The 72,089-nt window shown below is 46.4% G+C and overlaps 1 long non-coding RNA gene across 1 annotated transcript; it reads left to right on the top strand.

The window, feature by feature from the left end:
* Positions 1-46,414: 46,414 nt before the first annotated feature.
* LOC146025720 (uncharacterized) lies at positions 46,415-52,300 on the top strand. The gene is made up of 3 exons (XR_014454272.1): positions 46,415-46,563; positions 47,140-47,265; positions 51,649-52,300. It is a non-coding gene; the product is annotated as an uncharacterized LOC146025720 (long non-coding RNA).
* Positions 52,301-72,089: the final 19,789 nt, after the last annotated feature.

Here is a 72,089-nt window from a genome sequence, read left to right as displayed (position 1 = left end):
TATACTGTATTTTTCAACACACCCTGTACGTTACCTTGTAATTTGTTTTTTTGTTTGCTATGTACGGTGCTGCGGACACTTTGTGGCGCCTTATAAATAAACGTACTACTACTACTACTACTACGGCGGCACCGCTGGAGGGGAGAGCGTAAGGACCACATTTAAAAAAACTACAAAGGGTGCAGGGGATAGCCAGCTGGGCCCCGGGCCTCTCCAACGGCCCCTGCACCCTCCATAGTTACACCACTGCCTACACTGCAGAGCTGTGTGCAGCTTGTGGAAGCGTGTGAGGAAATGGTGCCGAATTCTCGGGACGCCGAGCCTTTAAAGACTCAGCATCTCGCACGAATCCGACGCGAGATTACATCGTTCGTCCGTGCTCGGGTTTCCGAACAAAGCCGGAAGGACGTTGAGCCGGGTTGTGTTCGGAGTGGTTCAGATTCCGCGGAATCCGAACCGCTCATCTCTAGTTTAAAGACCCATGGTCTAGAGCAGAAGGCAGGAGGAACGAGGGTGAAATGATGGGGCATTTGCCCAGGTTCCACCATCGTGCATCAACGTGTGACTTTTTACCGTGTGAGAGTGTAACACAATGACTCTGCGATCCAAGAATTCCTTCTTGTATTTTGTTTACTGTTTTTTTTTCTTTATCGTGCGGGGGGGAATCAGTTCAAGGAGAGTTTAGGGGCCGATGCGTGGAGCTGGGATAATTGTTAAATCTTTTCATCACACAAACAATTCATTTTCTTGCCAACTTATAAACTGTAGCAAATTCCGAAGGTCCTGCAGCGCATAGTGCGAAAGGTTCAGAGGTAAAACAGCAACATCTTGTACCGACATTATCTGCAGGGTCTTTACTTTGGAAGCGAGACCCTGAGTGTACATTGTGTGTGACTGCTGATAGCATTCAGATGGGCTTACCAGAGGGAACTATTTATACAGAATCCGACATATTGTACACATACTGAGCACATGGAACATATATATAACAGCAATCAGAGGGCGGCATGTTCCCAATTCAAGGGCTTAAGACATCAGCATATTACTCAAATCAAACATACTGTAACTGGGAGAAATGTACCAAATGCAAACATAGCGCCAGAGAATAGACGTACATAGGAAATCTCCCACGTAGTGATTCGTTCTCCAAGCCTCTCATCGGGGAGCTGCACTGTGTTATAGGGAAGGATTTGGCTGTTCCCCTTAATTAGAGTCCAACAAGTTTGTCAATTATACATATTAATACTTCATTCCTACGCTATCATCTAGCATGCACACACCTCCGCATATCATTCATACGCTGCCACGTGTCATTCATACGCTGCCACGTGTCATTCATACGCTGCAACATATAGTTTTTACACTGCCACTTATCATTCATACGCTGCTACGTATCATTCATTCACTGCCCATATCATTCATACACTGCCCATATCATTCATACACTGCCCATATCATTCATACACTGCCCATATCATTCATACAATGCCATGTATCATTCATTCACTGCCCATATAATTCATACACTGCCCATATCATTCATACACTGCCCATATCATTCATACACTGCCACGTATGAGTCATATGCTGCCACGTAGAGGGTCTTATTGTGAATGGTGGTATGCACGCCCCCTTCGCACGCCGGTATGCGAATGGATGTTTTATATAAACATCTGTTCGCATGCCAGTGGGAACCTCCCCCATCTTTCCATGGTCAGCGACCATTGAATGATGCTGAAAGCGCACGCATATGTACGGGTGGTCCAGACTACTCATACATCTGTATAGATTTCCAGGGAATTGGGCGGGCAGCTGACATCCGGTAATGTCAGCTGTCCGCCCCCCGCACGTGCGTCACAAATGAATTAGCATGTGTAAGCCCAGGATTTTCATGGGAACGCCCATGAAACGCAGCACGTTCACATTTGCTGGTTAATAAGCTAGAGCAAGTCAACCAGAATAAGGTCCAGAATTCATACACTGCCACGTATCATTCATACGCTGCCATGTATCATTCATACGCTGCCACGTATCATTCATACGCTGCCACGTACCATTCATACACTACCACATAACATTACACTGCACAGGTATTATTCATATGCTGCCACGTAGAATTCATACACTGCCATGTATTATCCATTCACTGTCACATATCATCCAGACACTGTCACATATCATTCATGAACTGCGTCATATCATTCATACACTGCCACATATTATCCATACACTGTCACGTATCATTCATACACTGTAACAGTATCATTCATACACTGCCACGTATCATTCATACACTGCGACGTATCATCCATACACTGACACATATCATTCATACACTGACACTTATCATTCGTACACTGCCACATATCATTCGTACACTGCCAGGTATCATTTACACAACGCACATATCATTTATACACTGCCACGTATCATTCATACACTGCCACATATCATTCATACACTGCCACGTATCATTCATACACTGCCACGTATCATTCATACACTGCCACGTATCATTCATACGCTGCCACGTATCATTCATACACTGCCACATATCATTCATACCCTGCCACATATCATTCATACCCTGCCACGTATCATTCATACGCTGCCATATATTATTCATACGCTGCCACGTATCATTCATACCCTGCCACGTATCATTCATACCCTGCCACGTATCATTCATACAGTGCTACGTATCATTTATACACTGCTACGTATCATTCATACACTGCCACATATCATTCATACGCTGCCACGTATCATTCATACGCTGCCATATATTATTCATACGCTGCCACGTATCATTCATACCCTGCCACGTATCATTCATACAGTGCTACGTATCATTCATACACTGCTACGTATCATTCATACACTGCCACATATTCATACCCTGCCACGTATCATTCATACGCTGCCATTTCAACAGTAGGCTGCTCACCCCTTTCTGGTCCCGAAAAGCATAACCTTACCTTTATCATTATTAAACCTAATTTTCAATTTTTCTGCCCAACCCTCCAGCTTTCTGAGTCTTAGTTTAGTGGTAACTACATCAGGGCTAAACTGATCCCCGCTGGAAATTACAGGATACCACTGTGCACCTAAGGTAACGGAGCTATATACACCATTTTTCTCCAAATATTGGTACCAGCATATCCTAATATTCCTCTGAGAAAAACGCTACGTTGAATATACTGAGAATATTTATGGGACTCGTGCTCCTGTTACCTTGCAAAATATAATATTAATAATTCTTCTATTACCTCTTACCTATTGCCTTTAATTTATGGAGTAATTGGAATACTGGAGACCTTAATTGGGAACGTTATTTGGCAGGCAATGCTCTTTTCAAATAATGAAATGCAGGCTATATCCTAGAGTTAACTACTGACCAGATTGTGGTTTTTAAATTCATTTTTTTCATTTATTAATTTACTATTTAATCATTGTCTACATTATATGTTTTATTTAATAAATGTAAATGTATATTTTTTGATCTTGGGCGCTTTCTATCTTATCTTCTGTCAGTGCTACATTGAAGCTTGCCGCCAGCCGTCATCCAGCACCCGATGAGGCACTGCAGATGGCAAACAACATCGGGTGCTGGAAAAAGGCACTTTGGGCACCATAAGATGCAATCGGATGCGATGGGACATCGCATTGCGTTGTCACTTTGCATCCAATCGCATATGTGTATGGGCACCATTTCTTTAGTCACATTGGTTTAAACTTACTATTCATACACCTCCATATATCATTCATACTACTCCATATCTTATTCATAAGCATTCATACATTGCCACGTATCATTCATAGACTGCTATATATCATTCAAACACTGCCATATATTATTCATACACTGTCATATATCATTCATACGCATTCACATATCATTCATACACCTCCACATAGCATTCATGCACTGTCACATATCATTCATACATTGCCAGGTATCATTCATACACTGCCATATATCATTCTTACGCCTCCATATATCATACACACACCTCCATATATCATTCATACACTGTCATATATCATTCATACACCTCCATATATCATTCATATGTTACCACGTATCATTCATACATTGCCATGTATAATTCATACACTGCCGCGTATCATTCATACATTGCTACGTATCATTCATACACTGTCATATATCATTCATACACCTCCATATATCATTCATACACCTCCATATATCATTCATACACTGTCATATATCATTCATACACCTCCATATATCATTCATACACCTCCATATACCATTCATACATTGCCACGTATCATTCTTACACTGCCACGTATCATCTCATTTCTGCATAAGATTTTATATTAACATCAGAAGTGCATTGTCCTTTCAATGCCTAAAATCCAAAAGTTTCTAGCAAGAAGCACATATTTCCCTATGGAACAATTAATACAGAATGATGTGAATCCTCCTATTGTTTGACTCCTAAGGCAAACGCAAAGCATCAGCAGGAGACAACGCTTGGCCGGAAAATGATCCAGGTCACAGATAAGATGTGGGCTTTATGGAACAGATAATAACTGGATAACCTCCCTCAGAGGCAGCTGTGCTGTCAGTGTGAATGTATAGAGTGGTGTATAGTGACTGACACTGGATTACTCTGAGGTGGTGTGCTATAGTTATGTCAGGGTTGCCTACCCTCCCGGTCCCCCGGAAAGGGTGGCAATCCTCCCGCATATCCCCCATCTCCCGCGATCTGTCCCTCGGCAGGGGGGTCCGCGGGTAAAATGCCGCAATCGCGTCATTTTAGCCCCGCCACCTGCAGTGCAATGCCTGAAATACCGGCATTGCACGGCGGGGGGTGGGGCTAAAATGACGCAACGCTGTAGGCACGCCCCCCAACAGGACAGCATCTATGTGGCACCGCCCCCCAGACTGCCTCTTTTTCACTCCTGGATATTGCCCCGCCCCCTGCTTAACAGAGCTGACTGCCCTCTCCCGGAGAGGGCAGCTCAAAAGTCGGCAAGTATGAGTTATGTATAGGGGCATCAGCATTACAAGGGGTCTGTGATATGTGTCCAGTAATTACAACTTAATTCAGAGTCTGTTAAGCTAGGAATTGTATATTGCATGAAGACAAGTGCAATCTATGGCCCTTATTCAGATCTGATCACAGTACAAAATGGGCAAAACCATGCTGCACGGCAGGTGGGGCAGATGTAACATGTGCAGAGAGTTAGATTTGTGTGAGTTATTTTCTGTGCAGGGTAAATACTGGCTGCATTATTTTTACACTGCAATATAGATCTCACTTTGAACACACCCCACCCAAATGTAACTCTCTCTGCACATGTTACATCTGCCCCACCTGCAGTGCAAATGGTTTTGCCCATTTTGATTACAAGTTTGTACTGCGATCAGATCTGAATAAGGGCCTATATCTCTCGACACACTCCTTTATGGTCCCTGCCAGACACACTGCTGCACGGTCCCTGTAGATGTATATAGCAGCAGAATCACCAGCACCCCTGCAGCATGGATCTAACACAGGTCTTTACTCACCATGAGGCAGACTAGAGATGGGTCTTTCGCGAACGAACCGGATCTTTTTGAACGGATCCCATTTAAGAACGAATGAGCCACCGATCCCAAAAAGGTGATCCGTTTCAGTTTATAATGCATTTTCCTGATCTCAGTGCTGCCACCTGTGGCAGCTGAGATGTACTACCTCTTTAGACTGAGTACAGTGCTTTGACTACAAGTTAAAGAAAGATTAGCTGCTGCTGCCAGGAATGGCCATCGGTGCAGACGCCATCGATGGTTGCCATCGATGGTGATTCTGCACCCAGCCATCTATCAGTTATTTTACTCGGTCATGTATTTCCCCTTTTTTTTTTGTAAGTGAACCGTGGACTCGTCTAAAAGATCCGTACCTTTTAACTTGGGGATTCCGCCGGATCCCGGCTCAGCTTAATGATCCGATTTGCCCATCTCTAAGGCAGACAGACACTAAGTGAGACTAACCAGGAAGTAAGTCCCCTCAGCATGACATCATCTCCCAGGATGCACAGCATGCATTTACATCCCCCCTTTTAAACTGGATGGATACAAACATGAATGAAACAAATGCAACAATATTAGGCATGAGCAAAATAATTTATATCATACAATAAAGTCTTGAAACTTTGGGTTGGGTTTGGACACTCGGCCCGCTCTGGTAATGGTATACTGGGAACCAGGGGCGGATCCAGGATAAAATGACAGGGGGGGCACCATGATAAAAGAGGGTTTAGGTGGGGGAGGGCCAGTGTTAGTGGTGCCAGTGTACATGCTAAGAGAGTGGCAGAGAGAGGGTGGCAATGGGATTAAAAATAGGCCCTGGCATTTAAAGTACGCAGGCCCACCATGGCGACAAAAGTGAAGGATGTAGTTGTGCGCGCCGAAGGCGCGCTCTGGAAAAGGGGGTGTGGCCGCTCAACAGGGGGCATGTCCTTGAGTGTAGTGTACAACACCACATACAACTTCTACACATTATGCAACAAAATACTAGACCCCATTATACTTGCCCCTTACACCTGATGCCAAATGGAATGAGCCAAAATTCAAACAAGGCCACATGGATTGTGTAAAAATTCACATAATGCCACACGGATTGAGCCAAAATTTACATAATAACACATGGATTGAGCCAAAATTCACATAATGCCAAATGGATTGAGCCAAAATTCACATAATGCCAAATGGATTGAGCCAAAATTCACATAATGCCACATGGATTGTGTCAAAATTCACATAATGCCACACGGATTGTGCCAAATTCATAAGATGCCATATGGATTGAGCCAAAATTCACATAATGCCACATGGATTGAGCCAAAATTCACATAATGCCACATGGATTGAGCCAAAATTCACATAATGCCACACGGATTGAGCCAGAATTCACATAATGCCACATGGATTGTGCCAAAATTCACATAATGCCACATGGATTGAGCCAGAATTCACATAATGCCACACAGATTAATACAAAATTCACAATACGCTTCATAAACAGGGACATTGTCCACCAAAGGCGCGCATTAAACATTTACACCATAATGTTCATTGCACGTTAAGTTACACGGCATGATGTCCATTATGTATTATGCCAAACACCATAATGCCTATTAAAAATTATGCTACATACAGTAAGTGCTGTTTATCTACATGCTCATTGCCAGAGGTTCCATGCTCGTTGCCATGTGGGATTACATGCTCATTGCCAACGGGGAATACATGTTCGTGGTAAATGGGGGACAGCCGCTGCCAGGCAGAAGTGATAGCCACTGACAGTGGCAGAGCCTGGCTGTATTCCGAGCACTGCAGGTCCCAGCTATTTGAAATAATACCCATTTCCCACCAGAAAATGCATTCCCAGGTTGGCCCCTTTTACACCAGCCTAGTCCCTGCATTTTCTGGTGTGAGGGGGAGAGAAAACCACCCCTCCCCCCTTTAACCAGTTATCTAATTTAACCGGCTATATCTTCGGAACTAACTGCAGAGCCGGCCTTAGGCATAGGCAAACTAGGCAATTGCCTAGGGCATTTGGAATGCCTAGGGGCATCAGCAGCTTCTGCTGATTAAAATGATATGCAGCATGCCTATACTCTGTGTGTGAGTGAGGCTGTATCTGCATATGAAATAGTGTATTCATGGAAATCACTGTAACATAGCATTCCGTATGCAGGTACAGCCAAAGTCGCACACAGAATATAGGCATGCCGCATATCATTTTACTCATTGGAACCTCCTTGTGTGTGCTGGTCATAACAATGCAAATAAGACAAATTTTCAGCAAAAAAGGCACCCAACTTTAGCAGAACTGGCCAGGAGCTGAATGGCCTATTGAGGCGAGATGTATGAGGAAACATCTGTATCCAAGCAGACGCAGAGGTCACAGTGTTAGCGACTGTGCGAGTGCTGTCTGCAGGTGGGTTGGTTGTGTAATAGTGTTCTGCATATGTGTAAGGGGCATTATGTGTGTCATGTATAAATGCATTAATAATGTGCGACATATGTGTAACAGGCATTATGTGTGTCATGTGTATAAGATCATTAATAATGTGCAACATATGTGTAAGGGACATTATGTGTGTCATTATGTGTATGAAGGGCATTAATAAAGGTTGGCATAATGTGTAAGGGGCATTATGGTTATAAGGACATTAATCATGTGTGTCATGTGTAAGGGGCATTACTGTGTGGTATTAAAAGGGGTGCCGAGAGAAAGGGGTAGGGGGTACAAATTACCCAGGCCAAAGTCTGATGGAAGGGCCCAGTGGGGGCCCCGGGCCCACACCCCTTAAATGACAGCAGCAGCTGCAGCAATTCTCCTCTGCCCAGCACACACTGCTTTGTGCTGGGTTGCAGTGTGGCCATGGAGGTGCTTACAATACAATATTTTTTCAGGATTTTTTTCTAATGGTATAATGTGAATAATGTGAGGAGTAATGTATATAAGGTAAAGTGGGACACCATCGCATGATATAATGTGAATAAAGTTGCACTACTGTGTGGCATAATTTGAATTGGGGGTACTATTGTGTGGCCACACCCCTTCCCAGCAAGAACGCACCCCTGTTTGGGCTGCACACCGAATGTGTGCGCTGTTTCTATTTAAAATATTGCGGGTAGGAGCACCAAAATGATGACTGCTATGATGAGGGTTGATGGTGCTGGGAAAGGGGAGCAGGGTCAGAGGCGGAACTAGTGGCGGTGCTAGGGGGCACCAGCCAAAATCTTGCCTAGGGCGTCATTTAGGCTAGGGCCGGCTCTGACTAACTGACCCATTTACATGAGTCAAGTATCATATTGAAGAACTTTTGAGTGGGCTTTGAATGATTTTGGTCCAGTGAAACTGGAACGTTTGGTTCCAGAGTAATCTGCCCTCAAAGAATATGAACAGCCATGAAATTACATTTCAAAAATAAAAAAATTGATTTACACGCTATATCTCTGGAACCGATTGACCGATATGGACCATCCTGGTATCATATTGAAGGCCCAGCGATTTGGAATTGAATGACATCAACCACAAGCTCCTGTGATGCCAGGGGGGGAACTGGCAGCCGTCGGAACCGGGTGGGGGTCGGAATTGACGGGTCCCATATTATCCTACGGGGAAAAAATGTTACAGCTTTACCAGGCGATATCTCCGGTTCCCGGGGGGCTTGAGACATGGGTCTGGGCTCGTTGGAAAGCTCTGGTCCTCATATACAAAATGAATGACAGGGGGGGCACGTGCCCGGGTGCCCCCCCCCTGAATCCGCCACTGCTGGGAACCTATAGGTATGTCCACGGTGACACCAGAGGGCTTTACTACTTCAGGTGTGGCCTCAGGGGAGGGGCTGTCCATGTAATGTGGATCATCACTGACATTGGTTGCAGCTGTGGTAGACACTGGTCAGTCAGGCTGTGTAGAGCTTTCCTCAGGCGCACTTAACAGATGGTGGTGGTTGCGTTGATAGAGGGCATTATCAGACTGTACCACAGCTATTTGGACGACCTGCAGGATGCTGAACCACTGCCATTCTGCAAATCCCTGCTCGGTTTGCATCGGACTGGCTGGCCTTGAGACAGTGGTGGCAAGTGGTATGCTAATCTGTCATAAGAAGCCTTGGCAGCCATTCTGCGCTTGCTGATGGTGTCCCGTACCTGTGGCTCTACTCTGGGTTGCAGGAGCTGCTTTGCCATTGGGATGGCTGTGCGAGTGTGCCATGCTAGTAAGCCATGTGCAGGGGATGGGAGTCCATCTCGGGGTGTGTTTCTCAGGTTTAGCAGTGCCAAGTATATGTCTGATCCATCTCGTGCACACTTATCCATTAGGTGCTTTGCAGAGCATTTATTCAAGGAAAGACAAGAAATGTCTCTATGTGGTGCACCTGGAGATACAGAAATTCTTTAAAAAGTAACTTTTATTTCATTTTCATAAAAAACAAAGGTGCGAAATATTGACAAACAGATAACAAACATTTAGACACGGACAGTGTAATAAAAAAGGATACGTTTTTATCCTTGTGCAGTGTGGCCCAATTCCCCAAGTGGCCCCTTGTAAATATATGTATGTGCTCCTATGGCACTGCTGGCAGACACACTTGGACACTTCACAAGATGTAGATACCGAACACAATGGTTCCAAATGTCTGTCAGCCACTATTGGGTGTTCAATAGGCTTGTTCACTGCTGACTCTTAGTAACATATAGACTCAGCTCTAATATGGTGGTGGTGCTGCTGATTTCCCCGGAGCAGGGTAACTGGGGACGTGGTGTGAATAACCCTCCCTGATCCTGCCAGGGGAGAATATACACCAATGTTCACCTTAATGGTACAAATAGCAATAATATTATGTAGTGTCACCCTTGCTGTGAACGTATGCGGGGCTGAGCGTCTACCCGGCTAGTGGAAACTGGCCAGAACTGCCACTTCTGAGCCAAGATTCCTGCTACCGCCGGGAGGTGAGCCGAGAGGTAAGCTGACAAGCAGTGAGGGAACAGTGCGGGACTGAATGTGGACAGGCGGCGTGTATATATCACCGACGTCTGCCTCCCGTCTGATCCCAGATAGACGCACAGAGCTTAAATAGGCAGCGGTGTGTAAATGGTAGCGCCGGCTGTCTCACTGTAGCTCTGTGATTGGAGAGGCGGCGGTGCAGACGTCTAGCACCGCTGCTTCAGGCGGGCTTACGATCCCAGTGAAAACTGGCGTACGTGAGCCCTACCGTCTGGCAGCCAGAACACACAATGTAAATATCACAATGTCAAATGGGGAGGGGAAGAGGGGAGTCAAACACACTGATTTAGGTCAGTGTACACTTCGCAAAACGGAGCTTCATCAGGTAGCAGGAATCTTGGCTCAGAAGTGGCAGTTCTGGCCAGTTTCCACTAGCCGGGTAGACGCTCAGCCCCGCATACGTTCACAGCAAGGGTGACACTACATAATATTATTGCTATTTGTACCATTAAGGTGAACATTGGTGTATATTCTCCCCTGGCAGGATCAGGGAGGGTTATTCACACCACGTCCCCAGTTACCCTGCTCCGGGGAAATCAGCAGCACCACCACCATATTAGAGCTGAGTCTATATGTTACTAAGAGTCAGCAGTGAACAAGCCTATTCAGGGCCGGTGCTAGGGTGTCCGGCGCCCTCCTGCAAACCATACATTTTGCGCCCTTTCACATTGCCATTGCAACAAGCTGCAGCCCGATTGTGGGAGTGTATGCAACATGTGATCCTATGGAGGATCTCTGGTGCATGTATGAATACACCATCTCAGTGCTGTGTCCGCAAAATGTTGCAGGCACTAAAGGTGCCCATATAAGCTGCGAGAATCTAATGCGTTATGGGCTAGATCGCATTGCACGGCATGCATGAAATCTGTGTGCGATGCAATCCAAAATCATTGCAGCGTGTATGGCCACGCTTAGGCACATAACCCAGCCCATTATTTAATAAGTCTCTATAAAAACATCTACAATTATTAAAAAAATTGTTATAAACATGTATAATAAAAGACTGTTCTTTTGCTGTACTCTTGTGCAGTCCCTCCTCTTCTATCTGCCTAGGCAGGACGCTGAGGACGCCATTACACCCCTCGTGACTGAGGGGGAAAGGAGGGGAGAGAAGCAGGAGATGGAAGAAGAGGGGCGGAGATAGAGGGGGTGGAGTTTTTTAGACTGGCAGTGGCACTGGCACAGCACACTGAGAATCGGGAAGGAAGGGGAGGCGGCACTGCTGTCTGTTCATCATGTGATTGACAGCTGACAGGCGAAGGGAGCAATGGGTAGGGGTGGATCCGGACATGGCATGTCAACCAGGCATTCACAGACAGAGCTACATGCCTCAGCGCAAGTGTCTGTGAGGAAGAGGGGGCAGGTCACAGGAGGAGGACAGTGTGTGCATGGTGCAGGCAGCTGCTCAGCCTCTCCATACTGCCGCCTGCTTGTCACACAGGCGCTGCGGGCGGCATGCTGGAGGTAGTGACAGTGAGGGCTGAGGCAGGTTTAGCAGAGCAGGGAAGGAGAAAGCGCCTTTTCAGCATGGCGCCTCCCTGCTTTGCAGGAGCTGCTGAGTGGGTAGCGCCGGCCCTGAGCCTATTGAACACCCAATAGTGGCTGACAGACATTTGGAACCATTGTGTTCGGTATCTACATCTTGTGAAGTGTCCAAGTGTGTCTGCCAGCAGTGCCATAGGAGCACATACATATATTTACAAGGGGCCACTTGGGGAATTGGGCCACACTGCACAAGGATAAAAACGTATCCTTTTTTATTACACTGTCCGTGTCTAAATGTTTGTTATCTGTTTGTCAATATTTCGCACCTTTGTTTTTTATGAAAATGAAATAAAAGTTACTTTTTAAAGAATTTCTGTATCTCCAGGTGCACCACATAGAGACATTTCTTTTCTTTCCTTGAATAAAGTCTTGCTTCTGTGTCCAGTGGTAGCACACCCTCATATTATCTAAGTAAAAACCTACTATATGAAGTCCTGAGGGTCCTCTAACACCACATGACTGTGTAAAACCTATAAATCCAGTGCGACTGCCTTTCCCCCATACCCCCAACCCTGTTTTTTTGCTTTGCAGAGCAGACTGCGCGCTCTGCCAACCCATTGGACTGTGGGTAGTGCGGACTACTAGTGATGTGCTGGAAGTCCCATGTGTTCGCAAAGTCCTTGAACTTTCTACTCTTGAACTGCATGGCATTGATCAGATGTTGATCAGCTGTTGTGGGGTGCCATGTGTTGCCGTGTCTTTTCAGCTTTGAAATTACCGTATGACTTGTAGTGCTGGGAAAGTACAGATGGGGCAGGTCCCATCTTGGCAGGGGATGGCGCTGGCATCGCCAGCTGCCATCCCCCGCCAGCGCCATGGCGATGGCGAGAAGGGGACGCGCGCACGAGAGGCGCGCACGTCCCCTTCCGACGGCGCTTCCATCCGTTCCCCCGGGTCCACGCCGGCTTACCGGCGGTAACCCGGGGTCCCCGCCGCCTGCCCACACCCCCCCCCTAACCCCCCCTAACCCTGTCCGTCTTCCTGAGGCGGAGACGGACAGGGTTTCCGTCGCGCTGGCGACGGAGACTGAGACGCGCATGCGCGTGAGACGCACGCGCGTCTCAGTATATTCGTTGGCGAGGCTGCTGGCGGGTCGCCAGCGGGGACATTCGGGCGATCCGCCAGCCAGGATGGGAAGTGCCCCATCTGTAGTTTATCTCGAACCATCCTGAATAGGAGTCAACTAGTACCAGGTACTCCTTCCACCTCCATTCGAATTAATCAGCTGCCAGAATGGACCATGGAAGATCAGGAATGTCATGGAGCAACATGGGCTCCCTTGGCTGGTGTGGACGTAAAGCATTGCAGGGTGCACAATGCGAAACAGCACGGTCAATGCCACCGTACATGGAGGGCCAGAACGTGGTTTCACTGGCCCTATGCTTGGTGGCCCTGGTGCATCTGCTGGGTGTAGGATATTTGAAGGGCAGCCGGGGTCACAAAGCGGTGACCCCGCAGGATGATACCATCAGACATGGTGAGCTCATCTCTCATACAGTAGAAGGGGCTAAGACAGTGCGGCAGTTCCTTAGAAGAGGATGGCCAGCCATTGAGGATCACAGCAGAGACGCTGGTAAAGATCATCGGCAAGTGTGGCAGTTTGCAGCTCTTCCAGAATCTTGGTAGGGAGCACCTCCACAGCCATGACCTCATAGTCATCCTCTGCATTGTTAATGTCAGTGGTCACAAGGAAGGCTCTAGATAGAGCATCAGCAACGTACATTTCCTTGCCTGGCTTGCATACGACATCCAGGTTGTACCGCTGCAGCTTGAGCATCATGCCCTGAATACGGGAGGAGGTGGAGTGGATGGGCTTCTTCAATATAGTGATGAGGGGCTGATGGTCATTTTCCACTGTGACAGGACGGCCATAGAAGAAGTCATGGAAACGGTTGCAGGCGAACACCAGTGCCAACATTTCTTTCTCAATTTGTGCATACCTGGTTTCAGTATCGGTAAGGGCCCTGGAAGCAAAAGCCACTGGCCTGCGGTGTTGGAGGCACACGGCCCCTAGACCACTCTGTGAAGCATCGGCGGAGATGACAACCGGGTCATGCAGGTTTTGCAGGACCGATGGATTTGTCAGCATGGTCTTCAATCGATCAACATCAGACACACTCCCGCACGTTCCCCATCAGACACACTCCTGCACGCCCCCCCCATCAGACACACTCCTGACCACCCCATCAGACACACTCCTGCACAGTCCCCGTCAGACACACTCCTGCACTGTCCCCATCAGACACACTCCTACACAGCCCCATCAGACACACCCCTGAGCTGTCCCTATCAGACTAACCCCTGCACGGTCTCCATCAGACACACTCCTGCACGGTCCTCATCAGACACACCCCTGCACTGTCCCATCAGACACACCCCTGCACTGTCCCCATCAGACACACCCCTGCACTGTCCCCATCAGACACACCCCTGCACTGTCCCCATCAGACGCACCCCTGCACTGTCCCCATCAGACACACTCCTACACGCCCCCCCCCCCATCAGACACACTCCTGCACGCCCCCCCCCCCATCAGACACACTCCTGACCCCCCCATCAGACACACTCCTGCACAGTCCCCGTCAGACACACTCCTGCACTGTCCCCATCAGACACACCCCTGCACTGTCCCCATCAGACACACTCCTACACAGCCCCATCAGACACACCCCTGAGCTGTCCCTATCAGACACACCCCTGCACGGTCTCCATCAGACACACCCCTGCACTGTCCCCATCAGACACACTCCTACATGGCCCCATCAGACACACCCCTGCACTGTCCCCATCAGACACACCCCTGCACTGTCCCCATCAGACACACTCCTGCATGGCCCCATCATACACACTCCTGCACGGTCCCCATCAGACACACCCCTGCACTGTCCCCATCAGACACACTCCTACACGGCCCCATCAGACACACCCCTGCACTGTCCCCATCAGACACACTCCTACACGGCCCCATCAGACACACTCCTACATGGCCCCATCATACACACTCCTGCACGGTCCCCATCAGACACACCCCTGCACTGTCCCCATCAGACACACTCCTACACGGCCCCATCAGACACACCCCTGCACTGTTCCCATCAGACACACCCCTGCACTGTCACCCATCAGACACACTTCTGCACTGTCCCCATCAGACACACCCCTGCACTGTCTTCATCAGACACACTCCTACACGGCCCCATCAGACACACTCCTACATGGCCCCATCAGACACACCCCTGCACTGTCCCCATCAGACACACACCTGCACTGTCCCCATCAGACACACTCCTACACGGCCCCATCAGACACACCCCTGCACTGTCCCCCATCAGACACACCCCTGCACTGTCCCCCATCAGACACACTTCTGCACTGTTCCCCATCAGACACACTCCTGCACGGTCCCCATCAGACACACCCCTGCACTGTCCCATCAGACACACTCCTGCACTGTCCCCATCAGACACACCCATGCACTGTCCCCCATCAGACACACCCCTGCACTGTCCCCCATCAGACACACTCCTGCACGGTCCTCATCAGACACACCCCTGCACTGTCCCATCAGACACACCCCTGCACGGCCCCCATTGACACACTCCTGCACTGTCCCCATCAGACACACTCCTGCACTGTCCCCCATCAGACACACCCCTGCACTGTTCCCCATCAGACACACCCCTGCACGGCCCCCATCGACACACGTTCACGTCCATGGACCCTGGCGAGGAAAGGCAAAGGGTTAACCATTGAGTTCTGCTTGTTTGGCTTTACTCGGTTCATATGGTCAAATTAGGATTTATCTAAACTCTTCCTATTGGCTACCAGAAACATGTGACAGCCTATAGTCAATATAGCCAATGAGATCTGAGTAAATCCGGGTCATTTCGAACCTGAACATCTCTAGTTAGCTGTTACCGTGGGCCACTCATGGAACCATTATGTGTACAATTGTGATTCCGCTCTCTGCCGGGTCTCTCACCCAGATACTCCTGTGAGGAGCGCAGATATAGATAAGACAGTAGGAGTGTAATGGGTAGATGGGTCATTGGAAGCACCTGACCACTGCCGCTGAGGCGGAAGCTTTCTATATACCATTCAGCGCTGTTTTTATATCTGACATCTACCTGTAACCTTCCGGGTATTATTATGGGTAACACAGCTACCTCTATAGCCGCAGCAATGTCTATATCCAAGATCATGAACAGACCGTATACCGAGCATCCCCGTCAGCCGCGCAGCGATACCTGTGGTCAGATGGAGGCGACTGCGCCGGAGCGTGTTTTGCATTTGCACACCGCACTGTCGGACAACAGGAGGAATGTCTGCAATGTTTTTGATATTGTCTCTCTTTGACCTTATGAGAGGGTTTCATTGTTTTGCATGTAACACCAGTCTCCAGGACCCAACTGCTCTCTTTATAGGATCCAGGTGGCTGATGAAACCTGGAATGTCCGCATCTGCTCGTTCTATTTTAGTACAGAGCCCCTTGAAGACTCGCGTATAAAGATTTTATATTTTTTTTAACAAGGTTTTTTTTCTGTCTTTGTAGGGGTTCTGCGTCTCTTAAAAATACCAAATTGTAGGAAAATGTCTTAAGCAATGCCCTCCCCGAGCAATGCTTCCACTTACCTAATAGTTCCCCCTCTGAGCTCTGTTGCAGAGGCGCAGATTTCATATATTATTTCAGGAAGATTCATACATAGGCAGTTGTGCCCCAGCCAATGAGCTCCTGTCATGTATTTTAAAAATGACAGAGAGTGCAGCTGCTATGGGGCCCAGAGCTGAGAGGGGCCACCTTCCCTGTCACAGTTACATGTGTTATATACAGGGTGTAACTACCATAGGTGCAGGGGGTGCAGCCGCTATGGGGCCCAGAGCTGAGAGGGGCCCCAGCTCTCAGCTCTGGGCCCCATTAGAAAGAACGGCTAATTATCTAAGCTCCACCCACAACTGACGTACTTAATCAAACATTCCCTGACAACAAGCGATATCCCCTCCACCTACCACATCGACTGCCCACCTGTCCAGGTGGTGTCGCTGTCCGTGAGCTGGTGATACAGTGAAGGCCTATAGTCAATGAAGGTGAGTGCACCGAAAAACAAAGCAAGTACGCTGAACAATCACTTAATGAAGACTTAAATCAATTAAGCTGCCGATCTTTCCTGCCAATCAGCCAACGCAATTAATCACCCACCATTTAAGAAAAAAGTGGAGGGAGGGCGGGAAACCTTCAGGAAGAAGAGGAAGACTCCTACTTTTCCTATTCCTAATATCCAAGCTACTGTAACTCTGCCATCCCCTGCATCCTTATTGGACCCGAGTCACATGCTTCCCCCTAGGTGCACCCAGCCTTGGATGTTTAACCCACTACATGCCTAGGGCAGTCATTCTGTTATTCTAATAAGTTGAAGAATGTGTGTGTGCATCTTTCGCATTGCGGACACACCGTGGCACTCAGAGCTGCCAAATTCAGCAACAAGATACATCTGGACCCGGTGGTGTGCACCTCAAAGCCGTTTTTGGGAAATTTCACTTAGAAATTTAAGAAAAAGCCCACCAAGGTTCAATTGCATTGATTGAGGATCTGGAAAAAAGATCGACGACCTGGGAAATAGATGACGGAGGAACAACACCACACCTGATTTCATTGCTGTCACTGAGTATTTTATTTTTTATTTATTTATGAACAGTTTCTTATATAGTGCAGCATATTCCGTTACGCTTTACAAAAGGAGACAGTGATCCAACAAACAGGGTATTTACAGACAGACAAAAGGTAGGAGGGCCCTTCTCGCAAGCTTACAATCTATATGGAAATAGGCATTGATACAGAAGGATAGATACTGTATTCTTTATTGCTTCGATTCCACCAGAATGCAAGGTTCCATGACTGGTTTTGGAATTTGATAAGCTTGTCTGAAGAGATGAGTTTTCAGGGAACGCTTATAGGTTTGAAGACTGGAGGAGAGTCTTATTGTGCTTAGGAGGGCATTCCACAGAGTGGGTGCAGCCCGAAGGAAGTCCTGCAATTGGGAATGGGAGCGAGTAATGAGTGTGGATGAGAGACGCAGATCTTGGGAGGAGCGTAGAGGTCAGGTTGGAAGATATTTAGAGATATGTAGAGAGAGAAGAGAAGAGAAGAGATGTATGTTGGTGTAGTTTTGTTTATGGCTTTGTGTGTAAGTAAAATAATTTTGTATTGAATACGGTAGAATACCAATGAAGTGAGTATGAACGCAAACACATTCTAACATTATGGTGGAGGCTTTAAACAATTGGGAATAATTGGGGATATACAGATACATTAATATGCGCAAGCGCAGTCGCATTTCTGCACATGTGCATACGCTGGGTGTGTGCGGCAAAAGAGAACAGACTGTTCGGGAGCTAGCACCCAACATTGCGGGAGTGGGGCGCGGCGGATAGTCGTTCCCATGAAAATGCTGGGGTTCCCTTGTAAATTGCCGGTTGTCAGCTGCCCTCCCACTTCCTTCCGAATGCCCACACACATCTAAGGTTACCTCAGAGTAACCTTAAATGTGCTCGTGCCTTCCGTATCCTTCTATGGTTGGCCACTGATTTAGCTGGTGCACAGGTGCAGTCATTACCATCTGTCACTAAACATGTGCTGCATTCATTTATAAACTACACATTCTAAAGAACCACAGGTGGCCAGGAAAACATAAACTGTTGGTAGATTGTGAGGACCCATTTGGCCATCTCTGCTGTAGTCTATTCTGGGGGGATGCTGGTTCTACAGTAGTCAATTTTAAAGGGACCCAAAATCATCTTTTACTAAATATACCATTTTGAGTGCTGTACATATCAGATGTTTTCAGATCTGTCCATGATTGACAGGCTGCAGCAGTTTGGGGGTGGGGAAGGGGCGGGCATGGCCCCTGTTCCAGAAAACGGGTGTCAACCCGATTTTGACGGCATGCCAAAACCAGTGTCTGTTTCATTTGTCGCAACTTCCTGGGCTGTGTGAAAACAGTGGCCATCTTGAGTAACCTGAGGCTTCTCAGATGTCCGGCAAAGCGGGATCTTCAGCGGCGGCAGCCAATCACAGAAGCCGGCAGGTGGAGCCTATTTACTCAACGCTCCTCTATCAGTATTTGAGAACAAACAAACTCCACACAAACAGTGCCTTGATCAGATTCAAACCTTGGGACCAGGTCTGTGAGACAGCAATGCTAACCGCGACACCCACTGTGCTACCGGGAACGTGAGCTGCGGCAAGCACACGCCTGATAACGTGTGTGTCCGCTCCCATTTGCTCGCATTATATTTGGGAACAACAAGATCAAAGTGTTTAACAGGCCTTAATAACACGTGCTAAATGCCTATTATAATCCCGCATGTACGAGGCCTTGGCGATTCTGTTATCATACTCCAGGGAATGTCTCACAACTTCAAGCTGCAGCACAATATGGAACACGTGTGGAATCATTTATATATGGATTTTTAATAGTCTGGCAATTATTAGCCAGACCACATGAACAACAATAAAATGAAGTAGATGCATTATTGGCATAGCTGTAAATGAAGGAATGAAGTGGAGTTTACAGGCACCAATATAGTACACGTGTAAACGCTTCCAGCTCCACAGTCACTGACAGCCATTTATCGAGGCATGAAAACCACTTTGGATTGTTCCTACAGTAGGTTCAGTTCAGCTTAACACATGATAGGAGGGTTGGATACGGAATTTTAACAGTCACAATGTCAGCATTCATCAGTAATGATCTGTCCACTTGGCTCTAGTGCCATCTTCCAGATCCCGGTGGATGTGTGACTGCCGCTTCTGGATCAGACTTCCAAGTCTCAGCGTGCCGCTAAGTATTTAAAAGCCGCCCGCCAGATGCCCCTCCCCCACCCACATCCCCTCTCTAGCATGCGAGGGGATGTGTATGAGAACACACCCCCTCACATGTGTCGAATGGGAGAGAAACAATTCAATGGACGCCGACCAGCTAATGATTTTTCTCCCCTTTGGTAATAAAAGTCAGTCTGAAATGATTTTTTGGTACTTGTTTCCTAGCACGGCCACAATCGCGGCCATCGGGGGTAAATTTTAGTGGCCTGCGACGCGACCGACGCGATGCCCCCGATTTTTCCATTGAAATGCATTGAAAACAGTGAAAAATCGGGTCGGTTGCGTCGTGTGCACCTAAAAATGCTTAAATGGTCCACCCGCGATGGCCGCGATTTCCCCATAGGGAACAATGTTAAATGCCTCAATTTACCCGCGATGACCACGATTTCCCATAGGAAACAATGTTAAATAGATCAATTTACCCAAATCAGCATAGGGAACAATGGTAAATGGGCCAGAAACCCCCAAAAAACCCACACAGCAGTGGAATGTCCCCCCAAAAGTAGTTGACGCCACCCCGCGATCAACGTGAACCCGAAGCGTGGCGAGCGCAGTGAGGCCGCGAGGGGCGGCGGTAAGCGTCCTCCGACCTTTTCATGCCCTACTATCCACTAGGGCGTGGAGTGAGAATAGAATAGTGTGGCGAGTGTGGATACCTTCACAGGTAAACGCGTCCCTTCGCGGGCTTCTCAGGTGTCCGCGTCGCCATGGACACCTGGGAAGCCCGCGAGGGGACGCGTATAACTGTGAAGGTATCCGCGTCCCCTCGCGGGGCTCGCTGCGCTCGCCACGCTTCGGGATCGGTGGCTCGCTGCACTCGCCACACTATTCTATTCTCACTCCACGCCCTAGTGGATAGTAGGGCATGAAAAGGTCGGAGGACGCGTACCGCCGCCCCTCGCGGGCTCGCTGCGCTCGCCACGCTTCGGGTTCACGTTGATGGCGGGGTGGCGTCAACTACTTTTGGGGGGACATTTTTATGTTCAGGGGTGTTTTTGCCCCATTTCCCATTGTTCCCTATGATAATTTGGGGAAATTGATCCATTTAACATTGTTTCCTATGGTAAATCGTGGTCATCGCGGGTAAATTGAGCCATTTAACATTGTTCTCTCTGGGAAAATCGCGGGCATCGCGTCTGGCCCATCGCACCCGATTTTTTAGCGGCCGCGATGCCCGCGATGGCCCCGATTTTACCCCCGATGACCGCGATTAAGATCGTTGTGGCCGTGCTAGGAAACAAGTACCGATTTTTTATTAACGACGGAGATGGCTGAAAAGGGGGCCGGCGCTGACGTATTCAAAACCAGTAGGATGAGACACAAAGCAGGAATTCTTTGAAGCAAATTGGCCCAAATTGGGGGGGGGTTTGGTGGCTTACTCACTATCCTATTCTGATTTTTTCCCCCATGACCGCAGACGCATTAATAGTTTAAAGCTGCTTCATGGATTAGAAAGTTGGTAAATAATAATATATATATTTTTTTTTTGTGTGGGTATGTAGACATTTTTTAATTTCTCCTGGATTTATCACGGTTTTAGATTTATAGATATTTTTAAAAAAAAATTACGAAATACAATCTATATTAGTTACCCCCCCCCCCCCCCACACACACACACACTGACATACACCACCAGCAACGCCTCCTTCCAAAGCTTTATAGCAAGCATGGTGCAGCTCAGGGTCTCCTGCTCAGGGTCTCCCGGTGCTCAGGGTCTTCTCAGGGTCTCCCGGTGCTCAGGGTCTGCTCAGGGTCTCCCGGTGAGAAGGAACTTTGCTGTCGAGTCATTGGCTAATAAAATACTTGGCAACCTTCTGGCATTCTGGTCTTATTACCATTCCCCTATCTCATGCGAACAGCGTGTAACGTATCCTAAATGATTAGCTGGGGAAATAATAATTGCCCCGACCACAGGATATATGTACTTTTCTGATGACATGAATAAACAGTCTCTAATGTAACTCTGAAAGATATCGTTTCTATATGATATTTTATTTTCCGTTCAAAACTGTTCTTGCAAATACTATTACTGTGACCCGAACTCCAGCATGTGAGAAATGGGCTAGTTTTTTTTGTGTTGTTTTTTTTTTGGGGGTTGGAGTTTGAGGGCTTCACATCTTAAACTCACAAGAAATGTCTGTAATAACTGGATGTCAGACCAGTTAGATCCCAGAAAGAAAAAAAAAAAAAGAAGCTTTCCTGGCAGAGTTACCCGTACCCATTAAACTAAAGTGGATTTTGTGAATGGGAGCTTTAAGTTTTCTGATTCAAGCTTTGGCAGACGCGACCAGGAGCCAGAAAATGAGTCTTGGACACAGAACGATTCCTCAGTTGGAATAATCTGAACAATGATTGCCAGGAGTGCCAGCGATAAAACACTCAGATTCCTTTGTAAGGCTGTTAATAGTTTCAAGTTCTTCCCAGTGGCAGGATACAAACAGGGAGCCGGCGGATGCCAGTCAAACATCTGCTGCTGGAGTAAGGCAGCGGCTGACGGCGGCTGTGCGGTCGGTCTGGTCAATTAGCTGTAAAATTAATCGTCTCTCCATTTATTAGTCTCGGGCTGTGTTGTGTTCACCGTGGGGAAGTTGGCCTGTGTGCGTAACAGGTGATTATACTGATTGCGGTAGTTTGCTATGCCCATGCTGCCACACACATACCCGATGGCACACAGGTACAGCGTGGGATATGTTTCCCCCTCTATGTCTACACTGGCATTATAGCATCCTCTCCCCCTGGGTGGTCTGAGCAGTGACTGAGAGATAGAGCAGAGGAACTGAGGCTGGTGGCAGCAGGGGATAAAGCAGTATAGGACATGTATAGAAAAGTGATAATCATTTTAACCTATAGGCTATAGTAATAATTAATTTATCCTATTGGCTAAAGGACTGCAGTACTCCCAGTAAAATCTGCCACCTTCCTCAGCCTTGGTGAAGCCAGATGCAGTCCTTGAGACTGCACTGGCTTCACTGTGACTGGCAGTGACTTCTTATTTAAAGTCCTATCCTGCCAGTCACCCGCATAAGGCAGCCTCTATTGGCTGCAGCGTATGCAGCCCAAAAAAGTTGGTTGGTATGCACATGTGCGAATCAGTTGCCAATGCTGCGCATGAGTGGGGCATGGCGATTGTCACTGAGTTCTAGAGGCCTTGGGACCCTGGACTGCCTTCTTATTTACTGTTTGTGTGTGCTCAAGTATGCAGGTACTATAGCATGCTGTGACTGAGAGTAAGAATTTTATTAGTAATCTTTAGTTAAACAAATTAGTTTCATTAGATTATCTGGTGTTCCCAATGAATTGGAGAATACTATGAAGGTATAGAAATTAAATATAGATAGAGTCCACAAGTTGCAGGCAGTCCAGTGTTCACAATAGAATAACATCTAATACACCAACAAACATATTTATCAAAATAATTTTTGCTAAAATAACGTGCAAAAAAGTTTTCATACCCTTTGATTGTTTTTATTGTTTTTTTTTTTTTTGTATCACATGAATGTATTGATGTTTTTTTTGCTGAAAAATTACTCAAAACCATTGCAAATGCGACATGTCTGATTTTAAAAATACCAGGGATGGAGGAGGTGTTTTGGGAGAGACCTGTGATAACAATGCTATCTAGGGATGGTGTTAAGCAGACTCCCCCCCCCCCCCCCCCCCCCATTTTCCCGGCTCAGCTCTGTCAGGCAGAATGGCCCCTGTGATCAGTTTTGTGGTCCAAATAAACCACAAGCTAATCATTGTAAAAATAAAAAAATACTGCAGGTATTTCTCATAAGCATCCCTGCAACTGTGGACTGGGGCAAATTTATCACATCCTATATGCATCTGAATTGTGGTAACTATGGTCTAAAAGGCAGTAAATGTATGCTATGGTATAAAGTCAAACACGGTCACTAATGTTTATAGAAATATCTTGCAACATGCATTTGAGCATAGACACGCCCATATGTGGAGTTAGACACGCCCTCTGAGCATAGCATGACATGCCCCCTCATCGGCGAGACGTGGCGCATTCTATAACTATAATCTCTCTGATATTAGTTTTCAAAAGTAGTCAAATATGGACCACGGATTCCACAAGCTCATACACAGCTGCATTACTTGTAAGGTACCCAGATCTGTGAGCTGTCTCACATGTGTTACCACTTTACCTCAGTGGGTCTCAATCTCAATCCTCAGGACTCCAAACAGTTGACCTTTTCTAGGCTGCCGGCAGGTGCACAGGTGTATTCAGTACCCACTGACATATTTTACATGGTCCATAAGTGGAACCAGAGGGAAGGGCCTGTGTACAGGTTCTGATTGGGCCCCTCCTCTCCAGCATTGCAGTAGACTGTGGCATTTATACCAGTCTACTACGCAGAAGTCCATGAACCTGACAACCGCACCGCGTTCCTGAGGACTAGGGATGACTGAGCAAGTTCGGATTTTAGAAATCCGAATGCCTCTGAACATCTCAAATCCGAGCACTGTTTGGGTATACCCACCAGACTCAGAACGAGGCAAAACATCCTCAACCCCCCGGCGGATTCTCTCAAGCTCCGGGCGCAATATTTGTCCCTGCTACACACCGCTACTGTATCTTCACTCCGGCATTGGAGAGGGTAGTGGGAGTAAGGGTCTCTGTATCTCTGTTGTGTGGTGCTTCCATAAGTCGTGGTGCTTTTGTATGAGTCCAGTCATGTGCTGCTGTGCTGTATAGTGCTTGTGTCATGTGCTGCCATAAATCCATTGGTACAGCCATATAAGTCCAGTCCAGTGGTGCTGCCATATAAGTCCAGTGGTACAGCCATATAAGTCCAGTGGTACAGCCATATAAGTCCAGTCCTGTGGTGCTGCCGTATAAGTCCAGTCTGATGGTGCTGTTGTATAAGTCCAGTACAGTGGTACAGCCATATAAATCCAGTCTTGTGGTGCTTCCATATACTGTAAGTCCAGTGGTACAGCCATAAAAGTCCAGTCTTGTGGTGCTGCCGTATAAGTCCAGTCCGATGGTGCTGTTGTATAAGTCCAGTCCGATTGTGCTGCTGTATAAGTCCAGTACAGTGGTACAACCGTATAAGTCCAGTCTTGTGGTGCTGCCATATAAGTCCAGTGGTACAGCCATAAAAGTCCAATCTTGTGGTGCTGCCGTATAGGTCCAGTCCAGTGGTATTGCCGTTTAAGTCCATTGGTACTGCTGTATATGTCCAGTCCAGTGGTACTGCCATTAAAGTCCAGTCGGAGGATTAGGATGACACAGGGATTGAATGGATGAATTGCTTCTTTTTTTGTGGGGGCCCAAACAAACCAATCATTTCATCCACAGTCGTGTGGCAGACCCTGTCATTGAAATGATTGGTTTGTTAAAGACAGTGTACAGTACATGTCCTGTTTACGCTACATTCCCAAGGACAATTCCATCTTGCACCTAATGTTTTGCCATTATGTGCTCTTTGGGGCCTAGTGTTTCAAACTTGCACCCTGTCTGCCGCTGCAGTGTCACTCCTAGATGGGCCATTTGTCTGTGTCGCCTACTTGTGTCGCTTAACATAGTCATCCAGCTACCTCTTTGCAACCTTTTGGCCTAAAAACAACATTGTGATGTGTTCAGAATAAACTGTAAATGAGTGGAAACTAATGTTATTGAGGTTAATAATAGCGTAGGAGCAATAATAAAAAACAAATTCTGCGATTTTAGCGGTTTTATGTCCCCCCGCCCCCGGAAAAAAAAATATAGTTCCACAAAAAAACAAAATACAAAATCCAGAAATCCAGAAACCCAGAAGGGTGGTTTTGGCAAAATAAATCCACTAAGAAAGATCCAGATCCAAAACCAAAACACAAAAAGTGGCCGGTGCACACCTACCGAGGACACCTCTATTGCGAATGTGCACCGGACACCTTGCACTCATTATAGATACACCAGTGGGTGGAGCTACAGTAATTATTTCTCTTGCAATTCTATAAGAATAGACCTGGAAAATGGGAACTGTTTGGGGTCCTGAGGATTGTGTTTGAGAACCTATTTTTTAAACGATTCATGTTCTCTGCTCATTATCTGCCTAAGGGACCCATTGACCTACAGTATGATCACATATTCAAAATGATCTTGGTGCGATATTAGTGGCCAGCATGAGACCCTCAGCGCGATGTGCTCAGTGGCGGCACATGCGTGGTCCCCAGTAGCGACTACCAGGCAGGGCTCTGACAGCTGAGATTGTAGTGAGCAGCTTATAAGACACAGGGGGCTACCACCACTTTCAGATGGCCGTAGCTGTGGGGGGCAATATCAGGAATGGATGTTGCATTGTACTGTACCCTATAGAAACCTACGGGGGATGCAGTTGCCGATGGGAATGGAGGACTCGCATTAGTCATACAGTGCAGTCATACTTAATATTTGCAGTTAACCCGTCTACTTTGGGGAAATAGCCACAAATATTGGGCGGGTTGCTCTAAGATCCGCCGCCTCTTACTGACCCTCTCTGCTGGCTACCGCATCGATACTAATCGCATATGTTAGAGCGATAAGAGCTGCTCTTTGCGAAGCAACCAGCGGGGATGGGGGAGGGGGAGGTTGAGCTGGTCCCAGACTGCTCTCCCCCCTCCTGCTGTCCCCGGCTGCTGCTGCGGGTCTCTTCTCCTCCTCCCTGCACCCAGAAGGGGAATTTTGGGGCTAGGGAGGAGGATGTCACTGGTCCGGGTATCACAGCAGGAGGCTGCCCTGACACAGGTGAGGGGGGAGTGGCTCCCATTGTTTGATAAATGGGCACTTTAGAGATGACGCTTGGACTGGCATATTTGTAACAGGAATCCTCCTTTCACCACTCTATCAATCCTTCCTCCGCTACTGCCTGCTCCATTGCATCGCAAACAGACAGAGATGGAGGAACACCGATCAGCAGCAGCATGGCCCACCCCCTGTGAACCAGGGATGTGTGGTGAGGTAAATGGCTGAGGAGTCCCTGGCAAGTACCAGAGCCAGATTTGCACACAATATATGAGCCCAGGGGTACATGCCGGCATTATACACATGTGCAGCAGTATATACTGCTGGAGATTCGCTAACTTGAGATGGGCAGAAAATGTAGCCAGGCGAGGCACTGCCTCACCTGCCATAGACTTTTTACTCCAGTGTTTTGACTATAAAAATGATTACAATAATTAAAATAAGATATTTTTTTGTATATTCTTTGTATTTTTGACATACTTTTTAATTCAAAACTCTGGCATATACTGTATGCTAGTATGACAGGAAAGGCTGTGCCTCACCCCACCGCACGCCACTGCTGTGACCTAAACTTGGGGTTCTCAGCAGGCTGCACTAAGGAGCTGGCAGGGAAGCAGAAGACAGAGCGAGGGCCGCATAGGCTGGAGGGAATTTAAGAGCCTGTGAATTTGTTGTCCACAAGCAAGTGTAACAGAAGCATCTGTGTGAAGCCCTATGGAAATAGTAGTTGAGTGGGAGTCAGTTCTGCCAATCAGGTAGCAGTGGGGCGGCAGCCAGAAAGGGTTATATCAGTGATCAGAGACAGGAAGTGAGCCTCTTTGAGTCTGGATCCCTACCCTCCCTACCCTTCTCTCTGTGCTACCTGGCATCAAGCCATTCCACCAAATTTGGTTCTCTATTTCCATAGCTTTAGTTAACAATCGGCAAGAAGGCGCTCTCGACCAGCAAGCAGGTGGGGTGTCAGGTGGTCTCTGTGCGGTATTGCCCCCCCTTTGCCAAGAAGGCGGGCGAGTCCCCAGCTCCGGCTGGGGGCGTTGGTCCTTCATGGAAGGTCCACGTCATGCAATAGAAGGGGGTGGTATGTCCGTCACAGCGCAGGCTGTACCCACAAGAAGGGGTGTGGCCATTGGCGGGCGCTAAGGTCGCTACCATGGCAACACCCGGGTTTTGGTGCTGGTCTCAAGCACTTTCTTTGCCATCCCTTATACAAATAGGGGTCATACCACTTAAATAAACAACTATGACCTTTTAACCTTACGCAGTTGGTGTCCGTGTCGTTATTTTTAGATAAGGTGTTTGTGTCATTTATTTCTAGGCATAAGAGTTAAGTAATGGTACGAGTTAACAACAACATAATTCAATAGGCGCCTTATGCAGGGAGGAGGTTCAGGCGATGCACTCTGTCTCTGCACACGGAGGTGGGAGTCAAGGAGAGCAGCAAGCACAGCAGTGGGCACTAGTACTCCACATAAACGGTATGATTGTGACCCAACATAGATGGCACTTACACAGGGGAGGGACTTTCTGGACTCATACATGGGACAACCGGGACAGGGCTGACATTATGGAAGGGGGACATGGCTGATATGGGGACAGGGCCGGATTAAGGTCTGTGGGGCCCTGGACAACAATAAACGTGGTCGCCCCCTTCTCTCGCACAGTGTGAGTAAATGGGGTGTGATGTATCCCGCACACACCTGTGTCACTGTGCGCGTGAGTATCCCTCCCCCGCAGCACTCACCTGGAGTAGTTATTCTCGCTGCCCGCATCGATGGTCTCATCTAGGACAGAGCTTCTGTCCGACCACTGGCTATTCATGGTCAGCTAGCGCCTGGGTTATCAGGCGGGGAGAGAGCGGGGTAGGTACCCCCAGAGACTAGGGTTACGACCTTTGTGTTGAGAGATTCCCGGTCAATGGCCTGCCCCTTGACACACCCACAGCCCACCCACTGAACCACCTTTGCTTCAATTTCATTTTGATTTTGCACACCATAATGCCAGTTACATGTTACATCACACAGAGTAATGCCCATTACACATTATGCCACACACCGTGATGCCCATAACATGTATGCCATACACTGCAATACCCATTACAAGTTATGCAAGGACTCAAAAAAAAAATTTCTAAAGGAGGGACAATATGGACAGTGCGCACCTTCGGCACGCATCAAAAATTTTCAACATAATGCCAATTACACGTCACACACTCATTGCATAGTATGCCACATGCCATAATGCCCACTACATGTTATGCCACACACCGTGCTGCCCATTACACATTATGACCATTACATGTTATGCCAGGACTCAAATATTTTGTAAAGAAGGGACAACATGGACAGTGCGGGCCACAAAAATCTCACTGTAATGCGCATAACATGTCACACACCCATTACATAGTATACCACATGCCATAATGCCCATTACATGTTATACCAAACACCATAATGCTCATTACACATTATACCAAACACCATAATGCCCCTTACACGTTATACAAAACACTGTAATGCCCATTACACGTTATACCAAACACCGTAGTGCCCATTACACATTATGCCACACACCGTAAAGCCTATTACATATAAGTGCTGCTTCCCTACATGCTCGTTGCTGCGGGTTTCATTCTTGATGCCAAGGGTTTAACATTTCATACTCAATGTCAGGGATTGCATGCTCTGTGCCAGGGGGGAACATACACTGTGCCATGGGTTATATGCTCTGCCAGGGGTTACATGCTTGTTGTCAAGGGGGGAGTAAGAGGTAAGGCCAGGCACTGGTAGGGGGAGTGGTAAGGCCAGGCAGGGGGAGTGGTAAGGCCAGGTGTGACAAGCCAGAACTGGAGTACCCCTTTTTGTGTCACAGAATCATTGGTGGCCAATGCTGCCTAAAAATACACAGGATTTTGGAGGGTTGCTAGGCAGCTACCCCGCAGCAGCACAGAGGACAGGAGGGACTTTAGGACCCGGCAAGGTGCTGGGAGAGAAGCAGGAAGTTAGAGCCCTGCTGTTGCTGGGCAGATTTCAGTGTAACAAGTGTGCTGTGTGCAGTGAGAGGAGCCAGGAAGGAGAGAGAGATCCCAAGCGGAGCAGCATGTGGGGAGTGTTCTGCGGTGACCAGCGTCTGCAGGGAGAAGGTGCCCAGACTGACAGTAGGGACCAGAGAGAGAGGACCCCAGCATTGTTTGGCAGCATAAGGGCAGGAGGGCCTGTGCCTCACAGCAGTAACAGGAACAGCAGGGAGCCAGCAGAGTGTTGCAGCACATGGAGTCGTGACTGGCAGGAGTCAGCAACAGGAGCTGGCAACAGAGCCTCAGGTACCCTGACACTGCCCCACTCACACTTGCCACCCACCATTACCCCAGGAACTGTCATGCTATGCCCGCACTGACAAGCCCTTGCCCCTGTTTCAATTAGGGCCTGTACTTCCCAAGTCCTAGTCCTGTGATCACAGCCTGAAGGCTGACTGGGCCATTTATTGGAGACCTTTTATTTGAGTCACACGCAGTATTGGACACCCTTTGCCTTGGATTACAAATTCTGCATTACAGTAGTTGCTACTTCAATTACGGTGCACCTAGGCCTAACAGGTACCTTGTGCTATTGTAGAACTGCGCAGTTCAGGGACTTATTCTTTGGTATCTGGACACTTACTGTTATTAACACAAGGTATAATCTGTGGCATATTACTGTCATTTATTTAAATGTGATTGCAAGTCTTTTGATTGATGGTTAGAATTATTTGCAATGTGGTCCTAGTGCATAGTGATATTGGTGACGCAGTATACCGTGCGAATTGCGGCCTGCAGAGGTTACAGATGGCACCATCGCGCACGGTATCCTCTTCATAGGACATTATTATTGTTTGTCTTTCATTGCATTCATTGTTGGAAACAGTATATTGCACTTATTATTGCAGTGTATTGTGTGAGGTGTGGCCTACAAATGCCACAGTGACCTCATTGCGCACAATATCATACAGGAGAATTGTCTTTATATGTATCTTTTTGCCAATTATTGCATTCCAGTGTCATTGTTATTGAATTGTTTAACCCCTTTCATAGCGGTGATTTTTGATCCCTCCTGCCGTAAATTAAATTATTTTGATCACCGTCCTCATGTGTGGCGACCATTCTGTGTGGTTGTTTTAGGGTATTACCATCCCAGGGTGCCTTTGTCCCTCCGCCCTCTGAATTGCAGGCGAGTGAAGCAGGCAGGTCGCAGCCAAGCAGTACCAAAAGGAAAACGGAAACATCAGGTAACGATCACACACCTGTACCCAGTCTGACATCATCACACTTGGCGTCTACGAACAGGACCGGACAACATGTCGAAACCCCAAACTCCAGCCAGGTCAGGCCGAAGACTGCTACCAACACCACCCAGAGGAAATAATGCACCCATGGCGATGGCGGCACCAATCACAATGCCATACTATTTTGGTGCAGCATGGATGCCTACGTACTCGGGAAACACACGTACTCAAGGTACAAGTACTTTCAAAAAATTCCGGGACAGGATGAAATCAACTTTTGAATTGTACAATCTGAGTGGGAAACAGAGAATAGAGATCCTGATGGCACAGCTAAAAGGTTCTGCCCTGAGAGAAGTCAAGTCGTGGTCCGAGGATGAAAAATCGACGGTAGACAAAATATTCGGGAAACTTGCGAAGATCTTCGACTCAAAGACTATATCGGCAGTGAAATGTAGACTGTACGCTAGGAAACAGAAACCGGGTGAAACGCTGCGCGACTTTGCGCTGGGCCTGCACGAGGCCATGAAGGCTGTACAGGCACTAGACCCTCGAGAGATACAACAAGCCGACAAAATCCTCATAGGACTCTTTGTAGAAGGGGCACGGGAAGAAAGTATCCGCGCCCAACTCCGAATGTTGGAGCGGCAGGAAAGAGGCTGCACGTTCACCGAGCTCAAAGAGTCAGCTCTGCAAATACTGGAACGGGACCTGAATGTCGAAGCTGAGGACGTGGAAGAGGAAGATGTGGAGGGCCACTACGAAGTCGGACACCAGGGGGCTAGTGGAAAGAGAGAAGCGGTTCTCCAAGAAGCACAAACCCCAGCAGGCCCAGATCCATTGGCTGCCATCAACAGCAAGCTCACCGAGCTGGCCTTAGGCCTCGCCCAAATGGGGCAAAGGCTGGAACAGAGTGAAGCCAGACACAATGAATGGCGTCCAAGAAGAGATAGAGGAGGCCGACCTTGGTGGAGTGCGGCTGGAGGAACAGGAAGAAGCTCAACCGATCAATTCAACGAAGAGGTCAGGCCGATATGCCGAAGATGCAGACAGAGCAGACATATCGAAAGAAATTGTCATCAGGACATTTTAAACGAGGAGGACCGACCCTCGGAAAGAAACCCGCCACTAAGTCCGCGAGAGCTCATGCAAAATCAGACCACAGCGAGAATACCACCTGACACTGAAGATCAGCGAGTCAGAGCAAGAAAGTTGACCGGACAGGTATTGTGGTTCAGTGTAGCATGTGGCTATGGCTTCATAAGGGCAGACAATAGGAGAACCATATATGTGCACTATACTGGCATCCAGAAGACCCCTAGGAACAAATACTTCCGAAGCCTAGGAAACGGAGAATGGGTTGAATTTGAACTGACCAATGGAAAAAGAGGCATCAAGGCGACTAATGTAACAGGCCCCGGTGGTGCTGCAGTGAGAGGCAGCACATATGTGACAAACCGCAGTGAAGGTCGATGCTTCGCGCAACACTGCAACGATCCATACAGGCACCAGCTGCATGGTCAACACAGCCAGAGAGAAAGAGGATTACAGGATGTCCATGGCAAAATTGACCGACCTAGCACCAATCCTCCCCAGCGTGATCAGACGCCACGACCACCGGAACCCAAAGTCTCAATACAAAAGGAACGGCTAGAAACAAGCGAGAGACCAGACATACGGGGTAAGAGTGAGGCAGTGCAACAGTGCCATGAAAATGCAATTAAACCACAGTGTCCTCCAGAGCACATTAGGCCACCGTCTCAACCTAATGTCCCTGCAGAAACCCCAAAGGAAGCAAAGAAGGCCAAGGCCCAGCCTAAAGAAGAGAGGCCTGGAACCGAACACGAGTACACCCCAAGAATGGGAGATACAGGTGACCAGGCAGATGCTAGTACCGCTGAACGGAAGAGATGCCCTGAAGTTGTGGCCCACATGCCTGTGACAAAGAAAATAGAACCATTGGAACCCAAAAGCCCAGAGGCAGCTATGCCACCGCCCAAAGCAGAGGCCACTACGGAATTCACAAACACAGCTGAAAAGTCTGAGACCCGTCCCAGAGAAGAAAAACCTAGTGATGACCAGGAGTGTAGGGCGATTACAGGAGAAGAATTCCTGTGCTTGATACAACAGGCCATCAACAGGTCCAGGAAAAGTGGAAAAGAGGAATCACGTGCTCCATGCCGACCGCATGCAGTGATTTAAGGTGCAGTCAAAGAACATGAGAGAAGACTTGCCTGAGGCGGAGGGGCAGGGAATCCATGGGGGACATGCCTCTGCACAACCCAGGCCCCATAGTTGACAGGCTTTTACCAGGCTTAGGTAACCCGCCCTGAATGTAAATGTGTTAATGTGTTAATGTTAGGCCAAAATGTAAAGATGTTTCACAGATTAAAGGTAATGTGACCTTTTAATGTTTTGTTTCTAAATAAGAGACTGTACCAGTACTTTTGTTACTTAAGCCATAATGCCCGCGGACGGGCATTCTTCCAGCGGGGAAGCATGTGACAAGCCAGAACTGGAGTACCCCTTTTTGTGTCACAGAATCATTGGTGGCCAATGCTGCCTAAAAATACACAGGATTTTGGAGGGTTGCTAGGCAGCTACCCCGCAGCAGCACAGAGGACAGGAGGGACTTTAGGACCCGGCAAGGTGCTGGGAGAGAAGCAGGAAGTTAGAGCCCTGCTGTTGCTGGGCAGATTTCAGTGTAACAAGTGTGCTGTGTGCAGTGAGAGGAGCCAGAAAGGAGAGAGAGATCCCAAGCGGAGCAGCATGTGGGGAGTGTTCTGCGGTGACCAGCGTCTGCAGGGAGAAGGTGCCCAGACTGACAGTAGGGACCAGAGAGAGAGGACCCCAGCATTGTTTGGCAGCATAAGGGCAGGAGGGCCTGTGCCTCACAGCAGTAACAGGAACAGCAGGGAGCCAGCAGAGTGTTGCAGCACATGGAGTCGTGACTGGCAGGAGTCAGCAACAGGAGCTGGCAACAGAGCCTCAGGTACCCTGACACTGCCCCACTCACACTTGCCACCCACCATTACCCCAGGAACTGTCATGCTATGCCCGCACTGACAAGCCCTTGCCCCTGTTTCAATTAGGGCCTGTACTTCCCAAGTCCTAGTCCTGTGATCACAGCCTGAAGGCTGACTGGGCCATTTATTGGAGACCTTTTATTTGAGTCACACGCAGTATTGGACACCCTTTGCCTTGGATTACAAATTCTGCATTACAGTAGTTGCTACTTCAATTACGGTGCACCTAGGCCTAACAGGTACCTTGTGCTATTGTAGAACTGCGCAGTTCAGGGACTTATTCTTTGGTATCTGGACACTTACTGTTATTAACACAAGGTATAATCTGTGGCATATTACTGTCATTTATTTAAATGTGATTGCAAGTCTTTTGATTGATGGTTAGAATTATTTGCAATGTGGTCCTAGTGCATAGTGATATTGGTGACGCAGTATACCGTGCGAATTGCGGCCTGCAGAGGTTACAGATGGCACCATCGCGCACGGTATCCTCTTCATAGGACATTATTATTGTTTGTCTTTCATTGCATTCATTGTTGGAAACAGTATATTGCACTTATTATTGCAGTGTATTGTGTGAGGTGTGGCCTACAAATGCCACAGTGACCTCATTGCGCACAATATCATACAGGAGAATTGTCTTTATATGTATCTTTTTGCCAATTATTGCATTCCAGTGTCATTGTTATTGAATTGTTTAACCCCTTTCATAGCGGTGATTTTTGATCCCTCCTGCCGTAAATTAAATTATTTTGATCACCGTCCTCATGTGTGGCGACCATTCTGTGTGGTTGTTTTAGGGTATTACCATCCCAGGGTGCCTTTGTCCCTCCGCCCTCTGAATTGCAGGCGAGTGAAGCAGGCAGGTCGCAGCCAAGCAGTACCAAAAGGAAAACGGAAACATCAGGTAACGATCACACACCTGTACCCAGTCTGACATCATCACACAGGCAGGGGGTAAGGAACTAAGAGAAGCGCAGCCCGCCCCAGGCAGCTGTATTGCTGTCAGAACAGGTCTGCGTTGTTTGAATTTCATGCCAGCTCACATGGTCGGGCAGCCAATCAGGAGACGCTGCAGACCTGCTCTGTCTGTCTTCATTGGGCCAGCGGGTAGCGGCTATTACCGTTGCAGGAGCTTGGTCCCCGGTGACCGTGGCAAGTTTACATCTCCTGGAGGACAGCGTGCTTCCCATGCTGCCAGTGGCGGATCCACGATGTGGTGACAGGGTCAGCGTGGGGCGGGCAGGCAGATGGACCCTGCCGCTGACTGTCCAGCCGCCGCAGGGATCCCCTGCCCGCCCCTCGGCAGAGCAGCGGTTGCTTGCTCACTAGGCAGCGAATATATGCAGGTCTGAATTACCCCGAATGTTTATGCAGACTATAGCCCTGTTACTTGCTAATTAAGCATCCTTCATGGGCTGGTGACAATCGCTCTACAATCAAACATTTTCTAACACTCTCAGAAAATCCTGTATCATTCCCTGGTTGGGATTCCACTGTCCACATTCCTACAGGCTTAGAAAAAAAGGTTAATGCATTTAAAGTAATCATTATAGAATCGTGCTTGAAAAATAGCTATAAAAGTATAGTTTAGTATTGTGTCACATCAGCATACTTTTTAATCAGAATAATTTGATTTTCACGTTAGGCTGCAAATTTGTAGTTCCACTTTGCTACCACTAGAGGGCCAAGACTATGACGTTTTCAGACACATACTTTACATCCCTTTATAAAGTCTGCACTTTAAACTGTATCTCTGCATGAGAAATATATATCTCTCCAGCTGTTAAATATTATCAAGGCCCAAGATGCAGCATAACCAAATACCCATATTTTTTATTAGTTATTACTGTCATTAATTAGAGACACAAATTTTCTACATGTACAGTAGTTGTGAGTGCTACCTTCACCACATCGTGTTTGCGTCTGTGTATAAATATATTTGCAGCTATAACAGCTGCTCCCACCCTTTTTGGAGGCTTTCCACAAGATTTTGGAGTGTTCCTAAAGGAATTTGTGCCCATTCATCCTGTAGAGGATGAGGTTAGGCGCAGATGTTGGAGGATGTTGGCCGCGCTCGCCATCTCCATTTCAGTTGATCCCAAAGGTGCTCAATGGGTTTGAGGTCAGGGCTCCATGTGGCCAGACCTCAATGTCCATATCTTTATAGTCCTTGTATTGTGCACTGGGGCACTGTCATGTTGGAATAGAAAATGGCCTTCCCCAATTTGTTGCCACAATGTTGAAAGTATACTGTAGCATTGTCCAACATGTCTTGGTATGCTGAAGCATTATCCCTATAGATTGTAAGCTTGCAGCAGGGCCCTCCTACCTCCAAGTCTGTCTGTCATTACCCAGTTTGTTTTATCACTGTCTACTATTGTAAAGCGCAATGGAATCTGCTGCGCTATATAAGACACTGTAACAAAATCTGCTGCGCTATATAAGACACTGTAACGGAATGTGCTGCGCTATATAAGACGCTGTAACGGAATCTGTTGTGCTATATAAGAAACTGTAACGAAATCTGCTGCGCTATATAAGACACTGTAATGGAATCTGCTGCGCTATATAAGACACTGTAACGGAATCTGCTGCGCTATATAAGACACTGTAACGGAATCTGCTGCACTATATAAGACGCTGTAACGGAATCTGCTGCGCTATATAAGACACTGTAACAAAATCTGCTGCGCTATATAAGACACTGTAACGGAATGTGCTGCGCTATATAAGACGCTGTAACGGAATCTGTTGTGCTATATAAGAAACTGTAACGAAATCTGCTGCGCTATATAAGACACTGTAATGGAATCTGCTGCGCTATATAAGACACTGTAACGGAATCTGCTGCGCTATATAAGACACTGTAACGGAATCTGCTGCGCTATATAAGACGCTGTAACGAAATCTGCTGCGCTATATAAGACACTGTAACGGAATCTGCTGCGCTATATAACACACTGTAACGGAATCTGCTGCGCTATATAAGACACTGTAACAGAATCTGCTGCACTATATAAGATGCTGTAACGTAATCTGCTGCGCTATATAAGACACTGTAACGGAATCTGCTGCGCTATATAAGACACTAACGGAATCTGCTGCGCTATATAAGACACTGTAACCAAATCTGCTGCGCTATATAAGACACTGTAACGGAATCTGCTGCGCTATATAAGACACTGTAACGGAATCTGCTGTGCTATATAAGACACTGTAACGGAAAAAAATGGGTTTCAAATTTTTTTTCTTTAATGTTATAGTTTCATTTATAATTCTATATATATATATATATATATGTTTTAGTTTATATGAGGCAGATTGCTATATGTTTTGTTCTTGTGCTATTTTGATTCTAGGTATATGTATTCATTACTTTCCTTATTTATTATGTATATACTGGTTTTTAAATTTTTGTACATATGGATGAAATCTTCAATAAAAGAAGCATCGACACTGTAACGGAATCTGCTGCGCTATATAAGACACTGTAACGGAATCTGCTGCGCTATATAAGACACTGTAACGGAATCTGCTGCGCTATATAAGACACTGTAACGGAATCTGCTGCGCTATATAAGACGCTGTAACGGAATCTGCTGCGCTATATAAGATGCTGTAACCAAATCTGCTGCGCTATATAAGACACTGTAACGGAATCTGTTGCGCTATATAAGACACTGTAACGGAATCTGCTGCGCTATATAAGACGCTGTAACGGAATCTGCTGCGCTATATAAGACACTGTAACGGAAACTGCTGCGCTATATAAGACACTGTAACAGAATCTGCTGCGCTATATAAGACACTGTAACGGAAACTGCTGCGCTATATAAGACACTGTAACAGAATCTGCTGCGCTATATAAGACACTGTAACGGAAACTGCTGCGCTATATAAGACACTGTAACAGAATCTGCTGCGCTATATAAGACACTGTAACGGAATCTGCTGCGCTATATAAGACACTGTAAATAAATTAAGACTGGCCTTCACTGGAGATAAGGGGCCTAGCCCAAATGCTAAATATCCTCATACCATTATCCATCCTCTGCCAAACTTTAGAGTTAGCATAATGCAATCATGCAGGTAACGTTCTCCCGGCATCCGCCAACCCAGAACCGTGATTCGTCATCGGACTTGGTGATGTGAGGCTTGCATGCAGCTGCTCGGCCATGGAAACTCTTCCCATTAGACTTCCGCCTAACTGGATTTGTGCTTGCATTCTCACTGAGGGTCACAGCTACCCAGGGGGATGGTTGCCCCAAGATCTAAGTGCAATAAACGGTGTTGCACTGGGGTTATATTTATTAAAAACATTTTGGATCATGCCTTTCCTCCGTGGTCCTGTGATGAAAAGAAGTCCCTCCTGTGAGTGAATATTTTCTCCTGTAGTAGGCAGGAGGAGTAATGTGTCAGTGAGGACAGGACTGCATCTAAAGTGCAGTGACATGATGTAAGGACTGAGAGTTATATAGTGGAAGGAGCAGGGTACCCAGCAGCACAGAGTAGTAGTCTGAAAGTTTATACATTTCCAATATATGGCTGACATGGAAATATCAGTGTATTATACTGTAATACAGTAATCCTATTATTTATGTGTAGTTCTTAATAATGAACAATGCTACAGCAAAATCAAAAATCACATCTGTAAACCCAAGGTCGTTTCCTTTGTTCTGCCCAGCGACTGACCAGTGCAACCATTCCAATAACGCCGTTCTACCAGGCCTCTTACTAACCCACCTGATGCCCCGTTAGCCGTGCATCTACAATATAATGAACTCTGGCAGGTAACCCTCCCATGACCTGTGCTCCTGTTGCTTCAGAAGGAAAACGCCAGAAAGATAAAACGTCAATGGAAACAATTTAATGGCCTCTGCTCATTCTGCTTAGAAAAACCCTTCCCAGCTTGACATCTTCGCTGTGAAACAGAGTTAAATTGGGACCCATGCAGAGGAGCTGCCTAATCAGACGTCCCGCTGGGAAGATCAGACTTTGATCCGCGCTCCTGACACTTTGTAGCCTTGTAGCGTAACTGGGAGCAGGAACTCCGCCCTCTAAGGCTGCATAGCTGACAGAACGGGCCATTGCCCAGTCATCCCGAAGAACCAGCTGTGAACCTAAGTCAGCCACTTGCTCTACGGTGACCCTATTTGACACGGCTTAGCAGGGAGCTAATGGCCCAGCATTAGTCTCAACACTGTCAGATGACCCAGCAGCCGGATAGGTCTCAAGTTCACGTTCATTGAAATTGTCCTCAATATAAACTGGTGAAGCGGGCATTACCTTACCCATATATATATATATATATATATATATATAAAATTGCAGAGGGGCTGGCGCGTAGTGGGCCAGGTGTATCAAGCTTCAAATAGTGATACAATGGAGAGTGATAAGCAGCCAGCCAATCAGCCCGTAGCGGATGTGGTATATTTCACCGACAGTCGGGATACTGACAGTCATTACTCAGACGTAATGTGGGGGGAGCGCAATGAAGCCCCTTGCCCCTATTTTATTATCCCTCTATGGGGGTCGTGGGAGCAGTTGGGATTCCGACGTCGGAGTAATGACTGTCGGAATCCTGACTGTCGGGGAGCCGTCCGGCACCCCCCCTAGCTGCCATGTTACAGGCTGGGTTTGAAAAATGGGGGGGGGGGAATCTTATGGTGCCCACACACGCACCGATCCCGGCGGTGCGATGCTATGCGATGGGGTGCGCGCTCCCGCTGCACCTCATCGCACAGTACAAAAAGTATGTGCTGCACATACTTTTTGTACTAGCTTTTTATAGCATAGCATCGCATCGCATGCACATCGTATGCACAAGGCATACGATGCGATGCTATGTGTGCTAGTTAAGCCCACAACGCACGCTGGGATCGGTGCGTGTGTGGGCACCTTTAGAATGCACACCCAATATGCATGAGGTGCTATCATGCTGGGACTTGTAGTTCTGCAAAGAAAAACATGTGGTGCAGATGCACACTCCATATTATTAATCAATCAATCAATCAATAACAGAGGTTCTTGGTATATCAATTGGCCAAGAAATATTTGCCCACCAACCAGCTTCACGGTAACCTCATTTCTAGTGGGTCCCTAATACTAAATTTGGATCTGGGGCGCGGAACCCCAAAAAGGCCAGCATAAGCCAGTTACAGTACCCCAGGGCAGCACACAAGTGAAAAAACTAAGCTAGAAGTGTGTTAATAAGAAAGTAGAAGAAGCTAGAGGTTAAAATGTGTAGTGCTAGAGAAAGACTGTAGAAGCCAGCTTGTCTGGCTGAAAACAGCATAAACTCACCTGGCTATCGGCAGGAATCCTTAGCTTACACACTGGATCTGGGCCCGGGGGTTCGGCTTGTCTTGATTGACGGGTGGCAGATTTGAATGATGTTTCAGGATAGGCTGTCTTGAAGTTGGAGGTGGAGATTGATGGGATGATGATCCTGCTTCCAGAAGTTTCTGCCTCTTGCTTCAGGAACCGTTGCCCTCCCTCCCGCCCCAATTGTTAGTTAGAATTCGCTTTAAGACGTCTTTCGCATTTATCCGTTTAGTTGTTGTCGGCTTGTTTTGTTTGGCGGAAAGAACGGTAGTTTAAATTAGAGCCGTATTTACACTTAGCTGGTGGTTGATGTCGAGATGTGGGCATCACCGATCCAGGTGGGCCCACATCTGGACCTTAACAATCATCTACTTCGGATATGGTAAATTGTTGCGGACATTTGTAGGTTAGGGCAGGTGGCCCAATTTTTTGCTGACTCGGGCAGAGTGGTGAGCTCTGCCTTAGTGATATGCGAGGTCAGGGGCAGAGGCAGAAGGTCAACCCCCTGACCTTAAGGGCAAGTGGCCCCTTTTGGAAAAGTCCGCTTCGAAATTGTGCCGTTGTCATGGACGCTGGCAGGTGGCCGGTCCTAGGCAATTAAGGGCAGGAGGCCCTTAGATCCGGAGTTTGTTATTTTTATTACTTTGTTATTTTCCAGCAATGTTATTTATATTGCATGCCGTTCTTTGCCCGCCACCTTAGTTAGAGCAGGGACATAAATTTTAGTTAGATTCAAATAGGCCGCCCCTGCTCAAAATAAATAAGCCGTCCCCTTTAAGCCCATTTCAGTTGTACGCGTCTTTATTTCTTAGATAAGTGGTGTGAGTGTGGATGAGTGCCTATGTCTGTGTGGAGTTTAAGTATAATATTAGTGAAAGTATAATATTAGTGACTTGCTTATGTTGGCCTTTTTGGGGTTCCGCGCCCCAGATCCAAAATGACAGGTCGGAGCTGATTGGCTGGTTGTTTATCACTTTTTGAAGCTTGATACATCTGGCCCAGGTAGAGCTACACCTGGTGGCATACAGTATATGAGGTAAAATAGGGATAGGCTTTGGAAACTTTTTTTCTAGTATTTTTACCATTGGATGGCGGCTTTATGATGGTAGCTGGCATTGTATGGTGTGGATTCGATGGCCATCCGATGTTTAAATACAGATTAATTCAGATGGCTAGTATCAGGGTTGACCCCAGGCTGCTTTTGCACATTTACAGATAGAAGTTTTTGCTTATTCGCAAATCAAATCACTGGGGGAAATGTAATAGGGTGTGATTTTTGGACATGTGCGATTTTGGGTCAAAAACGGCCGAAATCGCACATTTTCCGAAAATCGCACATTTAATAGGTTGAAAATCGCGGTAAAAAATCGCACTTTTTACCGCGAAATCGCACTTTTAGAAGTGCGATTTTTAGTCACATTTCAATTCGCATCCAGATGTTTTCCCATTATAAAGTATACAACTCGCAAATGTAATAGGGTGTGATTTTTGGTAAATGTTACCAAAAATCGCAAAAAAAATAGACCAGGTTCTGACAGGAGAATTTGACAGAACCATGCACAGATCATTGAGATCTGTGCATGGTCCTGTTAATAAAAATGTGTAAAAGTGTTTTTATAAAAAAAAAAACGGCGTAGGGTCCCCCCTCCTAAGCATAACCAGCCCCGGGCTCATTGAGCCGGACCTGGTTCCAAAAATACGGGGGGACAAAAAGCATAGGGGTCCCCCGTATTTCTGAAACCAGCCCCGGACTCTTGGACCGGTCCTGGTTCCAAAAATACGGGGGACAAAAAATCTGGGGTCCCCCGTATTTTGAAACCAGCACCAGGCTCCAACAGCCCACGGTGTCATGCCACAGCCGGGGGACACATTTTATACAAGGTCCCCCGGCCAAAACATGAGCACCGTGGCTGGTCAGCCTTGGACGGGGTACCTGGAGGAGTGGGGACCCCCCCAATAAAGGGGTTCCCCCCCCCCCCAGGCTTCACCCGTCCAGGGCTGAAGCCCGGGGCTGTCACCGGCGTCCGTGGCCAGTGGACGCCGGCCTGATAGGGTTAAATCGATCATACGTTACATTGCTTTATACCGGAGAACTACAAGTGCCAGCAGACCTCCCCTGCATGCTGGGACTTGGAGAACCACAAGTCCCAGCATGCGGGGCATTAATGGGCCCGCTGGGACTTGTAGTCCACCTGTAAAAAGAATGTTTATAAAAAACACACACAGAGAGAAGTAAAAGTTTATTACACACACACACCTCACTTTTACACCAGCGTTACTTACCATTCCTGGATCCAGCGCTGGTCTGGCTGCTTTACAGCCGGCTCCCCCCGCACTGACAGGCAGCGGGGAGAACCGGCTTTCTCCATTGCCTCTAACAGCTTCTGTAGCGCTGTTCCAGCGCTACAGAGGCTGAGAGCGCGATTGGCCGATACGTCTCCATGGAGACGCATAGCTCAGTCCTGATTGGCTGAGCTATGCGTCTCCATGGAGACGCATAGCTCAGCCAATCACGCTCTCAGCCTCTGTAGCACTCGGACAGCGCTACAGAAGCTGTTAGAGGCAACGGAGAAAGCCGGTTCTCCCCGCTGCCTGTCAGTGCGGGGGGAGCCGGCTGTAAAGCAGCCAGACCAGCGCTGGATCCAGGAATGGTAAGTAACGCTGGTGTAAAAGTGAGGTGTGTGTGTGTGATAAACTTTTACTTCTCTCTTTACTTCTTTTTACAGGTGGACTACAAGTCCCAGCGGGCCCATTAATGCCCCGCATGCTGGGACTTGTGTTTCTCCAAGTCCCAGCATGCGGGGGAGGTCTGCTGGCACTTGTAGTTCTCCGGTATAAAGCAATGTAACGTTTGATCGATTTAACCCTATCAGGCCGACGTCCACTGGCCACGGACGCCGGTGACAGCCCCGGGCTTCAGCCCTGGACGGGTGAAGCCTGGGGGGGGACCCCTTTATTGGGGGGGGTCCCCACTCCTCCAGGTACCCCGTCCAAGGCTGACCAGCCACGGTGCTCATGTTTTGGCCGGGGGACCTTGTATAAAAAGTGTCCCCCGGCTGTGGCATGACACCGTGGGCTGTTGGAGCCCGGTGCTGGTTTCAAAATACGGGGGACCCCCAGATTTTTTGTCCCCCGTATTTTTGGAACCAGGACCGGTCCAAGAGTCCGGGGCTGGTTTCAGAAATACGGGGGACCCCTATGCTTTTTGTCCCCCCGTATTTTTGGAACCAGGTCCGGCTCAATGAGCCCGGGGCTGGTTATGCTTAGGAGGGGGGACCCCACGCCGTTTTTTTTTTTAACTTTTTTTTTTTTTGCACAAAATCGCATTTATGAAAATGCGCACATTTTCATGACTGAAAATGCGCACATTTTCATGACTAAAAATCGCCCGAAATCGCGGCAAATCGCATTTTTTGCCGCTAATTCGCATCTCATTACATATGCGAATTCGCGGCAAAAAACGCGATTTTTAAAGGTGCGATTTCTGGCGAGTTTGGAACTCGTCCAAAAATCACACCCTATTACATTTCGCCCAGTATCTTTTCCATAAATTATTTTAATGCGAACCTTCCAACTGTCCCGAGACAGACACTTTTTTGTCACTGTCCTGCGTTTCATCCAGGGCTGGCAGGGGCAGATGCGAGTCCCCGGCAGATGCTGGTGATCATTGCCACATCCTCATTAGCTGCTTGCGAATACGGTATACTGGTGACTGATTTATTTTATACATTATGCATTTGTATGTTTTATGTACACAAGACATTAGTCGCACTGTATAATACCCCCTTTCACATCACACAAAATTACCGGGTTCATGCTGGCTTCTTGCCGGTTTGACCCAGTAATTGGTGCAATGTGAAAGGGGTTACCGGTCACAGCTAACGGGTAGCAACATGGCAATACGAACCGGGTAAAACGAAGGGTTCTTACCGGTTCGTTGCCGTGTTGCTGTGCAGTATGAACGGGTTAATCGGGTTGAGCAACCCGTTTCCTGTTCACACTATGGAGGAGGCAGCACTTTGAGCAGTGCCATCTGTAAGCGCTGCTCCACCACGCCCCCCACATGATGTCCGTGAAATGCTTGAGTAAATAGGTACGTCTTTAGTCTATTTTTAAAGGATTCTACAGTGGGGGCTTCTCGCACTGTGCGAGGAAGAGAGTTCCATAGAGTTGGAGCAACAACGTTGAAAGCTCGACCCCCAGATGAAGTTCTTACTTTCTTTTTTCAGCTACTCTCCGGGAGAAGGACTGGGGGCGAGGGCACCAACTGTCATTTTTTTCCAGAGAACCATGGCGATGCATTATAAATGACATGTGCCCGTTTTTCCACATAGCTCAACCAATCACAACACCATTTTTCTGCAACTCTATGGACCAAGACTCTAGTTTAGTATATCTGCAATGCTTAGACAACGGGCAAGGCCGTAAGTAGGTGCGTACCAGTGGTGCCTTGCACACAGCGCATCTGCACCGTGTGCGCATCTGCTAGAACAAACCTAGTCTTCAGAAATGGGGGGAGCCGGACAAGAGAGGCGCTCTACCTGCTCTGCGTACTACTGCTGCAGGGGACATGGCGGGGGTGGAGCTACATAGGAATAATGGGGGCATGGCTACTTGGGACTTGGCAGGGGCTGGAGCTTATGGAACACTGCTACTGCTAGTGTAGGAGGGAGAGGAGAGGCTGCTGCAGTTCCAGAGCCACTCAGCCAGTGAGACTGCACTCTTCGGTTGTTTATAAGGTAAGAGTGTATGGTGAGTGTTTGTTTTTAGCACAGGCCTGGGGATAAGGGGGGTCTATCTAGGTTCATGTATTTAAAATATATATATATATTTTTAGCTAAAGGTTTTGTGCCTAGGAGTGGGGGTAGTGCTGCAGCTTCACCTATCTGCCAATGTGACAATAAAGTGTGCAGTGCATTACTGGTAGTTTTGTATGTCCCATGAGAGGTCAAGAGCTCAGAAGCTGAGAGGCTTGTGCTGAGCTCTGATTGGTGGAACTCATCACATGCTACTCAGTTTCATGGAGGACAGCAGTGACCTCGTCATGGGAGGATTTTTAATCAGAGGCAGCACTGTTGTAACACTTTAGGGGAACCGGATGCCTTTTCCTGGGGTAGACGGCAGCTAGTAGCAGCTGAGAAATCATACAAGTCCAGTTTAAATGGTGCAACTAGCCTCAACCAGTTTTATTAAGCAGAAAATAAAATAAACGTCAAAAGAAAATACCTTGCCTGTCCGGCACTAACTAAACACAAAACGTTCCTAACTGTATCTAAACAAAAACATAAAGGTTTCCAGTTAATACAGGATAGCTCACCTGGACAAGGCAGCTTGTTCCTCACACAGAGATTCTGCAGTCTCCCCAGGCAGTCTGCACACACTGGTCAGTCTAGCAGTTCTATATGGGACTTGCACAGCTGTAAGCCCTGATTAGCCCTCTGTGAGGCCAAACACCCGAGCTGGGCCTTTACTCAGCTTTAATAAAAAGAAACACTCTCATGGAAGTTGTCCTGTTTCTAAAATGTGTAAGACAAGAACCTGGTACAAACATTGATTGTGCACTGCCTGATGATGAGACATTAAAGTCTTGAAACATTGCACTATGCGCAAGTGTCTCTGTGAGTTTATTTGAAGTACAGTATATACATATGTTCCTGGAGATATCGGCACTAGCAAAGGCCACAGGGTGAGGAAGCGCATCAGTGTAATATGATGTAGGCTGCAGGGAGGGGAAGGGCATCAGTGTAATATAGCACAGGCCACAGGGTGAGGAAGCGTGTCAGTGTGATAGAACGCAGGCCGGGGCTTTGTGCGTATGAGATAAGTGGCCACACTTTTGAAAACTGCATTTTAGGAGGTTTGGCTACGCAGGTCAACTTGCTGCATCCCACTCTTGATTTTGGAAATTCACCAATATCCTTTCCCGCTTAAACTATGTGCATTCCCCTACTTTAGTCTATTCTTAAAGCTGCTGATCTTATTTTTACTTGTATTGTCAGATATTGTGTGAAATAACAACAGTGCTGTATTTTTGCGCGATCGGAGAATGCAGAACTGGAATGATATGTACGGTATTCTCCTCTCCTCCTAGGATTAGCCCTGGTTATCTCCTGCCTGGGGTTACCTGACTCTGTGAGAGTGCTTAATGAGCTGGAACATCTCCTGAGGATAATCCAATCAGGTGGACAGCAGGCTCTGAACTTCACAGCATGAAACTCAGGCCAGCGGCATGTCCGCTGCATCCGCTGTTAGGCCCCGCCGCTTCATTATAATTTAATCCTCTAGGTAAATTCCTTCTTAATTTGCAGCCAACATAACTGTGTGAATATATGTAAAATAGAGGTCAGGAAATCTTTTCGGTCCATAAACCTTCGTGCAATGTTACATTGTGTAGGAGTCACTATACTCCCCGCCGGGAATACTGTTAGCATGCGTGTTGATTGTATGCCCAGTAAGTCAGCTGCATACGAGACAAAAGGTTTGTTGAAAACAATGTTTATGTACAAAGCTATAAACTTATATACTGTAACAATGTAAATAACAATGAAGGATCCACAACTGCGCAAAGATCCGAGCCAGCGCTTGGAGAATTGGAGGAAACATAATGTTGGTATTTTGGGCAGTCTGGTGGCATAAAAGGGGCATGTGGTGGCATCTGGGGCCTAATAAGATCATGTGGATGAGTCTTGAGTTTACACTACTTAGAGGTGAAGTGCTTTCAACCCTAAAGTACTAGTGAATGATTGTAGCTCTGGAAAAGGGGCTGTTATTGGAAAAGGAAGAGTCGGTTCTCCAGGCTTAAGATCATGATAGACACTAGTAACAAGATGTGTAGTCTAACTAACTTCTGGTCTTTACCAGTCAAGGCCCAATGCAATGACTCCAGATGTGACGAGCCGGTGACAGAACCTAAAGCAGCAGGCAGGACGGACGTCAGAAGCAGTCGAAGGTCACAATACATAGGAAATTCAGGATGCTGTAGCACAGGTAAGAGTCTAGTACTCTGGCACAGATCTGTCGGGGAAGCTTTAAATAGGTTGACCTCTTTCGCATTAGGCAGTAATGTTTTGTCTTTGTGTTCCTACCGAATTCAAGTGCTTTGTTCACTTAGAAAATACTGTGTAACTGAAATGCAGGTGATTATTTGGCCAAGGTAACTGTGGTCAAATGAAATGCTTGATTCAAGGAGAGTAATGATGTCTGTGCAGATTATTTGGATGTAGCAGCAGATCACAACTGCATTCAAATGGTGTCTTTCTACCCCAGGCGCCTACTGTAATGTAAGCCACCTATCCTCATGGACCAGCTTTGACCCAATGGACGTAAAGGACAAAGGGCATTGCTGAATTTGTCTGGATTTTGCGTCCCATTTCCTGTGATCAGAATCCTGCCCCAACTAAGCTCCTAATACAGTGTATGGTGTAATTGGCCCCGTCTTCGCAAAAATTGTTCAATGCTCTTTGCAGACAGGAATTTTTTTCTCAACCCCTAAAGGAAGCCATTGTTAGACCTCTTCTTAAAAAAACTAATTTAGATCTAGACTACAGACTGGTATCAAACCTTCTTTTTCTAGGAAAAGTAATTGAAAAATTGGTTGCAAATTAACTGAAAAAGCCGCCTGATAACTCATTATATGTATGATCCATTCCAATCAGGATTCCGGAGAAGACATACTGTAGCACTGAAGCAGCACTGGTATATGTGCTAAATGGTCTTCTGATGGCAAGAGACAGAGGTGACTGTTCAATCTTCAATCTCGCTGTCAGGTCACAGAGAGTGTCATCTGGAGTATACTCCCATACCTGCCAACATGACCCTCTCCAGGAGAGACACAATGCTCTGCTCCTGGACATCCCTTTTGATGTATGATTACCATGACCTGTGTTACAGCACCTTTATCCTCAATTAACCTGCTTAACACAGACGAGGGTAATCATACATTAAGAAGAAAGTGCAGGAGCAGAGCATTGTGTCCCTCCTGGCATGGATTGTGTAGGGAGGTATGTACTCCTCCTCATCCGTACCACTGCAATGTTGTGTCTCACTAGGTTCTATATTATTCCCCATGCTGAATCCTGATAAAACAGAGGTCCTTACATACCTCCCAACTTCTTGAACATAAGAAGTGGGACCCTTGTGCGATGTAGCCATGCTAAAAAGGGTGTGTGGCCTATGCATATGAGGGGTGTGTCATATGCAACTTTTCCACCCTCTGCATCGCTGAATAGACGATGTGCGCATTTCCTTCATTCCCTTAAGCATTGTTTATGAAAAGCTTTTATGTACTTCATTGTTCCTGTACTGTATTACCTTCATTCTACCTGTTAAGCACCTTGAGTCCTATTGTAGAAAGAGCGCTATATAAATAAAATTATTATTATTATTATTAATGCAGCTTCAACATATTTAAGCACCTCCGCTGCGTAGAAAGATGCAATTTTTATTTTATTATCACTGCTAGACATATTATTATTAGTAACCCTTTGTTATACATATGTCATTATACCACCCAACTTTTTGAATGTACCCGGTGGGACTCCGGAAATTTGAGGACATGGCTAGAGGACATGGCCTTCAAATTGCATCACTCCTGTAAGGCCACACCTCCATTTTCGACACTCTGGGGGCATGACCAGCACTGCCAAGCCTCCAGCCTCTCTGTCAGGGTAGAGCAGCGGTAGGCAGGGAGGATTCCTAAATGCCCCCCCACCGCGGGACACTGCCTGCCACTACTGGACGTGGGACTATCCCAAAAAATGTGATGGTCTCGTGTAAAATGAGAAAGTTGGGAGTAGGGAGGCCAATCCCGGGCCATTTTTTCAATCCCGGGATTCGGGATTGGAAAAACGGTCAATCCCGGGATTCCCGGGATCCCGGGATTGGCCTCCTGATATGCCCAATAATTGATAAATGACCTCTAAGCATAGAGGAAATGCGCGGTGGCCGGCGGCATGCAGCATTTGAGGATGTCCGGGGAGGAGGCGGGTGACAATGTCTCCGGGCAGACGCGGTGGAGGAGGCGCGGTTACTCGGTGAGCCGGGGAGGAGGCGGGTAACTTGGTGTCCAGGCGAATGTGGTAGCGTGTGAATCAGTGTGTGGCTGCGCAACGTGATGTGATCTCTCACATCACGCTGCGCAGCCACACAACCTTGTTGCCAGGTGTTCAAACACTGACGCGTCTGCCCGGAGTTCAAGTTAACTGCCTCCTACTCGGCCTGCTCAGTGGTACACATATGAAGGGGATCAAATGCGCATGCGCATTTGGATCCCATAATCCCGGGATTGGAGCCGCCAATCCCGGGATTCGAATCCCGGCCAAAGATGCCCTAAATCCCGGGATCCCGCCGATCCCGATCCCGGGATTGGCATCCCTAGTTCGGAGGTGTGAGTCATACAGGCTTTGACGAGTGCTGTATGTTACAACAAGCAACACACTTGTATACGGTTGACTGCAGCGCCGGTCCTGTAAATGCACCCACAGTTCTATTGGTGGCGCTTGTGTGACTACAAAGTGAAGAGGCTCCAGTCTCCGAGATTCAAATTGCACGGAGTTAAAACTGATGCCTGGAAGAAACAAATGGTGCTATGTGCAGTCAACGGAGCTGCAACAGCATGGGCTGCGATTCTCTATCACAAAACGGAGAAGAAAATAGGCCCACTCTGCAACAAGCCTAAAAGGCCGCGTCAGACCATGGATGCAGTGTTCCAGAGAAAGAACAGAATAGCCTTATTATACTCAAAGTGATGTCTCCTTTGTCTGTCTGTCAACAGCTCCCTGCCCAGGCACTTGGGTCTAAGTATCATCGTCTCCGAAGGCCAAAAGTGGAATGGGGCAAGGAGAAAAATCACCTTACCCAACTCCCCTTCTCACAAGGGACAACAAAGGCAACGCAGAGAAAATAAGAATGTCCTCATCAGATAAACATTGTTGAAACAGGTCTATTAGAGGCCAGTTGAGGCCGAATGATAGTAAATAGACACAAGGATTACTTTTTCAGCCTCCGATAAACACGAATGTCTCTGTAAGCCAGAAAGAACAAGAGGGTAGAGGATACCGTCCTTAATCTCTGTCTAATCATCTTTTTTTTTTTTTGAAAAGGGGTTTTAACAAAGTCCGCTCGTCCTTTTGCCCTGGAAAGTTCCAGTTCTCAGTAAGAAGTTTTTTCTTTCCCGGGTGAACAGTGCCTGGAAGTCTCTCGTGTATTAGGCAACTGATAAACAGACAACACGCTTTTTGTGCTTACGCTCTAAATTGATCTAACCCCCGTATAAATGAGACAGCTGAAGATTTTCCTTAATGGTGCCTCTCCCTTTGTCCATTGTGGTAATATCTTGCACCTGTAACCGATAGGGTGCGAGATAGGGATCTAGGATGTTAGGTAAGACTAATATTTCATGTAAATTTAAAACAGCGCATTGACCGGGGCAATGGGAGACTGGTCTTGTTGTGCTTTCTCAACAATATATTCCGACGGCTTTTGGTATACATGGTGTTCACGAATGTGCGCATTAATGTGCCCTCTCTCTGTTCCCTGATGTCTCTGTCCCATGCAAATCATCACACACACACTGACAATGTGATAAAGGCAGGAAAAGGTGCGGGTGGAAAGGCACGGGCAGAAAGGTGCGGGTGGAAAGGCACCACTGGTTTGTATATAGAAATATAATTGAGCATACTATAACAGATTCAACAAGTTACTGTACTCATCTAAGTCACTTTATATTTATCAAGGCAGATCATGTTTACAGCATTGAGTTTAAGAGGTGTGCGGTCTTTCCCCCATGTAATCTGTGTCCCAAATTGGCCTATTATAATCTGGTGCAATAACTAATATAACAGAATGGCTGGCATAGTGTTTAGCATCATGGTTACACAAGCCTGAGGTCATGAGTTCAAGTCCTCAGAAAGGTACTTCCCCTGTTTACAAAATCCTACTGGTAGGTTAACGGTGCGACTGTGTGATAGCAAAGAGTCTGATATGAGTGACAATATTATTATCCTCTATTTATATTTATTATTTATCTATTTATATGGTGGCACAAGGGATCCACAGCGCCCAATTACAAAGTACATAAATTAATAAGAATACAATAGAGGGCAAGTACAGGGCACATAACCATAGCTGCGTCAGCAGAGGACACTGACATAAGTATCAGGGAGACAGAATCGGAGGAACACACATGAGGGGAGAGGGCCCTGGTCTAGAGATGCTTCCATTCTAAGTTGAAGGCGCAGACAGACAGGAGTGACACAGATGGGGAGACGGTGAGCATGGAGCAGAGTGTTAGGGTGAGATATTCTCTGTACAGAATTTGTGTTTGATATATACAGTAAGTAATGTAATAAATATTACTATGACTTATTTCAGGCTCAGGATTGTCTACAGGGCCTTCTCCAAACTCCCATGCCTTCTCAAAGAACAATCTCTCAGGTCTTCTCCAATGACAATCTCCCATGCCTTCTCCAAGGACAATCTCCCATGCCTTCTCCAAGGACAATCACCCATGCCTTCTCAAAGAACAATCTCCCAAGTCTTCTCCAACGATAATCTCTCATGCCTTCTCCAAGGACAATCTCCCATGCCTTCTCTAAGGACAATCTCCCATGCCTTCTCCAATGACAATCTCCCATGCCTTCTCTAAGGACAATCTCCCATGCCTTCTCCAAGGACAATCTCCCATGCCTTCTCCAAGGACAATCTCCCTGGTCTTCTCCAAGGACAATCGCCCCTGCCTTCTCCAAGGACAATCTCCCAGGTCTTCCCAAGGACAATCGCCCATGCCTTCTCCAAGGACAAATGCCCATGCCTTCTCCAAGGAAGATCTCCTTAGCCAACCCTCTTTGTGTTTTCATGTGTTTTGGCAGAATATCAGCTGAATTTCCAACCATACAGAGTCAGAACTAGAAGCTGACATAAATATCCTCTTTATACTCTGAGAGAGGACCAGATAAGGATCAGCAAACACCATCTCTGGTATTCCCAGAGAAGTTCATGTGCCTTATAATGGGTATGAAATATTGTGTAGACAGGTAGTAGAAAACCTGTGGCGTACTGATGATGTATATATACTGATGTATACATCATCAGTACGCCACTTTTTCTACTATATTTAATTGTGCAGACATCAGTCTAAGCAGGGATTTTCTCCCTGTTAAATTCTACAATAACACCCTTCAAACGATACCCAGCTGATATTGCAATTAGCCTTTGCTGGGCACACGACACCCAGCCGATATAGCAATTGGCCCTGCTGGGCACATCTAACAACTTGTTGGTTCAATTATAGAACTCAAAATTTGCATAGCATATGACTTAAAAGCTCACTGCAAAATTGATGTTGTCTGTCATAATTTGTCTTATGTTGTCTGTTGGACAGTGTTTGTCCACCCTATATTAACTAATACTATTAAAAGTTATATTTTAATCTAAATCATTTAACAAAGAGTGCCCCACAAAAAAGAGTCCACTTTCCCCTCTTCCCCTTTTGGGCTTTTCCTACATGCCGGTAAAAGAACAGGGTAACGAAGGGTGAATTTTCCATCCACTGCCGGAACACTTACCTGGGGGTTGGAATTATTCTGGAACCAAACAAAGTTATGATGTACTATAGTACTGATGTGTCCTCATACACTGTTGCTCACATCATGCAAAATAGTTCTCCCGGAGCACCAGGTCACAGGTAGGGCTGCCCAACCCAGGGCATTTTTATTAATCCTGGGATTCAGAATTAAAAAATGCTCAATCCTGGGATACCAGGGTTTGAGTCCCCCCCACCCCTCACCACACAGTTTTACTTACGCAGGGCAGGGCTGGCTGGCAGCAGCATGATCTGTAGCAGTATAGCATCCAGGAGAGGTGCAGCAGGCAGGAGCGGTGTAGCAACGGGCAGAGAGTAGCAGAAAGGTGCAGAGAGGAGCGGCTGTGGGCTGTGCAGCTTGACCTCTGACATCACTCTAAAATCCCAGTGATTTTGGGCTCAAAACCAAGGATCCTGTCGATCCCGGGATCAGGGCTGCCATCACAAATTGTGGGGCCTGGGACTGACAAAATGTGCAGAGCCCCCATAGGGGAAAGGTAGGGCACATAGGTAGGTGGAGCTGTAGATAATGTAGGAGGAGGAGCTGTAGCAGAAGTGGGGCATTATATACTTCACCATTCCAAAAAAAGGCTGTGGGCTGGCATGTCGGAAACGGCCGGTAGTTGGTATGCAGCTGGCGGCAATGGCGTATCCAGAACAAAATGACAGGGGGGCACCATGATAGGGGATGGCGGAGGGGGGTGTAATTTATGAGTGTGACACAGGTGTGCAGTATAACGCTGATATTCTTTTTGAATGCACTTATGATGGGGGGCGGGTAGCTGCACTGCAGAGGCGCAGAGCCTCTGACAGTATTACAGACACCCTGCGCTCCTCTGAAAATGGCCGCCACCACAGAGAAGACCCTCTAGAAGGAATCCTGAACCTCTGGCATCTGTTGCCCTGACAGACACTAGAGGTGCAGGAGGACCATTAGCGACTGTCTACTTTGCGTTGTTGGCCATCTTCGGAGGAGTGCAGGGTCTCTAATAATGTCAGAGACCCTGCGATCCCTCCCGTGCAATAAAAAGATGTAACTGACCCTTCGAAACGAGCATTTAACTTCCCCTGGGTAATGAGCATTCAACTCCCTCTAGGCAATGAGCATGTAATATCCTATGGCAACAACCATGTAATCCCCTGGCAATGAGCATGGAACCCCTGGCAACAGGCATGTAACCCCCTACGGCAATGAGCATGCTCCCTTGGCAACAAGCATGTTATCCCCCATGTCCTAGCAACATGAATGTAGATAAGCAGCACTTATGTGCCTAACAATGCGATTAATCGCGATTAAAATTTGTAATCGTTGCCCAGCGTCGTTTCAGTAAAACTGAATGTGAAAACTGAAAATGTAACAAGGATTCCTCTTGGTTCTCTCATTTAGCTGATGCACTTCTAATCTTTGTAAAATATTTGTTCTACGCATTTATTTATGTTCATTGTATGAACCTTGTACCGGCCACAGCAGGACCCTGAAGGGAGGGCGCAGTTATTTTTTGGATATCCCACATCAGAGTTTTGATCCGTGGTGGAGAAAATGAAATGATAACATTATTGTCAGTGGGGTAAATGACTCCAGAAATAGCTCAATATTCCACGTTTGATGCTTAACTTTCTAGACCTTTGGGGTTTTCAGAATTACTTTATTTTATTTGACAGAAGGTTGGCTAAATTATAGCCTTTTCCCAATTGTTTTTAAATTATAGTTGTATCAAATGTTATAATAATAATAATTCTTTTTTTTTATTATTTGGCGGCTTCCACACAATAGGAATCAAAATACTTCACATACTGTATAACCCGGGGATGAGGCAGTTATTCTCAGAAAAGGGGTCAATGTACTAAGCATTTGAGAGAGATAAAGTGGAGATAAAATACCAACCAATCAGCTCCTACATGTCATGTTTGAAAACCGACAGTTACGGTTGGTACTTTATCTCTCTTCAACCAGCCGGGTTTTTTTTTTAAATCCGGCCTGTAACATGGCATTTAGGAGCTGATTGGCTACTACTTTATCTCTCTCTCCATTTTAACTATGACTTAGTAAACAGTCCCCTAAAAACTGTGACAATCAAATACACACTAGGGTCCATTATCGCCAACAGTTGATTAACCTACAGATGGATCCGGCTCCATCTGTTCCCGGCGCCCCCCCAGATCTCCTTCACTGGCGAGTGCCGGTGATAGGGACTGGGACGCACGCGCGTCCCAGTATCACGGCAGCTGGGCAATGTCTCCCTGCCCGTCTTTGTTTCAGGGAGACGCTACCCAGTTGGGGGGGGTCGGGGTGGCGAGGGGGACCGGCGGCAGGCTCCGTTGCCATGGGGCGTGCAAATGTCTCGTGCGCGCGCGTCCCTGGCGGTAGCCGTTCGCTGGCGGGGGCTGGCGATAGAATCGTCAGCCTCTGCAAAGATGTAGCCTGCTCCATCTGGTCCAGTGTGTTTTTCAAGTCTGGGAGGAAACTGAAGGGAATCCGTTCAAATATGTTGAGTACATACAAACTTCACACACATAAAGACTTCTGAAAAGTGTACACAAGACCCCAGTACTTCGAGAAAGCCACTCTGACCACCATGCTATATTTTTACCCACCATCAATAACTTAACAACCAATAGCACATTTATCATCACATAGCCGTCTGCTTGGTATCCTGGACTCATTCAAAGTTCTACAGCGAGCAAGAGAGCGGCTTATACAAGCGATGCTTAGAAGTCAGTTTCATTGTTATGCTGATGAGGTAGAGAGAGGGGATTATACAAAATATTGCCCTCCGAGGGGCTGCTGAAGTCAATGTCAGCCTCTTGTGGGAATTCACAGTCACCGCCATTGCCGCTGGGATTTCTGTGACGTCCAGGAGCTGAGAGTGAGGCGGCGCCATTTTACTCAGTCTCAGCTCCTAAATAAGTGGCGCCGGCAGCGTGTGACTGGCTGGCAGCGGGCTTTGAGCTGTGTGGCGCCGGACAATATCAGTTATTGTGAACTTATACTTCTAAACCACTAGTTCCCAACCCTGGTCCTCAAGTACACCCCAACAGTGCATGTTTTCCAGGTCTCCACACAGAATCACAAGTGCTATAATTAGCTCCACCTGTGGATCTTTTCAAATGTGCCTGAATAATGAGTGCACCTGCCGGGTGACCTGGAAAACGTGCACTGTTGGGGGTACTTGAGGACCAGGGATGGGAACCGCTGTTCTAAACAATAGCACTATGGACCTGATTCAGACTTGATCACTAATCTGCAAATTTTTGGAGCCCAGCGATCTAGTAAACACCGACTTCGCAGCCGTGAACCACAGGGAAATCCGTTCGCAGCCAAGTCAAGACTGACTCAGCGCGGCCATGGCTGTGGTTAGATGAAGGCCACTGCTGATGTCAGCGGCCCTCCCAACCAACTGCTTTTTCCGAGGCACTGCCAGAAGACATCCAGGTCATCCCCCAGTTTGAATCACCAAACCACCGACATTACTATCCAGCAGTGTTGATGGGGTTCTGTAAACTGTCATCTGTCTTTGGGCCAGTGTTCTCACCAGAGAACAATGGCCCTGACAGATCACTCAGCACACAGCGCTGGTACAACGCTGTGTGCTCAGCGATCTTGAGGAGCGTTCTGAGCAATCTAGCATTGCTCACAGCATTCAGCCGAATCTCCCCGTGTGTAGGCCCCTTAAGAAACGAAAAAGTAGAGGCTTTTCTACATGACAGTATACTTTGGTTCTAAACTTATGAACAATCTATTGGATGTTAATAGTCATCCGCTAGTCACTTATGTGCCGTTTGTCCTGTTTGCGGCGGTGAAAGAGGCTTTTGGTGCCTCTGCTTTCCAGCAAGGGCTGTTTCCCAGACACCTCGCTGCCAAAGGGGTTAAGTATTTTCTTTCTATCTCTATGTTTTCAACGACAGAGCAGCAAAGAGAAAGGGTCAATGCCAGTTTACAGGGGAGGAAAAGGCACCCTATGAAAGAAACCTGGAGTCATTGCCAAGAGTCTTTGGGAAGGAAGTATTACCGTATAAAGGACAAAGTTGCTTGAAAGTGTAATTAAGGTAAAGAGACAGTTCATTTGCAAAACATGGGATCTTTTTACTAAGTGGAGCCAGTTTTTATCTGCTAAGTAACCTTGACGGCTTTGTCTTCCTATTCTATTTGATGGGCGTCCGGTTACCTCTCAGTAATTGGAAAGGAGAAAGCAGGACACAATAGGGAGTCAGATGCGAACTCTCACATGCTCCCAGCTCTCAGGTCCTTAAGGTGGGACTAAATCAGAAAGCAGTATCCTTCTGTATCTGTAGTATATATTGTTCACCTGTAAGTCAGAATGAGAGTGGTGTATTTTTAATTATTATTTGTTAAGTTATAGTAGTTAATATTGTTTATTTTTATGTACTACCTCTCAATGCACTGGCTGAAGCCACATGACACATTTTCTCAGTGGGATCTTAAAGTCATTAACAAGCTAAAATTGCAGTCAGTTAAGCTGCTGGTCCACTTTGAATAATAATAATAATAAACAGGAGTTAAAGTGAGGGGGAACGGGGTGGAACTGAGTTCCACCACCTCTAATGGTGAGGTGGAACATTTTAATCTCCACATAATTCTCACAGAAAAGCATTCTAATTTGCAAGGGGATGCCAAAAACCCTACCACTGGCCCTGTCTCTGCCTAATGGGGGGAGGGGGTATTATTAGGTGGCATAGAGAAATGAGTTCCCCCACCTCTGCATGACCACTTTATGCCCTGATAATAATAATAATAATAATAATAATAATAATAATCATCATTATTTATTATTTTTAATAATACAGTACTAATTATTCTCCTTCTCCTTCTTCTTCTCCTTCTTCTTCTCGTTCTCCTTCTCCTTCTTCTTCTTCTTTTTCTTATTATTATTATTTGTATATACCCAGGTTTAGTCTCCCATATCTGAAATGCTGGGGGCCAGTAGTATTTTGGATTTTGCATGATTCCGTAGTTCAGAAAATTTGCATACCCTAATGACATTTCTTTGGGATGGGACAGCAGTCTAAACAAAAAATGCATTTGCTGTATGTGTCGTATACACCTTATACACATAGTCTTACAATATTTGTAATAATTATGTGCCTATAAGTATGGTTTGTTTTTTTGTACACTGAACCTTGGAAAGCAAAGATGTGACATATGTTACCTATATTAAAAAAAAATTGATTGAGGAATATTTTGATCATCAGAATGCGAGGTATGCAGGACCTAAGTGTATGTGTGTGTATATATGTATATATATTATAACTTTTTTTGTAAACTTCAGCACTCTAATTTAACCTCAATGAAGTGTGTGCAGCCTTGTCTCATGGTCCCTATATATATATATATATATATATATATATATATATATATATATATATATATATATATATATATATATATACATACATATTTCCACCCTTTTTTAAGTACTTAATAAGTACTTAATTATTATTTTGTCTTAGTTTTATTTCATTTATTCATTTTTGTGGTATATAAATTAATATTAATAGAAATTTAATTAATTTGTTTTTAACTGTTTTGATATAGTTTTGATATAGTTATTTTTTAAAGATATTTTCTATGTGTTGACAGCGTGTGTTTTAAAAAAATAATTTCTATTTTAGTTTTCATTAAACACATTTTTTTAAAATACTTTTTTCTGTACTCTTAATTATTTTTTCACACATATAGTAGTACACCCTCAAGAAATAATTACTGAAATATCTCCTACATTGCATTTTTTGCTATTACCATATGTTATTTGTTTATCTTATTCAGGTTATAATAATGTATTTGTTGTTTAAGTTGCAGTATGTGCTACTGTACAGTATTTTTATAAATGCTGAATTTTTTTTTTTACTTTGTTTTAGTCGACAATAACAGCTTTCCTTGGACATGGCAAAAATATTTTAAGCTTTCACCATATTTTTGTCTATTCTTCTAAATTGAAGAATAAACTATAATTAATCATATAGAAAAATACATGGATTTTTTTTTTGTTTAACTGACACCCAAAATGGGGTCTGAGGTTACCTGTAATTTCTGCAAAGCAAACTGTGCACCTTCTCCATATGTGCACAGCATTTGGTGATCTAAAGGAAAGCAGTGTGTTAATTATTATCAGTTAAGCCCTGTAGTAAATTCATGTTATAATTAAATATGATCTATCTATAAAAAAGATTTGTTTATAATGTATCTATAAATCCATTGGAATTATAAAGTACATATGAAAATTCTAACAATGCTACTGAAGATATGTCTATTTGTATCTCAATATTTAAAACTGATAATCAGCAATATCATCTACAATAACTTAATATAATAAAAGGAAAATATTTATATACTGTTATCAGAACAACAAAAAAATGTATAATTTTTTTTGTTCTACAGAGCTGCCTTATAACAACTTTGTAGATTTACTAAAACATTTTATATGGCAAAAAAGACAGACAAATAATATAATGGGAAAAATTATATTAAAGGAAGATGATAAATAATTCAGTATATTATTACTATGGTAATATTTCAATCTTTTGATACATTCCTATTAGTGTCAAAATATTAAGATGGTATATACAAAAATACACTTTTTTTAACCAATAATATTTCTATAAGTTAGATTTGTTTAATTCCCTTGAATTTGAATAACCCCAAATTACTGTTGTTCTGTGATGATGTGTCCAAATATGTAGAAAAAAAACCTACATGGATAAAAATCCCCAGTGAAATTGCATTATGACACTGGGGTTTTTTCTGGTTACTGGTTGTAATATCTGATGGACCTATTGTTTATAGAATTTATGACAGTGTTTTATATTCCATGTGGGTTTTGTTCATAGAACCATAGATGTTTAACTGCCATATATATATTGCAATTATTTTAGGGTCTTAGTACGTAAATCTGAAATCTATAAATATTGAAATAGGTGCATTCCACGGCAGAAGTGGTTATATCCAATTGAAAGCTACAAATGGAGAAAATTAGTATTGACGGTTGACGATTTGATCATACCATAATAATTAGGCTGATTAAGGGTCTAGGTGGGTAGAATTGTTGCTAAATAAAAGCAAGCAGTTCAGGGCACTGTTGCTAGATCTCTCAATACCAGTGGTCCTCAAACTATTTTGCTCTGGGACCCCATCAGACAATAAAAATAATTCCAGGATCCAAGCAAGTGACTGCTGAAGGTCATCACATCACATGTGTAGTCAGCAGACAGCACATACATGGCAGAATTGTGGAGGCACAACATGATGGGAGGAGTCTAATATACCATAACCCATCACATCACACATGTAGCCAGCAGACAGCACATACATGCCAGAATTGTGGAGGCACAACATGATGGGAGGAGTCTAATATACCATAACCAATCACATCACACGTGTAGTCAGCAGACAGCACATACATGGCAGCATTGTGGTGGCGCAAAATGATGGGAGGAGTCTAATATACCATAACCAATCACATCACACGTGTAGTCAGCAGACAGCACATACATGGCAGAATTGTGGTGGTGCAAAATGATGGGAGGAGTCTAAAATAACAGGCAACAGATTTTCTAGACTCCTTGAATCACAGACTGAGATTAGAAAAGTCATCAGCCTGATGGTCAACAACATAGAGGTGCGACCCCACGCTGAGAAGGTCATGACCCACAGTTTTGAGAACAACTGCTCTATAGTATATAAAATATAAATGAGTGCTTTAGCCCCTGAAGCACAGTATCGATTAAGATTGCTTTTCATCATTTAGGAATTGGGTCCCCGCTTCATACTGTGCATGCAGTTATTGATGGTATATCAAATTGAACTGCATGTACAGATGATGGGGGCCGATACCATCGTTCGTCAATTGTATTTTACACACTGGGTGATATATTCAACAATACAGCTCAGAATGGCCAAAATGAGCGATATAATTTAAAACATAGTACAGGTATAGTGTGTATGCACCTTAAAGCCGCATACACACGCAAGACGATTTGCTTCGGAAGCGACATAATAAACAATAATGTCAGATCTCCTGGGGGAACTATACAGCGCATACACACTGAATGATATTATTATTATGATATCGTACAGTGACATCACCCGTCCCCCACTCCTATCATGGCTCATTGGTGATATAGTCAACATTGAGCATGCAGTACAACGGATGGATGAGCGGGGGAATGCATCATTATCAATACTGAGGGTACGCACTGAACGATGTTATAAACAATGTCAATCACAAGGGCGGAAATGAATGATATCATTTAGAATATCGCTTAGTGTGTAAGGGCCTGGTGAGGATATCCCAATATTCTTAGCATTGCAAAATATATGTGCTACAGTACATAATAAATAATACAATTATAATGATAAATATATTTTTTCTTTCTCAATCTAATATACGCACAGTTATATTATTTATTACTTTGCAAAGTGTTACTGTATCTGGATCTCGGTGGAGTGTCCTATCATTTCAATTCAAATATAAAATGTTTCTTTTTATTGAGACCTATTAGAGAAAGAGCACTATATATATATATACAGTATATAAATAAAATTATTATTATTGCCTGCGGACTATTTGGGCCATACAGTAATAGCGGGTAGTAATAATATTAATACTGTACTGGTTATTATTCCTTTGGGAGGGGACTTGTGGCACATGTCACCCACTACCCGTCCTGGGAATTAGGATGAGCTGCAGAGCGATACTGCAAGGAACTGACGGCATTCGTACAGCACACGTGTAATTGTGAACAGCTTGGCCATGGCACCCTCTGACCGCACCGGTGCCTGCTTGCACTTAGCCACTGACGCATGCTGAACGACTAAAGCTAGACCAGATGCCTCATCACATTTTCTACGGTGACATTCCAGCTGTACGCTGAAGTATCTGTATTGGGAGGGAGGGAGAGGCGCTGGTTGGAAGGTTAGTGGCTTAGCGGTAAGACACAGATCCTGGCACTGATCTATGTCACATGATAGAGAACGCCTTTCCTCCATGCTTCTCCTCCCTGCATTGCGCACATTACGGCCCACATCTCTTCCAACTGATCGAAACAAGAACCCCCCTTCCCGGCTTAGAATCTGTTGAATGAGTCAATAACATATCATATGCACTATTATTTTGCATATAGGGTGAATACTGGCCGCTTTTGCATGTAGCCCACATATACCGGACAGCTATACAGCCATACAGACTAAATTGTATGTATATTTCATGGTTCTATGTAACCAGCTGCTGAGATTATTAACTTTCTGTATTCTGAATATGGATAGCAGGGTTGGTGTAACGGTTAGCATGGGTTTGATGCCCACCAAGACCCTATATCTGTGGAGTTTGTATATTCTCCCCGTGCTTGCGTGGGTTTCCTCCGGGTAGTCCGCTTTCCTCTCACAATCCAAAAACATACTGGAAGGCTAATTGGCTCTTGACGCTCGCGCGCCCCATGGCCAACGTCCGCCACCTTCCCCTTGTTGCCAATGGTCCCCCTCGCCGCTCCAACCCCCCCCCGCGTCCCAGTGCAATGGAGTCCCTGTCCACCGGCGCTCGCCAGAGGGGAGGTTCCGGCGGGCGCCGAGCAAAGTTGACAAGGGCTCCATCTGTACATGTGTTTAGGGCTATATATACATGGGCTATTAGGGAATGCTAAAACTGGCAAGGCATGCTGGGATGTGTAGTTTTGAAACAGCTGGAGAGAATCAGTTTGGTCATTCCTGGGCTCAGTGTTTCTTATCTGCCGCCGGCCCATTCTATGTTTCTCTGTAGGCCCAGTGTGTACAGCCGCAATCGTTATCTTTATTTGCAAGGTGCCACAGAACTCCACCCAAAAATATATCTAAACATTCAATAAAATGTATAAATGGAAACCAGATAAACAGCTCGGTCGGGAGCGTACAGTATAATACATCCATTGCTACTCTCATTGGCAGCATTATCCCACCCAGCAGAAACGGGATCCACTGTACAACGTTATATCATCCAGCTACGGCGCAGCAAATGACTGAACAATGGCTGATTCACACAGACACGTCTCGCCAGGCTTCAGACACAGAGCATCAGCTCGGTAAGCAGACGGTCATATGAAATCACATTCTGGAAAGAGATTACAAGCTAACAAACTGCTTCAAGTTACAGCCAGTCTGCGCGCGGAGAGTAACACCAAAAAGTCAGGAGTGCCTAAGTGACACCAACACCGCAGGGAGATAACGCGGCCATTCTGTAAGTAACAAAGGCGCTCTGGCCTGCGCACTCTTATCATATGGTGTACAGACCCATCTAATAGCAAGGCCCACTATTCCTTATACAGAGGTGTGGACTATAGTTATTCCTCTGTCATCTATCTCTGCCATAAATGCCATGTGCAGAAGGAAGATATAGGCCCTTATTCTGGTTGGTGCGGATATATCCGCGTGCGTTCGGGCCGCCGATGTTTTGTGTCTGCGCATGTGCAGAGGCGTCTCTGCGCATGTGCGAGCGGGGCGTACGGCCAAATCCCGCATGATATGTGAACACTCCGAACAGGGGGTGGAGAGGGGCGTGAAGGGCTATTTGTGCTCATTACCATATGCATACGCCCCGCGTTTAATGGGTGTTCCTATGCAAACGCTGGGCGTACGTATGGTAATGCGGCCGTGACGCACGTGTAGGGGGCGGACATATGACATCGCCGGATGTCAGCTGCCCACCCAGATCCCTGCTTTTGCACAGAAAAATGTCCGTGTGGTCTGAGGTTGCGACCATCGAATGATGGGGGAGGTTCCCTTAGATGGAGGAGGCGTATTCCGTGTAAAATACACGTGCGGTCCGTTCGGCCAGCTTCTTACCGCGTACGGACGGAGTTGGCGATCCGTATGGAAGGCGGGGTTTCGCACGCACGGTCCTGGCCGCATAATCGGATCCGGCCGCACCGACCAGAATAAGGCCCATAGTAATTGGGTTTGGGAATCATCTTCAAAATATAGTCAGTGAATCAGGAAAATCCTTCAGTATGTGAGTCTGATCTCCGAAGCTTTAAGATCTGCACATGCATAGAAGCTGTGTAGACCCGGGGCGGCTATGTCACTTGCGGTGACCTGATAGATGCCACATGATTGGAGCGTTCCAGGGACCAGGGGGTGTCTGCCACATTGTCAGAGCATGCCATAGCTAGTGGCTGCATGAGTGGTATAAGTCCGTCCCAGTTGCCCAGAGGCAATATTGGTGCCCCCAAAATAGCTCAATCAGTACGGTTACAAAAACAAAATAAATCTCTGCACTCCAACTCGGATGCTGCAGGGTGCCTGGTAGTACCACCCTCTACAAATAAGACACAATGAGAAAAAGAATTAGGAACCCACGCTTCCTATTGGGGTAGGTGATGATGTGTTGGGTAGTCCTGATTTTTAATTCTCTTCTTTTATGGTGAAGTTCTTGACCTCAGAAGAAAAAAATCTCATGCAGACTTAATGATGGAAAATATGTGGTAAATTTAGCCAATAAATATGTGCCCGTACCATATGGGGGCCTCTCCTAGGCCAAGTAATATGACGTAGATCGGAGGTCACACTTAATAATCTGTTCCTTTTTTGATTCCTTCCAGTTTCCTTTAGAGATATAAGCACAGAGAGCTCATAGCGTAAAAAGTATAGTTGTCTGTCTCCAGTAAAACAGGTCATGGGTTCTAATAAAGGGTGTGATTATGTTAGGAGGTGGAGTCAGCCACAGAAGCGATAGCAATGGCTTTCAACTAACTGATTCAAACTGGCAGGGGAAGAGAGGTGACCCCTTGGGAACAGGAGCCTGGCAGCAGATGACTCCATTGCCTCCCAGAGATACACTCCTGCCCAGCCTAATTCCGCCAATCATTATAGACACACTCCTGCCCAGCCTCAGTCCTCCAATCATTATAGATACACTCCTGCCCAGCCTCATTCCTCCAATCATTATAGACACACTCATGCCCAGCCTCAGTCCTCCAATCTTTATAGATACACTCCTGCCCAGCCTCAATCCTCCAATCACTATAGATACACTCCTGCCCAGCCTCAGTCCTCCAATCATTATAAATACACTCCCACCCCTGCTCAGTCCTCCAATCATTATAGACACACTCCTACCATGCTCAGTCCTCCAATCATTATAGACACACTCCTACCATGCTCAGTCCTCCAATCATTATATATACACACCTGCTCAGCCTCATTCCTCCAATCATCATAGACACACTCCTGCCCAGCCTCAGTCCTCCAATCATAATAGGCCCAGCCTCAGCCCTCCAATCATTATAGACTCACTCCTGCCCAGCTTTAGTCCTCCAATCATTATAGATACAATGATACACCCCTGCCCAGCCTCATTCCTCCAATCATTATAGACACAATCCTGCCCAGCCTCAGTCCTCCAATCATTATTGGTGCACTCCTGCCCAGCCTCAGTCCTCCAATCATTATAGATACACTCCTGCCCAGCCTCATTCCTCCACTTATTATAGATACACTCCTGCCCAGCCTCAGTCCTCCAATCATTATAGATACACTCCTGCCCAGCCTCATTCCTCCAATCATTATAGATACACTCCTGCCCAGCCTCATTCCTCCAATCATTATAGATACACTTCTGCCCAGCCTCACTCCTGACTCCACACCATTCCAAAAGGCTATAATAAAGTGTGCACAGAAATCCTTTACAGTTACACGAATCGTTTGGACCCTGCCTAAATGTAAGGGTGGAGTAGGAGGTGGAGTACAGTATAATTGTAGTTGATTGGGGGTTGTTCATGCTCAAGCTATGGAAAAGAGTGCCTGCGGTCTACAGGAAATGTACATCTGCACTGTTTCCAAGTTCATAACAACATTAAAGGAAATAAATGACAAATCAGCAGCCCCACATGTTAAATAACAGTCCTTCCTCTATGGTTGCTTAGGCCAAGCAAAGCAAGAGTCACCCCTAACCGTGCACCTCTCTCCCCCATTATCCCCCCCCCCTCTTGACACCAGTTAATATCATTAGACTGAACTCCTGAACTGCCTCTGAACTTAAAAGGACCCCAATTTTAGAAAAATCCTTTTTACAACTTTTTACGGCCTCGCATGACAAGTATTGTCATTTATGGCTCTGTGCCTGTTCCTTAAGTGTGGTAAGTGATGTATTGTGCCTAGAATATAGCAGCAGCGCCATCCATCACGCAGGTCTCTGGACCCCAGATGGGAGTACTGGAACTGTGATAAAGTTTTAAGCGTTGGCTGGCTTCTTCATAACACTTTATTTGTTTAAACAGGTTGAGTTCTGAATGAAATCCCTTTCCGCATGTGAGAGGATTATTCCTGCCACATATAAACCACCAGATGTAGACTTAAAAGACATAACTCCTGTGTAGTTGGAGAGGCCGCAGAACTATCACTTTCTAATTGTGTTTGTCTGCGTTTATGGATGCGGCCATATATAAAACACTCAATGTAGCAGCAGTCCCTTGAATTGGGGAACGGTGACAATCCTTGTCAGGTCCTCCGCTTACAAAGGGGCTGCTAACGCTGTGTGCGCATCATTGTTTATCTTCCCCGGGTGCTGTAACATTGCTGTTACCTTCAGCCTAATGCACCACTTTTTAAAACTCCACCCAAAGGGTGTGTCTAGCTCCACCTCTGGGTGTGTCTAAGCTTGAACGGCTGCTGCTAAATATTTCTCTGTAACACCAGAAGCAATATACAGTATTTGGGGATTTTTGCAATTATAGGAACTAACGTTGCTGCCCTGCAATACTGAATTTCTTTTTTGCACTATTCGCGTTGATGTTTTTTCCTCACGCGGCACAATATACACAATAAATGCAATTGCTATGCAATAAAGTCCAAATGCAGTTTGACTTCATGTGAATTTTTACTTATGATCGTCTCGTGGGGAAAAAAAAAACTGATTTTTTTTTACATTTATTTTTGTATTTTTTTGTATTGACCTACTGGCGTGTTTAACTAAAGATTACTAATAACTGATTCCTCCATAAACACACTAGCAGCAGTAGGAGATGACACAGATTACAGGGGTCAGGCAAACACTATGTCTACTGGCAGGGGTCCTACAAGGTTTTTCAGATAGTTGAAAGCAAAAGGCATAAGTCTTGCTAGTGGCTGCAGCAAATCATTGTCCTTGCCTAGAAATTCCTTGGTGGAGCCCTGGCTGCAGTGAAGAATACGAAGATTCAGGAGATTTGATTAATGATGAAAGGCAGCGGGAGATAACTGTACTCTTCAGCAGGATTTGGGAGGGTAGGAAATTACAGGATGGGCTAATGGTATATAATATATTACATTTGTGATTACGGACATTTATTTGATTCTTAAACTCTGAAAATACACATTAAAGGGAAGACTACATACATACATACACTCCACCATCTGAAGGGCAGAAATAGGTGAAAATTCGGAAAGGAGGCGTGGTCATGGGTAAAGGGGGCGTGGTCATTCCTCCTTTCCTATACTTTCAATGGACAGTTAGACATCCATAAACACATCCATAAACCCATAAAAATTCACATAAAGTCAAATTGCATTTGGAACTTATTGCATAGGCATTGCAAAGCCCTTTTTGGCTGGTACAGGCCATAAAAAGGGTACAGTACCGGCCATAATGGTACAGTTTAAGGGTATGCCGCATATAGAGAATATAGGGGATGATTCAGCATGGCATGGTAAGCAGCACAAGTTTGCTGCTTACCGAGCGGTTAAACGCCACCTGCTGGGCAAGCGAATGCCCGTTCCTCTTCACCGAGAGAATGGCCGCATTTGGATGTGAATGGATGTGTCCATTGGGATGTGGTCGTACGGCCTTCCAATCATTGTTCGCCTGCTCGCAGAGTCTGATTTGACTTTTAGCTGGACCAGAGATGGCCGAAGAGGCAGGGCCGGTGCAAGGCACCGGAGCGCCCCAGGCGAGTCGGGGTGGGGGCGCCCCGGTGCCGGGGGGGGGGGGTGTACCTGTCCTGCGGCTGTGTATATAAAGCTTGCGGCGGCGGCAGCGGGGGGTCCCTGCAGTCAAGAAATATCAAGCTCTATCCGCCTGGCTACGCGGAAGCGCTTCTGTTGTGAAAACACTGGCCGCACGGAGCACGCTGATTAGCTGAATCTCAGCCAATCAGCGTGCGGCCAGTGTTTCCACAACAGAAGCGCTTCCGTGTAGCCAGGCGGATAGCGCTCGTTAATTCTTGACTGCAGGGACCCCCCGCTGCCGCAAGCTTTATATACACAGCCGCAGGACAGGTACCTCTGCGGCACGGGGGGGGCGAAATGCCGCCCTCCAGTGGCCGGCGCCCTAGGCAAATGCCTAGATTTGGCTAGTGGTGGCGCCGGCCCTGCGAAGAGGGGGCGGGCGCTGATGTCATGTGATGTCAGCTTGGCCACAACTGCATTCGAAAGAAGACATCCAGCGTTTTTCTGGGTGCATCCACCATTTTTGTGGGTGCATCCAGGAAACGCTGGGCGTCCCCATGTGCCATCCCCCTATCAGCCCACTACCTGCCCCCCCCCCCCCCCCCCCTTGTGCAAACACCTAAGCGACTGTGGTAGTCGCCAAATGTGTTCACACAGCAGCCCTGCACATGCGTAACATGTGTATTTTGGCTGATAACCATGTGTAGAGCCACACCATTTGTCTTTGACCTGAATTTTTGCTTGGCCAATCCAAGCTGAATCCCCCAAATAGAGGGGGACTTAATGGCAAAAGAGCTTTGACATGTTAAAATAGAGTACAGCACTACAGTATACTGTACTACCGCACAGAGGTTTGGCTCATTACTGTATCATTACTGTATCTGAGGCCAGTTTCACCACACGTACATCTAAGCCATGTCATCTTTGGCCAGGGCTCGCCAGAGCCTCCCCTCTGGCGAGCACCGGTGGACAGGGGCCACACTGAACTGGGACCCATGTATGTCTCAGGCACACGCGCGTCCCAATCCTCCGTCGGCGGGGCAGCAGCATCCTGCCCGTCTCCTCTTCAGGGAGATGGGCAGGGTTAGGGGGTGGTCCGGGAATTGAAGGGGACCGGCGGCTGTAGCAGGGGAGGCGGCGGGGACCCGGGGCAAGCTCCGTTACCATGGGGCGCGCAAATGTCTCATGCGTGCGCGCTCCCTGGCGGGAGCCGGCGGCTGGTGGGGGCTGGCAAAAGTATCGCCAGCCCCTGCAAAGATGAAGCTAGCCTCATCTTTCGGAAAATGGCTGCTTTACCCAGTGCAACCGCACCTTAGGACAGGCCGTGACACATTCATGGCACTCCCAGATCTGTCTAGTTACTCCCTTATTCCCAAGAATGGGCAGGATACATGCAGACTGCAACTCGGACATATGCACAGACTTAAAACATCGGATGCTTGCTTCCGCCATTGACTGTGTGCCCCGCTCTGAATGAGGCCCATTGTCTCATGTGTACTGATCAGCTGGTGAGCGATGAGGTGACACAATGTTGTACTGCACCCTTCTGGTTGCCGAATCATCTCCCATTTGTACTCCTCTAAGGTAAGGGTGCTCTAATGAGTAAATTACCTAAAGTTTCTAAAAATAACAATAGGCGATGTACCGTGCCGCGATATTAGGGTTTCTGTGATGCGGAATAGGGAGATGACCCTCTGCTAAGCAGCAGTATCTAATCATGACCAGAGATAGAATAACACAGGAGAATCCTCACATATGGATATGATGAGCCACCTGGTGTCCACTAAAACAAACTGCACGCAGCCCTCTACACTAGGAGACAGTTCTCAGAACTTGTGTCGAGGAAAAATAGCTGTGTTGCCCCTAGCGACTGCCATAGAAATATTAGAACTGCTAAGTGGATTCTATAGGTAATATGACTTATCTGCTGTTCTTTGTCATAGTAATAAACATCCCCCATTTTTAATACATATTATCATCAAGTTATTTACAACAAAACAATTAAAATTATTTCCCTTTATAAAGTAGAATGATGTGCAAATAAGATGCTACCAAGAGTTATGCAACGCCTGCCTTGACTACCGCGGCCTGACAATACTGAATGATATAAAACCTCACCCTGCCAGCCAGGGTGGCAGAGCACGACAGCAGCTGTGGGTGCATCAGAGGAGCTTTCTACTGCCATTGCCCCACGTGGCGAATGCCATTGGGCCTGTGTCTGTAAGGATTAAGCCCATGGTAATCACTGTGTGGCTATTTATAAGGGCACAATGAGTGACATGATTACTGCTTGCCGTGTCATTGGCCATATAGAATCATAGCTGCCTACCCTCCTGCATTCTGCAGGAGACTCCCTGAAATAGCAGCAATCTCCCTCTCTCCCTCATTAGTCTAGCAATCTCCCTCATGTCACCTACAGTAGCCCACATTACACTGTTACATTTTTTATCGGAAAAAAGGAATGAGAGACAGATACAGTTACATTGAATCATCAGCACCATTTCCCAGCACTTTACCAAGTATTGTATCTCTTACTAACTGCTTTGGGACTCATCTACATTTGGATATAACTCATAATAAAAGATTCCTCTCAGATGTAGCAGTACACACCCACACTTCTAGGTGCCATGTTCACAATCTCTCCATATATGGAACTAGACACGCCCTTTGGGAGGAGCATGACAGGCCCCCTCAATGGGGCGCTTTGCAAAATTCTATTACCAACTATAATCTCCCTGAAACTAGTTTTCAAAAGTATTCAAGTATGTATAGAATTGTACAGTTGTTTAAGCCAAACCATACCGGACATTAGACCCAATAGTGTTATTGCCCCATGAAGTAGGCAGGCACTAGGCCTGAGGAACAGTAGTAGAAATGCATTAGGCCCTGTAGTATTATTGTTATTGTCCCACTAGGCCATGTAGTATTAGTGTTATTGTCCCACTATAGACAGGCACTAGGCCTGAGGTACAGTAGTAGAGATGCATTAGGCCCTGTAGTATTATTGTCCCACTATAGGCAGGCACTAGGCCTGAGGTACAGTATTAGAGATGCATTCGGCCCTGTAGTATTATTGTTATCGTCCCACTATAGGCAGGCACTAGGCCTGAGGTACAGTAGTAGAGATGCATTAGGCCCTGTAGTATTATTGTCCCACTATAGGCAGGCACTAGGCCTGAGGTACAGTAGTAGAGATGCATTAGGCCCTGTAGTATTATTGTCCCACTATAGGCAGGCACTAGGCCTGAGGTATAGTAGTAGAGATGCATTAGGCCCTGCAGTATTAGTGTTACTGTCCCACTATAGGCAGGCACCAGGCCTGAGGTACAGTAGTAGAGATGCATTAGGCCCTGTAGTATTATTGTTATTGTCCCACTATAGGCAGGCACTAGGCCTGAGGTACAGCAGTAGAGATGCATTAGGCCCTGTAGTATTATTGTTATTGTCCCACTATAGGCAGGCACTAGGCCTGAGGTATAGTAGTAGAGATGCATTAGGCCCTGTAGTATTATTGTTATTGCCCCACTATATACAGGCACTAGGCCTGAGGTACAGCAGTAGAGATGCATTAGGCCCTGTAGTATTATTGTTATTGTCCCACTTCAGGCAGGCACTAGGCCTGAGGTACAGTAGTAGAGATGTATTAGGCCCTGTAGTATTAGTGTTATTGTCCCACTAGGCCCTGTAGTATTAGTGTTATTGTCCCACTATAGGCAGGCACTAGACCTGAGGTACAGTAGTAGAGATGTATGAGGCCCTGTAGTATTATTGTTATAAGCTGGCTAAGTAATTATGTTGGTTGGCCTATACCTTAACTTACACTTAAGTGCCTAGAAATAAATCACACAGGACACCTTAACTAAAAATAACGACTCGGACAACCATGGCATAAGTTTAAACTGGTCACATTATTTATTGAGGTGGTATGACCCTTATTTGTCTATCAAAAGGGAAGGCCAAGAAAAGCACTTGAGACCAGCACCAGTCAGAGGTGTATGCCAATGGCAGCAACTACGACGCTCCAATCTAACAAAACACCCCTTACGTGAACTACAGCCTGCACCGTGACGGCGTACCGCCCCTTCTAGGTATGACGCGGACACTTTCAGGAAGTGTCCACCGTCCCTGCCCAATCGGGGACTCGCCCACCGTCCTGGCAAAGGGGGGCCATACCGCACGGTGACCGCCTGACACCTCACCCAACTGCTGGTCGAGAGCGCCTTCTCGCCACTGCCGAGGTTCCCACAAGACACTTCCAGGGTCACCACGCGGAACCAAAGGCCCGCCATCCTCAAACTAGACCCTTATGCCTAAACTAGTCCTTAA

Source organism: Crinia signifera, chromosome 1 (genome assembly GCF_055691185.1).
Source record: "Crinia signifera chromosome 1, ASM5569118v1, whole genome shotgun sequence".
In the NCBI taxonomy this organism is placed as follows: Eukaryota; Metazoa; Chordata; class Amphibia; order Anura; family Myobatrachidae; genus Crinia; species Crinia signifera.
This window is presented reverse-complemented; position numbering and strand designations above follow the sequence as displayed.